The 71,798-nt window shown below is 35.0% G+C and overlaps 5 protein-coding genes and 1 long non-coding RNA gene across 9 annotated transcripts; 3 read left to right on the forward strand and 3 right to left on the reverse strand.

Annotated features, from left to right (window-relative positions):
- Positions 1–12,177: 12,177 nt before the first annotated feature.
- Positions 12,178–12,934, forward strand: LOC142617737 (uncharacterized). The gene is made up of 2 exons (XR_012841033.1): positions 12,178–12,258; positions 12,358–12,934. It is a non-coding gene; the product is annotated as an uncharacterized LOC142617737 (long non-coding RNA).
- LOC142617736 (linoleate 13S-lipoxygenase 2-1, chloroplastic-like) lies at positions 12,447–19,561 on the reverse strand. 3 transcript variants are annotated; one of them, XM_075790691.1, is made up of 9 exons: positions 19,110–19,561; positions 18,212–18,480; positions 16,918–17,155; positions 15,819–16,139; positions 15,642–15,727; positions 14,885–15,004; positions 14,178–14,479; positions 13,715–13,981; positions 12,447–13,366 (listed from the first exon to the last, which is right to left on the reverse strand). In XM_075790691.1, the coding sequence occupies exons 1-9, from the start codon at positions 19,474–19,476 to the stop codon at positions 12,607–12,609; spliced, it is 2,730 nt and encodes a 909-aa protein (XP_075646806.1). In that variant the 5' UTR covers positions 19,477–19,561; the 3' UTR covers positions 12,447–12,606. The 3 variants fall into 3 exon arrangements, with proteins under 3 accessions (XP_075646806.1, XP_075646807.1, XP_075646808.1); XM_075790692.1 differs by having other exon boundaries at positions 14,894–15,004; positions 19,110–19,559; XM_075790693.1 differs by lacking the exon at positions 14,885–15,004 and having other exon boundaries at positions 19,110–19,559.
- A 5,883-nt stretch (positions 19,562–25,444) lies between these two features.
- On the reverse strand, positions 25,445–29,896 carry LOC142617157 (S-adenosyl-L-methionine-dependent uroporphyrinogen III methyltransferase, chloroplastic). The gene is made up of 5 exons (XM_075789878.1): positions 29,289–29,896; positions 28,440–28,517; positions 28,245–28,314; positions 27,419–27,696; positions 25,445–26,400 (listed from the first exon to the last, which is right to left on the reverse strand). Exons 1-5 carry the CDS (start codon positions 29,829–29,831, stop codon positions 26,251–26,253), a joined length of 1,119 nt encoding a protein of 372 aa, XP_075645993.1. The 5' UTR covers positions 29,832–29,896; the 3' UTR covers positions 25,445–26,250.
- A 2,985-nt stretch (positions 29,897–32,881) lies between these two features.
- Positions 32,882–37,933, forward strand: LOC142614928 (uncharacterized). The gene is made up of 4 exons (XM_075787568.1): positions 32,882–33,126; positions 33,319–33,462; positions 33,784–34,000; positions 37,704–37,933. The coding sequence occupies exons 1-4, from the start codon at positions 33,007–33,009 to the stop codon at positions 37,751–37,753; spliced, it is 531 nt and encodes a 176-aa protein (XP_075643683.1). The 5' UTR covers positions 32,882–33,006; the 3' UTR covers positions 37,754–37,933.
- A 2,726-nt stretch (positions 37,934–40,659) lies between these two features.
- Positions 40,660–49,163, forward strand: LOC142617047 (uncharacterized). Its single transcript, XM_075789747.1, has 5 exons — positions 40,660–40,793; positions 41,538–41,600; positions 41,670–41,743; positions 42,807–42,849; positions 48,126–49,163. Exons 1-5 carry the CDS (start codon positions 40,660–40,662, stop codon positions 48,160–48,162), a joined length of 351 nt encoding a protein of 116 aa, XP_075645862.1. The 3' UTR covers positions 48,163–49,163.
- A 4,417-nt stretch (positions 49,164–53,580) lies between these two features.
- On the reverse strand, positions 53,581–63,423 carry LOC142617166 (DExH-box ATP-dependent RNA helicase DExH12-like). 2 transcript variants are annotated; one of them, XR_012840931.1, is made up of 6 exons: positions 63,268–63,423; positions 59,808–62,813; positions 58,592–58,981; positions 55,251–58,440; positions 54,041–54,136; positions 53,581–53,902 (listed from the first exon to the last, which is right to left on the reverse strand). XR_012840931.1 is itself a non-coding variant. In XM_075789897.1 (5 exons), exons 2-4 carry the CDS (start codon positions 62,769–62,771, stop codon positions 55,255–55,257), a joined length of 6,540 nt encoding a protein of 2,179 aa, XP_075646012.1. In that variant the 5' UTR covers positions 62,772–62,813; positions 63,268–63,423; the 3' UTR covers positions 53,581–53,902; positions 55,251–55,254. The 2 variants fall into 2 exon arrangements, 1 of the variants encoding a protein (XP_075646012.1); XM_075789897.1 differs by lacking the exon at positions 54,041–54,136.
- Positions 63,424–71,798: the final 8,375 nt, after the last annotated feature.

The following is a 71,798-nucleotide window of genomic DNA, read 5'->3' on the forward strand; positions in this document are numbered from 1 at the left end:
TAAAATAATAATAGAGATTAAATTGATTGCAAGTTGAAATTAATTGTTACTAAAATGTAGGTATCAAATTAATTGTGACCCTAAAATATATGGTTAAAAATAATATTTTTGAAAAATCTTTTCATATTCATCCATTAGCAGTGTCCACAAAATCTAGCGGTTCACACTTTTTGGTATGTTGAGAAATGGGAGCAAGGAATGGTAGTTTTTTTTTTTTAGAATCTTGGGTGGAATCAGAGGTAGTGGGACCCTTCAATATTCAAGACAAAAATATCCCCGATATTTTCATCAAAAAAATGTTCAAACATGGACAGCACTGTCTTTTGGTCTTATTCTGAGAGTCCATAACTCACTGACTCTCACAGCCGGTGACATTGATGACGCACATTCCCCAAACAAAGGAAAAAAGAAACAGAAAATAGAAAGGGAACTTATGAAGAAGAGAACAAACAAACAACATTGCTAAGATGACAGAAAAGGAATATGGTGGACAAACAACTTCGGTTTCTCTTTTGGGTAACCAACAAAGGTTGTTCTGCTAAGGTTTGAGGAGCTCTCGTTGATGGGTTCTGCTTAGCTTTTCTCCTGTGACTGTATGTTCCTTCTGACCCTTTTTTGTTTCTTTCCAGTTATGTAGAATTCGAATTGTATCTGGGTTTTATAGTTTTTTCTGGTGCTAGGGATGAAGGGCATGTTTAGTTGATGATTATTATTGGTTTTTAAGCTGTTGAAGTTGTAAATTTAATTGCTTTCCGCTTTGGGTGTTATAGTGTACAATCAGTTTTCTTTTGCTTTTAGACAGTTGGATTTTACATGAGGATATTTATGTGGGTAATGCTTCTTTTCTTGAATTGGGGTTGGATGAGGCTCAGAGGGTTGCATAGTTAGGATTTAAACAACACTATACTTTGAAAGTTTTTGTCTTTTGGGGCTGTCCAATATAGTCTGGACTCTGGAGGGAATGGGGTTACTTCACTGGATATAATAATTAAACTGTTAGCGCAATTGAGAAACATTATGTAACAAGTAAAGCATTGTTAAATTTGAGAACCTTGTGTTCACCAAATTCAATAGAAATGGTTTCTTTATTGTTTTCAATTTTTCTAAATTTGATATTTCAGATTTTGTTGAGTTAATTGGAGTCCATATGTTCTGTATCTGTATCTGGTTCAACGCTGTGTGGAACTTAAAATAGTCCACGGATCCATTTCTTAAATTATTCATGTGTTGTGAAAAATTATGCATTTGAGTTAAGAAACGTGCCCTATATATAAATCACGCAAAAAGAAAGTAAAGTTATTCATCTGTTAGGCTGGACAACAGGGGAATTTCTTTGATTTGCTAAAAGACTTGCCCAACATTACATCAATTATAAAATCTACTAATTTGAGTTGTTAGCAAAATTGAGGTCCAGGTTGTTAGCAAATTGAAGACCTAGTGAATGACTTTTATTTTGGGCGTATCGTAGGAAAGGATGATGTGTCTTGTTCTTAAACATATGATCATAGAGGGTAGGGCAATATAGAGGGTCAATAATATGATCATAGAAAGCTCTGAATTTCTGAACTAGGAATACTGGGCAACATAGAGGGTCAAAAATATGACAGTAAATAAAATTATTTTAATTATTGTCCTCGCTTGTGATTCAATAGTATCACATGATATCGAAAATATTTCTTATAGTTGGTAACAGAGCATTATTGCTAGTATGTTCAGTTGGCAAGAGTGTCCTGAATGATATAGAGGACCATTCGGTCAGATGCGGTAGACGCTTGAACATGAGCCATGACGGGAAGACTTGTTGGTGTTCACATGTAAGTGTTGAGTTTGAGAGATTGACGTAATAGTTAATCCCCAAACAAAATGGCCTATGATTTTGAATTGAAGTTGTATCCAATGTGTAAATCAAGGAAAGGCTTTCTAAGAGTCAATCTTACCATATCTCCTGCAATGCTAATACTTAATGCAGGACCATGTGGCATTCACATACACGTATGGTCTAGATTCATGCTATTTTTGCATTTGCTTAGCATCTTGTATGTTAGCAAGACCGTTCCCCAAAAGAAAGGCCAAAACGTTGATTCAAAAGAAAAAGGGTCCAGTTTGTGTAGGGATCTTATAATTTTGCTTTGGAACTCAAATCATTGGAAATAAAATCATTTGTTCTCTTATGTCTGATAGCTGTTTTTGTCCAGTATTCAATTTAAATGCCATTAGGCAAGTTAGGAACTCCGTTCTTTAGAATAGAAAGTGCTAGATTTTATTTTATTTTATTTTTGGATAATCAAGCAGAAATTTCATTGAAACCAAGCTGAAAATCAGCAACACAAATACAGCAGCAAATCTGATCCAGCAGAAGAAATAAAAATACACCAGCAAGCCTGAACCTATCAGACAGAGCATTAAACAAAAAATTCCAACGAGGTTCTAGATTCATGTGATATTTCACAGGTGCCACGTTTCTATTATAATTCCATGGTATACTAAGCAACCTTAAGAAATTAATCCAAAGATGAAAGGAATGTTGTCTTTATTAAGTAATGGAACTCTCCAAGCAACCCTTGTTGAGAAGTCCAAGAATCATTCACCATGAAAAGCAGGGAATACTTTGAGTGGTAACATAACACCAAGCTATAACTTTCATCCACGATAACCTATCAGACCAAAGTTTGAGAAATAAAAAAGTGAATAATAAGTTTTCTACCACATTGCAAAAAAGGAAAAAACTTTTGAGAGGAAATGAGGAGCCATAGCTGACCTCAATATTTAGGAATAATGCTTTGTTTTTGTTGTTGTTGTTGACTATCATGTTGCAAGAAAAAAAAAAAAAAAACCTCAATAATTGAAGCCAAAACTGCGGCGAAAGATTTAGTTAGTTAAGGAATGAGATAGTTACCATTATTTTCTCCTAGTTTTCGTAAACTTTTTTTTAGGCTAGTTTGAAAAAAAAAATGTTGGGTTATAGATTGACCTTGGTTAATTAATTTAATTACTTAAGTTGATTAATTATGACAAATTACATACAAATCGTGGAAGCACCAACAAATCATCAAATAAATTAATATGCAACAGAATTAAATGACACGATGATTTGTTGATGAATGGGGAAAATCTCTCGCAAGGAAAAAACCTCCACCGGGTGAATTTTAGGTTCCTACTCTCAAGAATCCACCAATCAAGAATAAGCGATTACAAGCATAAAGAATCTCACCACTACCCATGACTATCCCAAAATACCAACCTATATGTGAACTTTTGTTCTAATTCTCAATTGGACTTAATCTTGTAGAGACTTCTTCCCTTTTTGCACAAATCTCTAATCTGTGACTAACTCTTTTGCACGAATCCTAATATGTGACTAATTCCACAACAGCCTAATTGACTGTTGTTGGCTACAAAGTTCTTCATTTCAAAGACGTCGAAGATTAGGAAGCACTTGGTTACAAAACCCTAAGGTGCATAAAATGCAGTAACTTCTCACAGAATTTATGAGTTTTGAGTCTCTTTTTCGATACATGATGACTTTTAAAATAAGCCTTTTATATATCTAAGGTTGTACGGAGAGAAACCCTAATCATCTAAGTCATAATGGGCCAAAATTCAGATTTGAGAATTTTTAATTCATAAAGCTAGAGATCGAACTTGTGTTGAGCTCCTTCATTAAATCTCAATAGATGCTAGTGTCGAGACTAGTGTCAAGTTTTAATAAAATAGTTTTTCTTCACTTGTTTCTTAAATCAACTTTTCATGCCTTTAATGATACCACTTGTAAAGTAAACTTCACACACCTAATGATTCATTAAACCTATTTTAGATTTACCCAATTACAAGTAAAGTGCGTTTTGTCAAAGGATAAGATAATACATAGAAAATATGACCCTAACACAATGTACTTTCAGATTAAAAGCACTACATCACTTATCCATGGGCCCCATAGTTACTCTCCACTTCTTATCTTATGCTAATGCGTGTAAAACACAGAAAAATAAGAATTGATGTTAGTATGTAAATGGACAGGATTAAATGACAGAAAATCATCAATTACACTCGCATGTTAAAAATGTGAAAGAAGAAACAAAATAAATAAGGATAAGGGACACTAGAGAGGGAGGTTAGGATATTGTATATAAGTTACCTCCATCAATGAATCACTTGAGAAAGCCACATATTGTTGTAAAAATGATGCATAAAAACGTACACGATAAAAGCCTGCAGCATCCACATTAAAATGATGCATCAAGTTCTACTGTTACTATCAGTAGAAAAATAGCTTTAAAAAAAGGATGAAATTTATTGAAATTTAAGAAATTAGATGAAAGAAAGTTTACAATATTTTTTATGAGCAGATAAAGGGGGAAAAGGAAAACAAAAGAAAGGAGATAGTACCAGTGAGTGAGTTATTGTTGAGTTGTTGAACAATTGCAGCATCCAAATGACAATTATATACTATTATTATCTAACACTTAGAGTTGTTGTTTAGATATTACTGTTATTATATATTAACTTCTATCTTTTAGGGTTCGCAGTCACACCACAAATTATATAATGTTTCATCTCCTGGTGTGTTTCCAAAGTGACTTTGTGTTCACACCGCAGACTGCTGGTTAATATATAATAATTTGTCCGAAATCGTGAGGCCCACTTGTTAATATGGGCTTGAGTGTGGCCTATGACTTTTTTAAGGGTTAAGTAAGGCCCATGTATGATAGCCTTTTTCACAAAAAATCCACTTTCTTCTTTGGTGAAAGAGTTTGCACCTGAGCTTTCCACACTTTTTGTTTTGGTAGAAGTAGAACCAACATAATTGACTCAAGGCAGTTTTCACATTTTAACATGTGAAAACTGTGTTAAAATGTGAATCATTTCTATGACCTTTGGCTGGCCAAATTTAATGGGATTAATTCCCATGTAACATAGGTTACATGGGAGTAACCTCTCTCATTTGTGTAACTTATAGAAATAGAACATCTTCTCCACCATTCTCTCAAAACGTTTTGGATTCTGTATTCTGGTTCTTAATCTGCGGTATTGTGTGTCTTGCGTTGGTAGCAAGCACCACCATGAGCAAAAGCATAGAGGTGTTGTTGATAGCGTGAAACAATTGGTAAATCAATCCTAGAGGCATGTACTCTTTTTCTTACAATGGTATCACAGCTTTTTAAGGTTGTTTGCGTTGGTAACACTGCTTCTAGTATAATATTTTAACAAGAGTCATGCTAACGAGTGTCCTTAGGGCACTGGGTAACAATTCACGTTAGGATAGTTTTGACATTACCTTTATGAAAAATGGAAAAAAAAAACTGTCAAAACATTGTTTTTTTTTTTTTTTTCCTTTCCTATAAAAACTTTCTTTAAATGAATTATTAACCAATGCCTTAAGGGTATCCGTTAGCATTTTCCATTTTCATATATGAGATATAACATAACCATAAATATAATCTTAAATTTGGTGATGACTAGCGTGCGTAATTGATAGAATTTTGAAACATGTACTCTAGCTTATGGTATTGAGACTTCGTGTCTCAACTTTGATTCTAAGTGATTCCAACCACCAAATTATTATATATTGTGTAGTAAGCCTATTAGTGTTCCATGAGATATAAGCAAAAATATTTAGACAGACAGAAACATGGCAGCTATTTAAAATTTCAAAACTTTGTTGTTTTTAACAATTTTTATACATGGTTGCAGTCTCACTCCTAGAGACTTGAGTCTTGTTTTTTGTCTATAAATATTTATATTTGTAAAGTGACTATTATATTCAAGGTGTGCAATTGTAGTCGTTTGGGTTCTTGATAGGTAAAATGTACTTTTTTTTTGTTTTTTTTTTAACTCTCAGACCAAAAGTAGGCTTAGTACCACCTGCAACTGAAACACAGCAAATAGTAAATATTGTAGTTTATTTAGGCACCAATATATGATCAAAATAATAGTAATAAATACATATACGCACCAATATATGATCAGTTTATGTTTGGAATGTTCAAGTGGCATATGTTTTGATCTTTAAAACATAATATGTTTGGTGTTTGCAAATATTTGTATGATTAAAATACAAGGAATATGCTTGCTGTTTTATGAATATCATGAGATTTGTGGCATTTTCTAATTCCATGATTATTTCTTAGTGAAATATAGTATATACACAGCATTAAATATCACAACAAAACAATTTTGTGAAATAATAGCATGCCTATGTGAATTGTTCCCATGTGTTTAAGTTGTGGAAGCATGCCAAGTTTAAAATATAAATTTTTATGCTTTTTTGGAATCTATTATCACATGCAATAACAAGAGTGAAATAATTCAAGGTGCATTGGTGTTTGAGATTAATTCAAATTTTTTGGAATTAATCCCTTATGTAATCTATAATTATGCACTTTATCACATGTTGTGTGATTATTATATTGTTACCACGTGTTTAGCAAAAAAAATTATATTGTTACCACGTGTGCTTTGGAAAAATAAATAAATAAAAATGAAAAATAAATAAAAAGCCAACCAAGTTGCACTTTATGGAGCCATATCATCGAGTCTGTAACATGTCTGTGGCTTAATGGAATTCCACATATGGCTTCAGCATCATCCCTACTGAATTTAAAAAATATATATAAATGTTACAATTAATATATGTGTGACAAGCCCAAAGAGAATTGGGCCTTGCTTGCATTGGAATTGTAAGCCGAATGCAAATTTTAAATTTTAACAGATTAGCCAAGAAAACGGGAGAAGAAAACTAAATAAAATTTGGGTTCGAATTTAATTTACTTCTAATAAACCAAAAAGAGAAATTGAAACTTGGATCTGGAAAGATAGTCCAAAGGATTGATAATATACTAGCTTGTAACCCGTGCAATACATAAAAAAATTTCATATAAATATTTGTGATTTGGCTGTTATTATAAATCTAAACATTGTAAAAATAAACAATTTAAATTAACTCTAGAATATATATATAATATGGGTCCAATTTGTTCCTTTGATTCATTATCTAAAGAGAAATGTTATGTTCACAAAATTTTCACAACACTTTTACAAAAAAATCCTAAATTTAAGGTTGTTTTTGGTTGTTACGGATGGACGAAAAAATAATTTAAGCTGTACATTCAAATTAAAACAAAAAACTTATCACCTATGATTTGTTGTGAAAATGTTGCATAGACAAAGTTTAGCTACAAACCTTACTCAATATTTTTTTTATTGGTGGTGTATTTTGACAAATCTACCATTAGATTACATATATTTCTTATAACCTCAATGCTTGCAACATTTCTAAAAAAATTAAATATCAATAATTATTTCATTAATAAATTGTTTAAATTGTAAGTTTTTGTAGTTTAAAATTATGCATAAAATATAAGTTTATAGATCATATAGTAAATAATATCAAATTGATACAAAATTTGACATATATATTAAGAGAGTAAAAAACATGCAATTCAACGGTTAGATTTTCATAATATATAATAATTTTTATTTTATTAAGTAAGGTTGTAGCCTTTTGTAGCTAAATTTTGTCTATGTTGTGGATGTAGCATTGTTTTTATCAAAAACAGGGGAGACATAAAACTTAATAAAATCTCAAAGATGGAGTTACTCATATATGCATATCTTGAGCATCAATTTCCAAGTTCAGCCAAGCAAAGTATACACAACCTTTCTGCTTTGAAATTCACAGAGCCACAATGGTATACCCTCACATATTTACAATTAAAAAAAAGCATAAGATAGCATAATGAAATATAATCTAACTTATGTAAATACAAATTTATAAAGTTGCTACTAAGAGACATTACATAGATATTGTATAGTGGAGATTCCATCCAACAAATCATCCGCATCACACAGGGCATCCTTATGCCTTTTCAGCCACAGTTTGATTACTTATTCGGGAAGGGTAAAAGCTTAGTCTAAAACTTATCTTGATGAGCTTCAGTGAGGCCTATGACTTTTTTAAGGGTTAAGTAAGGCCCATGGCTGAATTGGGGATTGGAATGTTGATTTCATGATAAGTAAGAGCAGAAGGATCTATGATCTGTGATAAGGAATGGAAATATGTGACAAAACACCAAAAGAAAACCATGTTCATACTAGGTTGTTGGAATTCGCAAGGCCACTTAGAGTTGATTCAGGAAGGGCTTGCAAAAGCTAGTCCAAAACTTCTATTGATGGACTTTGAGGGCGGCCCATGACTTTTTTTTTTTTAAATTGCTGATGGGATTATAAATAATAGCATTTTTCACATAATATCAGCTTTCTTCTTTGGTGAAAGAGTTTGCAGCTGGAATTATTATTATTATTTTTTTCATATGTGAACTTAAAATAGCTGGTAGTATTCACCCTCATTTGTTTTTGAGGATAAAAATATAATTTCTTAAGATTGTAATAGGAAGACAAAAATCTTACAACAATTTATATATACGTCGCGTCTTTTTTGGCCTATTATGAATATGTACAATGCAATGTTGTATTTCTTTATTTAGTATCTTCAATGCTAAGCTCTTGCAATCAATTAACCCTGTTCGTAGGAATCAAAGTTGAATTTCTAGATTTCTTACCGTTTCACGTGAGAATTCATCATTAAGGTGTTTTTGATGCTTGACTACCTAGCATGCTAGCATTTATCATGGGCACAATAACTGGTACACGAGGTCAATGATGACTTCAAATAATGAGATATAATTAAATCTTATCCGCCTTATAATAGTAAGGATAACTAATTTATAATTAAGTTACCTTATAAATAACTGTTTTAAAATTTTGTAACTATCTGTTTATAATACAGACTCAATTAGCAATTCTTAATACTAGGCTCATACTTTATAAAAAAATAGTATTGAGTTTATAATTTTAGAAAACAAATATATTGCCTTCTCCAAAAAAAAAAAAAAACAAATATATTGGATTTTTTTTTAGAAATGCTACATCTACAACATTTTCTTAACAATTTTACAATATGACAAGCCGTAACTAGTTTTAATTTGAGCACATTATTGACATCACTTTCCTACTCACTAATAACAACTTACTACTTAGAATCTATACTATTGTACTATTTAAGGGGCTTTCCCTATTTGGGATCTTCATTTTTTCAGTTCAACAATGCTCCTACACCCTTATATTTAAGCAGAGACAAAAGTAAAGAACAATCCAGTAAAAATACAACTAACTCCCACTAAAACATTATCTAAAAAATAGGGTCACTCTTTTGTTGATTTTCAAATTTCTTTATCCACTTATAAATTAGATTCTCAAAATCATATATATCTCTTTATATTATGAGGATTCAGAAAGTTAGTTATGACTTCAAAAAATATAAAAAATACTCCTAATCTAATTAGACAATCCTTATTCTTAAAAAATAAAAAAATAGGGTTAAAATTATAATTTAATAAAAAAAAAATACTAGATAAATTTTTTTCCTAAAAATTAGCATACTCTCTATTTGAAGGGTAATTATTTAGTACTTTCGGAGTAATCCCAAATTATAATGGATGCAAATTTTTAACATTTATTCCAAAAAATAGAAGAACCTTTAAGCACGCACTCATATAATACTCATCACACCTCTAGGTTTTTTTTTTTATTAAAAAATTTAGTAATCTCAAATTATAATAGATGCAAATTTTTAACCTTTATTCCAAAAAATAGAAGAGTATCTGAACACACGCGAGCACGCACTCACATAATACTCATCACACTTCTAGGTTTTTTCTGATTGAAAATTTTAGTAATCCTAAATTATAATGGATGCAAATTTTTAACATTTTTTCCAAAAAAAATATAAGAGCATCTAAGCACACACTCACATGCGTGCTTAGAGGCTAGTTAGATTTAACTTTTATGTGATTTAGAAATACCCCTAAATGTTTAGGTTTAAGGTAGAAAAAAGTTGAGGACGACCCTGTAAAAATATATCTTCAACTTCACTTAAAATGCCTACAAAGTCTTCAAAATAAACTTATCCAAAATTTAAATTTTTTTTAAAAAAATATGACACTAGACCAAAAAAAAAGAAGCCTTTGTGCATGTGATGAGGCTAGTTTGTTATAAAAGTTTTATGAAAATATTGTGGATGTAGAATTTTTTTTAGAGTAACCCTTTAAAGTTTTAAGTTCAAATTCCACTTATATCTCTTTTAGTTGATGTAAATTTTGACAAATCCATAATTAATTGCATTTTCTTATAATATATCTCATGTTTAAAAAAGATAAAATATCAATAATTATATAGTTAATTAAATGTTTAAATTTTAAAATTTTATAGTTTCAAGTTGTGCATAAAAAATGTGTTTATATATCAAATAGTACTTAACATTCGATTTGAATGAAATTTGACATGAGCGGTTAGATATATAACTGTAAGGACACAATTTGCGCCTTTACCCAGGAAAGAAGATTGGGATTGGCCCAAAAAGCCCAATACAATGAATTTATAGAGAGTGAGTTTAAAATCTTAGTTTTAGTAACTTTGGATAACAAAGATAATGGGCTAGATTACAATATCACTCAAGAGAAAAGATCTGTATAATAAAAACTTTCCTCGGACTCAAGCCGAGGAGAATAGACTTGGTATTTCTCTCTCCCTAAGATATGTTACAGACATTGTTCTAAATCACTACCGTCTTCCTCCCCTTTTTTGAACATCCTCCTTTTTCTTTTATATCGTCCCCTCTCTTCTCCCCCTCTTCCACATATGGATCAGATCACCAACTTAGATACTTGTCTTATCAACCTATCTCTGAAGTCTTTGGAGACAGCTGTAAGGTTGAACCCTGATACTCAAGCATCACTTCCCCATTAATGCGATCAGAGAAGTAGTTGCAGAACATTCGATGCGGTGATAACAACTTTATCTTAGATATTTCATAGCCCTTCTTCTTATCTTGTACATCCACCATGCTTGCCCTTATCACCCTTGGACATTAGACAGCCATCTCCTACCTCGGCTTTACATAGCCGAGGACATACTCTTTCTCGAACAACCTTTTTGGATAACCTTGATCAAACCTTGCTTCCTTATCCATCAGTAATGCATTTTGGATTGATATTCCCACATCCTTAAAGCATTCAGTGTTTTCGGATTGAGCCTCTAGCACAATACCTATTCTTGGGCCCAATGACCCCACAATAACCATATTAATTGTTGTAAGTGAAAATTAATTTGGAGATAAAGTTTTTTTTTTTTTTTTTTTTGCACATCCAACGGGAGAAACTAGTTAACTCCTTCCCCTACTTGTTTTGTATTTTTGTTTTGCATAATATTATTATTAAGCTCCCCAACTTGCATCAATAATCAAAAGTAGACAAAACACCAACTTGCTTAATATTATTATTAATTCCCCAACTTGCATCAATAATCAAAAGCGACAAAACACCACCTTGCATCAATAATCAAAACAAGACAAAACACCAATATTAATTAAGTTCCCCAACTTGCATCAATAATCAAAAGCAAACAAAACACCAATATTATTATTAAGTTCCCCAACTTGCATCAATAATTAAAAGCTGACAAAACACCAGTGGCCCCCATTCGTGTGTTCATATCAAAACATAATCTACATGGCTATGTATTTAAATATATCTATCAATTGTTTGAGTAATATCAATTGTAATTATATGATAGATTTTGATTATCATGATAATCTTCTTAAGAGGATAAGAAATTTGAAATTTAAAATTGTTAGTTCTACCCAAAGAAAGTAGGAAAATAATATAATGCATAATAATAATAGTCGAAGAATATGGATCACTTCAAAAAAGAATAATATCAATCAAAAACCCCACAAAATAAGAAAATTATATATTTGTAAAAATAGAGAGTCAAAAATTATATTAAGAAATTTTTTAATTTTTAGGGGAACAAATTATCTATAATAAAATTTAGAGAGTAAATTATACATTATACCACATCTCAAAATAATTATATATTCCCACATATCGTGTGGATCTGCGACTAGTCTATATCTATATATATTAAAAAGCTAAAGCGTAACATTTATTGCTGCTACGCTCTTGTTGAGCCACATCATCTAGCATTTTGGTCCATTTAGTCTACTTCCGTATGTTTGGTCTATTTTGGTTCACTTATGGGATATGATGCTCCCTTTATGGCAAGAATAGACTTACTCTTTAAAGCAATTTGCCACATGAAAATAATAGCAAAGTTCCATTTAAAAAAAAAAATCCTCTGCAATGTGGAGATTTGAAGAGCCTGCCAACCAAGAATGAATGCCAAATGATTTATCATAGATAGGTACAAATTTCCTTGTACTAGATGTGAGGTCTATGGATTTCACTTCAAAGCATACTGCTCAAATTTCATTCATGTTCATTTCTTGCAAATTTTTTGCAGGTGTAGTATCTTTTGAGACATGGGGGAACTTTTCCCAGTAGAACTTATGGTTTTTTTTTTGGAGAAATTTTGACTACAATTATTGTGGTGACCAAAAATTAGATCTGATTGGAATTGAACTAATAGCATTTTAAGTTTTAACCATCTTATCCAAGACCAAGAAAATCAAATGGGATGGAAGAGTTGTGAAATTCCTCAGTACATGTACCCAATTTTATTTACACAAAAACTGATGCTACTACCATCGCATTAGATGGATATGCTATTAGGAACTCCCCTACCAGTGACCCCTGGCTTTGAGAATGGCTTCAAGAGCTCATATGGTACAACTCCAGCTCCAACTCTATTCTTCAGTTTCAAATTGGTGTTCCTCTCATCAATGATTCCCTCAAGCTCCTTCAGTCTGCCACTAAACTGTTCAAATGCAGCTTTTATGACACGATTTTCTTCCCAAGATGGTTCCATATTCTCACCAAGATACTCCTCATCTGGTGAGTGATTTGATAGAACATCCAAAACAGCCATCACCTTGGTTGCTTGGATCTGTGAAGGGAAGCATTTCAACAGTTCAACTTCTGGTTTTTTCAAAAAGTTCTTGAATTCTTCATCCGATGGATTCTCAGTTGGCATGTTGGTTCGAGCTATCGTAGGCCGGTTAGGGAAGTAACCAGCAAACATATACTGCCCAAAGTTCACAGCTGCATGGTGTCCAGCAGTTACCCAGATTATGGTTGTTAAAATATGAATTAGATTTTCTGGCGTTTCCAGGACAGGCCACCATGGCTCATCCTTCTTGTCTGCATGGCCTTTTGTTCTAACTTCTGTCCACCAAGCTTGAAGCTCCCCATCAGACTGGACAAGAGATGGTTCAGGGTAGTAGTGGTTCACATAATCACTTACCCATTGCTTCATGGCATCCCAAAGGATTAGACCATCATTGGCAAAAGGGTAGTCTTCAATGGTTAACCTCAGGCCATGCTCAGCTGTTGGATCCTCGACTGCCATTCCCCTGAAAAAACAGCAAAAACCAAGCCTTAGTCCCCAAATTTTGGGATCAACTATGGAACTTCAACAGTCTAGTCATTATCGGTCACATGTATTCTTTTTCACCATTCTAGTCAGGGGCACCATTCTCCTGAAAGTTGATTAACAATACTGTTTTGAAATTTCATTGAGGATGTTATGCAAAGTAATTTGCAAGCTTGACAATTCATTAAGTATCAAGAATTTGAGAAACTGCTGAGTGAAAAAGTAGCATCCTAAGTAAAACCACAGATGACTTTTCATCTGATTATGCCTTCTAGGAACCATGAATAGAACTAGAACAATCTTATATTATTTTGATCATCTGCTATACCTTCTAATCAAATCTGCTGGCAAAGCTTCCATGTCAAACCGCCAGAGCTGGTTGTAAGCAGCAGAACTGAGCTCATTGGAGTATTTAGCTGGTGAGAAGGCGCTTTCAATTATCCCACCTGCATTAATGAGGCTCTCTCGGGCAAGAGCATTGATTTCCATTGTGTATCTGAAATGAGGATGTAAAAGTCTGTAAATTGGATGCATTGCACTTAATTGTCGATTAGCTGCAATTATGTATGGCTCTGTACAGCAGTGAGTCCTCAGCCTACAAAAGTACAAAGAAAGAATCCCAAAAATCAATGATAACAATTGTGATTTGTCTGAGCCCAAGTTGACAACTAGCATGATATCAAGGGGAATTCTTTAACCATAGTTTCAGGGTTGTCCAAAATCAGTCACAGAAGAAGTTGATTGCAATGCCAATTTATCGTGATTTGAGTTCATGTTTGCATAGTGCTCACCAGTGAATGACAAGCTGGTGATAACCAACGTCATGAGCACAAACATGAGCTTTAGCCAGCCTCCACAGCCAGCAACCTGTGGCATCCCACGTTGGGGTAAAAACCTGCTTCCATTGGGGTTTGTCACCAGTTGGAGGCCGGGTGAGTTCAATGGCAACAGGCCTTAGTGTGCCATCCTTAGTAAGGAAGAACAATGCCCTTGAACCATACAATGTAGTCCCTTCTACCTCTCTTACTTTGTTCACATAAGGTAGTAACAGATCGTGATAATCCAACACAAATAGCCTCTTACTTTTCAAGGCCTGCAACCATGGAAATTAGAGGACTCATTCATCAACCATTCAGGTGGATTGCCTATGAAGAGAGTTAAGTGCAAGACGATACAGTTAGATAATCATTGGAATGTTCAGGTAAAACATGCTATGCAATGATGGGAACCTTTTTTGCTTCCCAAGATTTCCCATGTAATAAAAACTTTATCCTTTAATTTTTATTACACGTATACCTCTCTGCACACTTAGCATTTGATAGAAAGCATATTTAGATAAAATACGTTTAAGTGAGATGCAAATGTTGAAAATAACTACTCAGAAAAGTAGCAATTGTTACTGTACAAAGAGAGGCAAATTTATAGGCACACTTTATGAGTGGAGTATTAGCATCAAAAGGAAAGGAACATAGGAAGATTGATATCTAATTATGTGTACATATGGAACCTCATTAACAGTCATAATGCCTCTGATCTCTCGTTCCACTAGTTCTGTTGTGATCAAAGATTCAGGCGGTCCATATATCTTAGGATCGAGCTTACTCTTCATGGGCCAATCCTGCATGACATAAGTCACAACTTTTAATGCCATTTAAGATTATAAATAAAAATTTTCACTGAATAACTCATATATTGCTATTTGATATACAGTAGATTTGCAAATGGAACGGATTTCTTTTGTTTTGAATGTTGAAAATATTATGGCCCAAGAGACCTAAATTCATTTGAGGTTTATGTAACTACGTACTTATATTGCAATCCAACATTCCCTAGCAAGAGGTACCCCTATGGTCACCCCAGGGGGGTGAGTCACAATGGTCGCCCCGCTCCTCCTTTTGTTCATTAAAAAAACTAGTCATAGTCATACAAGTACCACAACCCTATGGTTAGCCTAGTGTTACCTACTACATGTATCTTACATTGGGTTTATCATAAGACAATAATTCAAATGATAAAGATATAGCCGTCAAGGATTTTCTGTTGTGAGCAGCCATTAGGCCAAACCACATTAATTATGACTTTGGCTTTCTCTCTCTCTCTAACAAAAATTCAAATCGTGAAGATGAAACTCTATTGTATAGCATGAACTGCCTTTGTAGTGAAGTACCTTTACAAAGTGCATATAAGTAGATGGACATATGGAAATTTTTTTTTTTTTTAATTCTTCTTTGTACAAGTCCATGAAAAATGCATACCGTAACTAGTTGTATGCTATATGGGTTAAGACCAGCTAGAGTTTGCCTAGAAAATTCTTCATCCCTAAACCAAGCAAATTTATCTCCTGCAAAAGAAGATTCATGTATACAAATGAGAGCCAGACAGAGACAAAGATAAAGACAGAGAAAGTCATACAAAGAGAATGAGATGCATACTCTCAATGAATTCAGGGGTCTCAAAGAGCAAAAGATTCTCTTCAGTATCAGTTACAGCCTTCACAAGCCTTGGTAGTATTGACTGAAAGAAGCCGGCATTTGTAGGCGTAGGCAATGTGAGTCCTTCACAAAATAGTGAGTCAATGGCAGTGAAGTGTGGAAATCCCAAGTGGGGGTCAAGAAGTGATATCTCAAGCTGAGGCAGCAGTGCATGCATCACAGATTTTAGGGTCTTTGCTGAAAATGTCAACTGCTTCACCTCTGAGAATGCCTCGTCCCTAGGCACATATACACTGCTGCTTCTTTGTTCCGACAAAGGGTCTACATTGTCAAAATAATGAAGAGTCACAAAACTTCAGTTATTGATGATCGTATGTAGTTGCCACTGTCCTTTATCTTATACAATCTCAGATAACATAGTTGTACAGTACAATCAAATAGTACATGATCATAACCATGAATCGTTATAGCTTTTTATTCAGGAACAACTCTGTTTAAAGCCACATTCTATAACATATCACATTCCAATTCTTTTTCAAATTTCAACTAGACACAATAACATGTCTTGTACTTCTTACTCTTAAAAAACGCGTGGCATTCTATTAATGTATTTTTCTGGCATAAAGTTAAAACTAGAATTTGTAGACTGTATACAAGGACAATGTCACATTTATAAGTAACATATTTGAGATCAAGTACTTAAATACTCAAAGAAAACCAGGTCTCTTTTTTTCCTGGTTAAATTCTATATTTTGTCCTCAACTTTTGACATATATTCAAAAATTATCTTCATATTTTAAAATGATTCAAAAGGTCTTATCGTTATCTAATAAATAAAATATGCTATTAAAGCAAACATAATTCATGAAACTAATATATGAATTTCGTTTCTTATGTAAGCTTTTTCCATCCATATAAAAACCTTTTTGAAGCAATTTTGAAAATCTAAGAACAAAAGTGTTTTTTTAACCAAATGTCAAAAATTAAGGACTAAATATATAATTTAACCCCTTTTTTAAGGAACGGGCTTGAGTTTAGCGCATTGGAGTATTGAACCCAAACTTTAACCCTTTTCGCAATAGTTTAAAATTTTGGTTACCCTTTTTACAACGTGGACGTCCTGTTCTGCAGCGTCTTGGGAATGGGTGGTCTTTGCCTCCAAGGACAGGTCGTGCCAATTCACTGCTTTTATCTGGGTCACCAAGGTCATTATATGTATCATAGTCATAGATCCTCTCAAATGTCTTCCTCTTCCCTTCTCCAGTGCCTCTTAGATTTTCCAGCTCCAATTCCCTTAGCCTCTTCAATCCACTAGGAGTGTCTGATGGTAAAAAGGACTGATTCAATGGCACAAATAAGTACAGCCATTAGTTTTCCACAGTAGTGATGATTTAACATACAATATCCTACTTAAACCAAATTATATTTATTAATTGAAAAGATAATCTTTAATGGACCAATTTCAACATTTCACATTCAGAGTAGAATTGTGGACTTCCTTGATGATATGGTCATCAACTGATCCTTATCCTTTTAAAGAATAAATTTAATCATTTAATCATTATTCTAACATTTCTACTTACACGTAAGCTTACACTCCTTAATAAGTGGGATCCAACCTGTTATGCTATAACTAGCCTCTGAGCACGAGTTCACGCGTGTGCTCAGAAGCTTTTTTTTTTTTTTTTGGTAAATGTTAATAATTTGTATCTATTATAATTTAAAATATATATTTTTATTTTTCAAACAAATAAAAAATATAAACTTTAGAGATAAACAGTAACTGTAATTTTTTTTTATTGAACGTGAAGGTAAAATAATCCTAAATTTTTGGAGTTCACTTTTTTAATTCAAAATGAAATTTGTTATTTGACATTTATAACTCTATTTTTAAATGAAGTTACCCTTTATTAATGAGAGTATTTTTTAACTATATAAAAGTTCAGTTGAAAGAAGGGAATTCTCTTATATATAGTATAGATAATAAATTATCACTTGTTTTAAAGGTTTAAATTGTTAAAAAATAATGAATTTAATCTAACTATAATACTAACATGGATGAATAGTACTATTATCATTTTTATTTCTAATTTATTATTCTAGGAAAAAGAAATGTTTTGCATATCCACCATGGTAAAGTGTAATTTATGTGGGAAAATCATGAAAGTTGAGATAGTATTATATAGGGTCCTTTATATTTATTTTTGAAATTATTGAATAATTAAATAAGATGTCAAATAATAATATAAATGATATTAGAATTATTTTTTTGGAGAATCAAATGCTATTAGATTTGTGAAGTACAGAGTTTTCACACTAATATAATTTTTTTTTTTTTTTTTGGGAGATGGACATAAAACTTTACAAGAGAAGAAGAAAAAGGAAGTTGAGACCTTATTGGTGAAGAAGATTCTCTTGTGAGGATTGTCATACTTGGAATGAACCCATGAGTTACATGTAAAATGCAATGGCCCATTTGGGAAGCCTTCGAGAACAATGTTGTTGAGGTACATCTCCTTGTGGTGTTCATTCTCTAACACAATAGCTCCAACCTTTCCAAAACTGGCTGGTACAGCAAAACTACTCTCGTATTTCACCTCATCACTCTTATGGCTCACTCTATGCGCATAGGCCTTGATTGTTTCCCTCTTCAACCCAGTATCTACAGTAGTTAAATATACAAGAGCATTTTCATCAGTTTTCAAATAGTTATGACTTATGACCCAATTAATTATCAGGAAATGCAGTACTATGAGAAATAAAAGAGGTACAGATTTTTAAAGCCTCACATATTTCTTAATACAATTTTATTTTTATGAGATTTATTTTTTGAGCAAAATAAGCCAAAGGACATAACCAAGACTCTAGTGGACTTATTTGGCTATTCTTTTTTTCCTTTATAAAATGCATGCCAAAGGTGGTAAAAATGTAATCCTCTAAGTTAGAAAATTAATTAGATTTGTAATATTTAATCTAAATTGTGAAATAAATAATAAGGATCCTTTTTTTTATTGGAATAATGGTTACTTCTTCCTAAAAATGAAAATAAAAACTCTATCATTTCAAGAGATAGATATAACACCAAGTGCTCTCAAACTAGACCATTAGCTAAAGCTTAGATGTTGTCCATGCATACTCATATATATAGGTGCTTCTAAAAGTATGTCAAAAGGAATAATAGTGGCTTTTCATGTAAAACAACAAAGAAACTGGACACCAATGCAAACACTGCAGTGTTCTGGTAGAATAATTACTTTAAGTGTAGTTAATATGTATGCTATCATCACTTACTATGATCAAGCACAGCGCTAATGAGCTCCAAAAGTAATGTTTTACCAAATAAATCAGTGAAATCATCAACAGGTTTGGTTAACCCAAGGTTGGAGAAGAACTCTCCAGTAGTGACCTTAACTGTCACAACTGCCTTAACTGTAACTGGGATTTGATCAATTGAAGTAGCCATTGATGATGAGCCAGTTTTGGCACCAACATTATAATTGGCTCGTATGCAAAAGTTGGTGTTTCTTTTGAGGAAGTGTTGGCATGGATGGACAGGGAGAGAAGAGAAGCCATGGAAGAGAATTGAGGGTTTTGGTGAAAGGAAGAAGGATGGATAAGAGTTAAGGCTTTGCAACTGAGAGTTCAACATAGCGTTCATGAGTGGGGTTGTAAGTTGTGAGTTGCATGTGAAGGTTATTTTATAGACACAATAGGTGGATTTGGATCTGTGAGATGGGATATTTTCTCATAGACATGCTAACCTGATCACATCACTTTTACTACTTATGTGTTCAGATCTTTTTCATCATCATAAATTTATATAAGAGTCTAACAATATTGATAATAAAATTAGTAAAATTACTAGCAATTTGACTAAAGATTTTTTTTTGACACTATAATGAATATGATTTGTGTTACATCAATAATATGATAAAAAAAGTTTTTTTTTGGGGTGATAAAAAAAATTAAAATATATATATATAATTGCTTTTTTTTTTTTGTGTTTAGAATTTTTTAGAATTTGTTACATGCCTAGCATTTTATATATATATACACACACACTAATAACTATGCTGATGTTTTTCATCCACTTATTATCATAAATATCTGAAAGAACGTTACATAATATAAGTTTGAAAATTATTAAGTATTTTCGCAATATAATTATATGGCATTCCCTTTTTTCATATAAATAATAGATCTTTCTTATGAATTTAATTAATATAACTATTTTTTATGTGAGAGAAGTGAATATCATATCATTATAAACTTTATTAATCTTTAGACACCAAGATTCTATTTAATGATATTGTCCAATTCTTTTAATGAGTAAAACCTAAATTCAAATTCCCTTCCCCGCGGTAAAGGAAAAAAAAAACTATATAAAAATTTCTTACTCAATAGTCCATACTCCACATAAACCTTAGTTAATTTGTTGAAGTTGATATCATATAATTTTGTCAATTTTTAGTGAATAATATTCATATTATTAAACACAACAGAAGGACTTGAGGCCTCTCCTCCTTGTGCTTCAACAAGAAGAGGCCGATTGAGCAGCTGGCCAGGATTAATTAGCATATGATATCTTATCTAAGAACATTATTCACTTTTCAAGAAGAGAGATAGATTGGACCTTTCCTTAAAATATTGCTTAGCTATGGGAAAAAAACAAATGTCATAGCTCTTTTTTCTGTTCCCTACTTTAAATTGTCAAGATCTCTAGGCCCAAAAATTTATTGTCATTTGTCACTGGACGTGAAGTCCATAATAAGAAAAGACAGAAAAAAAAAGTAGAAGAGAAAAAAAATGTGCAACACGAGCTCTTAAGTTTACATATGAGGGACCAAAATCATCTTATAATTTTTTTTATAATATATGTATATGTATTTAGATAGATATGAGGGACCAAGAGTGCCCTTGCTCCACAAAACTGTCATAATCACTATGATGGGGCTGTGTGGTCACATCCACCCTTATTCAGTCTTCAATGATTGAATTTATGAACACCACCTATTTATTTAAAATTTTCAAATTTAGCATACGTATCTGTTACCAAAAAAAGAGTATAATTCTCTAACCATATATTGATCATACAAACAATTGCGAATCGCTGCACTAAAAAATGGAGGTAATTAAGTCCTCCAACCAACCATTTTCAATTTTTCATTATAGAATTCGGCAAAACCATTTCAAAAAAAGAATAGTATTATTGCAAGAGCCATTTTTTAAGATTTGTATCAGTTTCAAGTAAATCATGGAGCAGTGTTAATCACTTAATAAAGAGACACAAAATATTTTTCATAATTTGTTAAGATGGTATATGATTGGATTTATATGGATCTATCACTAACATTATTTTTATTATATTTAAATTAAAAAATAGCACATAAGCAATTATGAAAATTTTTGTGATCCTATAATTATTAGGACATCATAATGTCTGAAATTTGTAAAACGAAATGTATCATTTAGTGAAGACTTTGGACAATAATTGCATCCAAATCTATTATGAGATAAGGCACATAGAGTAAGTGAGTAACAGAGATTTATGATTGCCCATACTCGACAAAAAATCCAAGAAATAGTGCTGCATTCATGCATGGGCACCTTCTAAACTTTCATTAACTTATCATTGAACTTGAGGTGTTGTGGAGGACATCATAATGTCTGAAATTTGTAAAACGAAATATATCATTTAGTGAAGACTTTGGACAATAATTGCATCAAAATCTATTATGAGATACAGCATACAGAGTAACGGAGATTTATGATTGCCCATACTTGACAAAAAATCCAAGAAATAGTTCTGCATTCGTGCATGTGCACCTTCTAAACTTTCATTAACTTATTATTGAACTTGAGGTGTTGTGTTGGGAAAATTATATCTAGTTTTTGGTGTATATATTAGGACAAAATTCAACTACAAAATTGGTTATAACTTAAAACTATAAACTTACTCAATATATTTTCATTAGAGGTGAATTTTGGCAAATTTACTATTAGATTACATTTTCTTTTTACATCTTCATGCTTGCAAAATTTCAAAAAAAATAAAGATCAATAGTTATGTTATCAATAAATTTTTTAAATTACAAATTTTTTTGGTAATTTAAAATTATGCACAAAATATAAGCTTGTAGTTCATATAGTAAATAATATCTAATTGATACAAAATTTGACATGTATATTAAGAGCGTAAAAAACATATTATTTAACGGTTATATTTTTAAAATATATTGTAATATTTATTTTATTGAATAAGTTTATAACTTTAAATTACAATTAATTTTGTAACGAAATTTTATTTTATATATATTATCTCTTCTAGTTGGTGGAGTCCCACGTATTTGTAAGATCTACTTATTACCAGAGATCTCTGATATGTACATGCATATAGACCTAACTGCTGTGAGAGATACTGTCAGTAACATATTGAAGATAACATATCAAATCACTGTCTCGTCGTGGTGAGTGGATCACAGAAATACACTCTTTTTAAATGCGTCAAATATTGAAGATACTGTAGCCTGTAGGGAGCATATCAAACCATCAGAGACAAAAGATGTATGCTCTCCACGTGCAATTATTTTCGTGTGAAGAAGATAACATGTGGGGACTTTATCAAAAAAAAAAAGTAAATAGATTAATTATAATCAATAACACAATAAAATATAGAGGAAAAAACATTAAATATGTATTGTATATATAAGAAGAAATCTGCAAGACGATTAAATATTTACATACCAAATGCATGAAATACGAATAATAAAGATCAAGTATTGTGTTTGATACAATTTTTTTAAAGCGAATTTTGCCCCTCACACAATTAGTAATCCTTTGAGACTCATAGACGTTTATCTCTTAGGATAAAATAATTCATAGCATGGAGAAAAAACACACAAGATCCATGCTCTACGAACTAATCTATATATCTCTCTCTCTCTCAAATGCTAATTAATGCACAAAAATATTCTCTAGGAGAGTTTCTAATTTTTTTTTTTTGTGAACAAGAAACTATGAATATGCACTTTACTAAATAAACACATTGTTTCATGAATAACTGTTATATACAGATTTAATGACTCAAAAAATAAAATAAAATATTATTATTATTATTATTATTATTATTTGGACAAGAGAGCTCAGGAGCTCAGTTGACACATACTAAAAGGCCAACCCAATGTTCAACCCATAAACATATAAACTCATATTCTCTATCATTTCCTATGTAAGACCCAAGGATTCTCGTCAATTTAATATTATGTTCACGTGGACACATTAAGAGTTAATTTCTTATTCACTCCACGATATTTTTCTAATACTTTATTGTTTTGTAGTTGTTTTCTTCTTGAATAAAATTCGTCATTCATCAAAAAAAATTATTAAATCATAACATGAATACATGTTCATCTTCTTATTGTTGTTGGTTTATATTGCTTGTAATTTATTATATTTATAAATATTAAATAAAGCTATAGTTTTATGTCAATTCCGCCTATGTTAATATAATTAATGATTAGTTAATTTTTATATGCATTTTTGGAGAATTATTTTATCCGTTCTCTTAATTTGTTATTAGTTTTCTAAAGGAAAATACATGAAGCCTTTAAAACTAATATTTCTTCTCTGGTTTTTCCTTTTTTAATTGAAAGAGAAATCATAGAGGCTAGTTCCCTTGTGATGCTTCGGCTGTTTAAGAATGTCAGCTAGAGATAAGCAAGCAAACTAACAGTGAAATTTATTTGCTAAGAATATAGAAAATGCTAAAACTGTTACCAATTTTACTGTGAAAAACTTATTATATTTTTGTTTTGTGTTTTGAAGTTAACACATTAATTTATACAGTTTGTAGTAATTATAGCATCACTCCATTGAAAATATACCTTAGACATTTTTGTTGAAAATACAAAAAGTACCAATAGATCTACAAAGTTCTTACAAAAAGTACCAGTAGATCTACAAAGTTCTTGGTGACTATTCTGTTTTGATGGTGAAAAAAGTCGTCTTAATACATCCTTGAATAATAAATTTATTGCATAATTTTTTGTTCTCACAAAAATGTCAATGTAAATTAGTTTTTGACATTAAAGAGATTTGTTGAGGCAATTTTTGGCACTTAACAAAATTTAGCGGAAACTTTCTCAAATAACTCTCCACTTGTTGGTTTGGTGAGATGACTTTTGTCACTTCGATGAAATCGATCATGTTGTTTGTAAAATTTCAAGCTGTAGTTTTGGACAAAAATACATAGGACACAAACCTCATACTGCAAATAAAAATTAAAGTTTTCTGACTTTTTACTCTGTTAGAGTGAGGCATTTTATATTTTTATTTACACAAAAACTAAAGTACAAAGGTCAATGCAAAGCATTAAGCAAAACAAAACATGGGGTCAAACCATAATCCAGAAGATCAAATTATTACACCAGCTACAACCTTAATGGACAAAAACAATCACAAATATACATATACACCTATCAGGGTTCCATAACTGGTCTGAATTTCACCTGTTACAATAAGAATGTAACTTTCTGATGCAATCCGGAGCTCTCTTGTGGTGTATAGTATTGGTATCTCTATCGGAGACATCTAGAATTCAAATCCTCCATCCCCACTATCGAAATGTCAAAAAAAGAAAAAAGCTATCTGTTAGAACCACCATGGTCACATAGCAGTGGAAAAATGGAATCGCAAAGACAGTTTGCTTCAAGGAAGGACCAATCCTCCAATAGAAATACAAGCTAGGTTAGGGAAAGATCTTATGGGTTTATTCATTGCATTTAAAATCATATATATGACCTACATCAATTGGAAAATAACAACTTGATAAAAGCAAACTACCTCCAAGCTAATCTGATATGGCTTGAATAAGTCATATCCTATTCTTATCTTAAGCTTGCCTTGATTCAGATAAGCATAAAAATAATCAACTAATGGCAAAGCTCAGCTAAAGACAAAGATAATGGTGAAGTAGTACTGAAGTAGAAGAATCCTCTGCAGCAACTGCATTCCTCATGTAGCAACGTGTCCAACACCATATCACTATCCCAAACACACACTAAATGTATAACAAGTAACACAAGAAATCCTTGTGAGCAACACCCATAATTGTCAACTTCAACTTGTTGATAGCCAGATTCCTTCTCAGAACATCATAAGGAGATATATTAGTTGAACATCCCCACCTCATCTCACTCCTTAGTTTTTATTTTTATTTTTTAGTAGGATTCTTGGCATTTTTTTTTTACTTAAAGCTAAATGAACATATCTTCGAGTGAGAAGATAATTGTTGTTTCTGTTTGCCCTGTTGTCAGTTGATTGGAGCATCAATAGATTATTCATTTTAAAATATCACATAGTAAAAACATGTTATTTCATTCAGAGTTCATTTAAAACATTATCAATGCATTAAATAAAGAAGCAGACATAAAAAAATGAAGCACCATGCTAAAGTACAAACTCGTATAGTCTTCTAATAGGGGAACAAATGTTGAAACTTGCAAGCATGATTTCATATCATATGGCTATTAATATATATATATATATATATATATATATATATATATGCAAATACAAAAGTTACAATAAACCATAATTTCACACTATTCATCACCATTCCTCCAACATTTTCAGGGATAAAAGATTGTCTCTTTATTTACCAACTCATTCATATGCAAATTCAAAAGTTAAAATAAACCATAATTTCACTCTAATCATCACCATTCATCCAACATTCTCGTAGATAAAAGAATGTCGATTATCAAGAAAAAATTTTTAAAAAAAATTCTCTTCATTTACCAACTCATTCATCCCAATGAAGCTAAACCCGCTGCTACTTAACAAATTAAAAAAATATGAAAAAAAAGCTAGAGTTTTGTAAGCAAATAATAAAGGGCCCTTCCAAACTGCAATCAAATTGCCCTCATTTAGCATGTCCACAAGTAATCAGCATTGTCTTTGTGCACACATAGTGCAATCAAGAATGCAATTATAACCTCATTAGAGGTAAACCAATGTATCAAGGAACTCAATCTAATCAGGCTCACCTTAATCAGATGAAATCACACCTTTTCAGATGAATCTGATCACAGCTAAATAACTCAAAAGTTAGCTTTCCTTTGTTGATACAAGCAAAGAGACTGCGACTGCGGCTCTCTTAATCTTCGTTGAGACAAATTCAAACTCCATTGTGCCTTCAGCATGGATTTCAACCAATCTAATGGAGTGTTAGAAAGGCGTCTTGCATGTAAGCCTACTCAAAAACCAATTTCACTGAATCTCAAAATCAATTATTGAAACGCCAAACAAGTATTGAAAGATTTGTCCCATCCAGAAGCATCGTCTAGTCAACCTTTCATTATCGGCCACCATAACTGTGAATTCAACTGATAACAAATTGAATGTTCAACATTTCTTCAGGCCCAAATTTTGCCTATTTGGCCTGTACCATACAGGATGCTTCATTCATAGAAAGTGACCACAACGGTGAAAGTGCAACAACGTTTCCAATGATCATCAGTGTTGGTGATACTAACTCTACTGTTGTAATTTTATTAGCAAGATCCTTCAGTTCTGCAAAAACCTGTATGATTGAGAAAGCAATGACAGTCAATTGTTGGCAAAAACAAACATAAAATGAACAACCACCTGTCACACAGACATTAACCACTACATTATCTTCCTTATAAGTGAACATCAATCTTCACAGGTTTCCATTGATGAGTCCTTAAACTTGAGATTTTGAGGCTTAGTATATTTTATTTTATTTTTACTTTTAAAGGTCCATGCACAGTAACTACAATTTCCTAGAGCTTGAGTTTTTCACAAACAACCCTTAAGGTTTTTGAGCATTCCCAGTCAATTTATTAGCCCCTAAAATAAATGCCTAGTTACAATAAACACACACATTTAAAACATTTTATTTACTGGTATTTAGATAATGAGTGACATGGTGAAAGGTAAATGATTTTGACATCATAAACCTAGAAAGGCCAATAATATATCATCATCTAAAAGCAAGCCTAGTTTAAATTTTCATATAGTGATCAGACTTTTCAGCTCATCTAAAATCTCAGGTTAAACGTTCATAATTTTTATAATCTCCAACCCAACACCCCCCTGCCCTATTATTTCAACTTGCACTTAAATTTTGTTATAGATGTACTTGTTGAAGTACAGCAGAACATCCCCACAACAAAAAAACTCCATTTAATTTTTATGAGCCTTAGAATTTGATTATAGTATGTTATTGCTCATTAGGATTTTATAAAATATGTAGCCTAAAAAACTACAAGAAAGCAATTGCAACACAAAATAAAGACCAAAATGAAAGCAAGGTGTAAACTTATGTTTAAGCACAATAAAATCCTTCTTTCACAATATTATTGTGCCAATAATGAGCCAAAACAAGAAAAAATTTCAGAACACTAGGAATTCCCAACTTACTTAAAGGAGTTGAAAAATTGGAGAAAAGCAACAAATGAATAAGTATGCTATTTGTAGACCCTTCATTCTACACCCCTTACGACTCGAGCCCCCGTGGGTGCTTGTGCCCACACTATTTACACCCTAAAAACAATTACACTAAGAATTGTGCTTACCATGCGTTGTTGAGGTGTGGTCCCTCGTTCAACTGCAACAGCTGGTGTATTAGGGGGAAGACCATGATGCATTAACTTTAGGGCAAGTGAAGGGAAGGTCGATAAGCCCATATAAATCACTAAGGTTGAATCAGGGTCAGCTGCATTTTCTGCTACAAACAAAGGATCTGTTCCTCCTTTCCTTGAATGCCCAGTGAGAAATCTTACACTATTTGCAACACCTCTGTGAGTTAGTGGAATCCCCAACTCTGCTGCTATTCCTGAAGCAGCAGTTATTCCTGCAAAAACAATGAGCATAAAAATCAAACTCTTTGGAAGCCTTTCTATTCAAGTTATGTGACTTATGTCCCTAGTTTCATGCATCAAAGATCACATCAACATTCTAAGACTATTTTCCTCCCTCCATGAAAGAATTCTCCTCATAAATCAATGTACATTGTCCTTATAATTATATAAGTCAATGACACTATTCCCCTCACTATTTTGCCAAGCCTTTATTTGGAAACCTTTCTGCCAAACTTTCCAAGTGATTCACAATGAAGTTAGGTTATTTGAATTCTCTAGATGTAGAGAATAATTTGACTGACAATTGCCAATATCAATGTTATGTTTTATCAAAACCACACATTCCAGATTTTAATAATCACTTTTGGAGATGGATTTCACCTTCCTGTCCTTGCTCAATTCAACATGATCAATCATTTTCTCAAAATGCTATGTAAATCATTATGGTTCCATTCAATTATTCATGAAACATTCAACTTCTCTTATATTAACAGTTTCATCTTAAAAATGAGATTTACGATACCACTCCACTATGGCATACCTGGAATTACTTTCACATGAATCCCTTGCTGCTGCAAAAAATCCATCTCCTCCCCACCTCTCCCAAACACCTAAAAGCCCAAGAACATATTTCAGGAAAAAAAAAAAAAAAAACTGAACAACAGAGCAAATGAAATTACATCTCTGGGCTAATACCACTACATTGCCCAGTAAAACATTTACAGATAGAACTCACCAATGGATCCCCTCCTTTAAGTCTCACAACAGTAGCTCCTGCTTCAGCAAAACTCAGAAGCAACTCGTGTATTTCCTCCTGTCACAAAACCAACTTAAAATAAATTCATTTCTCCAATCCCCACATGCCCAATTGTACAAACACGTATTTTCCTGTCTAAGTGACTAATGAGCAATATGGTGTGCCTTGCATGAATTCCTAAGGTACCCATATTTCAGAAAATCAAACCAACCGCATATTTAAGGGACCAAAATCAAACTAACCTATATTTAACGACCAAAATCAAAACCAGCCCCATATTTAAGGAATCAAGATCAAACTGACCCATAGATAGAGGGACAGAATTGTTCCTTTTTTTCAATTTTAAGGACCAAATCCGAATTTCTTATATCTGAAGAACCTTAATTGAACTTACACTAAAAGCATTCTTTATACCCCCTCTCCCAAAAAATATTAATAATAAAAGCACACCCACAATCCCAATTCATTGTTTCTACCAATATCATCAACCAGAGTTGTAAATCAATAGCAAACCAATTCTTAATTATAAAACTACCAAAAAATAATTACAAACTCGAATATATACAGATGGAGGCAGAGTGAATAAAGAGAAACCCAGTTCAAAATCAAAACAAACTCAAATGTTTAACCAAAGTTGTGCAGCAATTGAAAAACGATTCCTAATTTATAAAAATACAAAACTTGAAATAGATACAGAGTAATGCAGACTGAATAAAGAGAAACCCAGTTCAAAACCAAAAGAAACACAAACATTCAATTCACAGAAAATGCTATACATATATAGATAGATAGCTAGAGAGAGAGAGAGTGTGTGTGTGTGGGTTTTACCTGGGTTCTACTATGGTACCCAGCAGTCTTGCCAACATAGAGGAGCCTAGCATTAGGTCCAACCAAATCCAACACATCATTGGAGACCAACCGATCATACAAGAGCAAATCAGCACTTTGAATGACTCTCACAGCCTTGAGTGTCAAAAGCTCAGGGTCCCCAGGTCCTGTCCCCACCAAGAACACATTCCCTGGCCCACACTTCTTCCACCCACCACACCCTTCTCTCTCTCTCTTCTCTCTCAGCACCTGAAGCAGCTTCTTCAGCTCCGGCAATTGCAGTGCTATCTCATTTTGCCTTACTGAGTTAGAATCAGGTGGTGGGGAAGAGCAAAATGCTATGTTTTCTATGTTTTCCAATTGGGTCTTGTACAACCATTGGTCCCTGTGGTACCTCTCAATGGAGTGCTTTTCAGTGAAAGGTGAATGAGAATTATAGTGTAAAGAACAAATGGGATGAAAGTTTGAGGCTTTAGTTGGTCTGATATGGTTTGAAGATGAAGAAGAAGAAGGGAAAGATTGAAGCCTAGTGCAAAGCGCCATTTGAGGTGTTTGTGTCGAACTTGAACGAGTTTGAGCTATAAAGTACAAGTCTTTCAGAGTTTTTGAGAATGGAAAAGAGAGAGTTTGAGTTTGAGTTGATTTTGGTGTCTTTTTGGGCCTTTTGAGGAGGCTGAGAAGTCAAGGTGGCTTTTGGGCTTTAAAAGGGGCATCACCTTAAAAAAAACAAAAACACAAGAAACAAAAACAAAATCAAAAAAGAAAAAAAAATGCCATTTGTCTTTTATTTTTTTTATTTATTTTTTCTCTTTTCAATCGGCTTGTTAACCTAGTCCATTTTTAATTTATTACTTTTGGGTTTATAATTTATTATTACACTAAAAAATATAGCATTTAAAATGTAATTTTTCTTTTTTAAAGAGGTTAATGTTGAAATTTCTTACCCTCAAAGATAAAGTACTTATCAAAAATAGTTTGAAATTAATCTCACCACATTCAAGATAAAGAACACGGAACTATGTATGCATTGAGGGAAAATTACGGTTAATTTCTTTGTGTGTTGTTTTTATGGTATGTTTGGGTGATATTATGTATGTTTGTGAGAATCTTCCTCAAATTATGCATGGACTTTTTCTTTTTTTTTTTGAGAAACATGCATGGACTTATTCTTTCATATGCTATGAGATTTTTTTTTTAATGAGAAATATACCATGAGATTTTATTTATGTAAAACTAAATATTTACCAAATTTGGTCTTTTTTATCAAGTGTCCAATCATGAATAATGCTCTTTACTTTCAATAAATTATCTTCTACATGGATGCGTGAAACCAAATTTTTACTCTAGTTTGTAAATTATAATCATTTATTAGTTTTTTTATATTTGTAAAATATCATTTTCGTTTCTAAACTTTCACAAAAGTTAGTTTTTTGTCCCTAAACTTTACAAAACGTTCTATTTTTCGTTCTTCCGTCTATGTCTATTAGTTTATGTCATACGTGGCTTAACGAAGTGCTGACGTGGTATCTGACTGCTTTGACTAAATCATTTATATTTTATAAAAAAAGACACATGGCAAAGAGTTATTGGTACCCTTAATAACAATTATTTAAAAGGACGAAATTGCCCCCACACCTTTAATGATCCTTCATACCTCACTTCACCGGGCCTTCACCCTTCTAGCCAAGGGCGAAGCTACCTTATTGATTGGGGGGTCCATTCCCCCCCCCCCCCCCCCCCCAATATTTTAATTTTCTTCTACTTTTATGGTAATTTTAGGCTATAGATCTGATCCAACAAGGAAGTAATAGGCAGTAGGCCACCTCAAATAATATAACTGGGCCCCATTATTCCTACGTTCTCAACATAGTCCAATAGATATGTGACCCAAAGTACACAAATCCTCAATCCCAGCCTACACTGCCCTCTCTCAAGTCAACACATTAACTCTCTTTCCAACACAAGCAAATAAACTCAAGCATTTGGGCATTTAGATTTATGTTTTGTTATATATACAATAATGGTCATATGGTTTTGTTATTTATTTATTTATTATAATATGGCCATATGAGTTTTTGGATTTCTAATTAGTTTAATGAATATGTTTTGTTTATCAAGATTTTGTTATTCAATTTTTGTATTGCTATATTATAGTATATTTTATCTCTCTATGTCATCATTTTTTAAGCTGATTTTTTTTGTTTGAAATTAGGTGCTAAATTATTCATTGAAAAAAAAAATATATATATATATAGGAAATTTTCAATATTATGAATAATGATGGGTTGATAGTTTTAAAATGAGTGAAAATTTTTGTATATATCAATAGTGAACTAAATAATTGTTGAGAATATGATGATATATCAAAGTTGATAATTCTGTATCCAATAGATTTTTGAATTATGATTATTGTATTAATACTAAAATTTTTGTTGTGGAGATTCAATAAGGAAAAATTACAACAAATTGGCCCCCTAAGTATAAATTCCTGGCTACGCCCCTACCTCTAACCATGCTTTCTCTCTCCTCTACCACCCCACTTTCTCTTTCTAAACCCCACCACATTCCTCCAAAAGCTTAGCTAAGCTTGTCCTAAACTTGGGTTCCACCTTCCCACTCTTAACTTTCCCATAACTATCAAAACCCAAATCAAAATTATAATTTGACAAAGACCCACTATTGTTGTTCACAAATATACTAATCTCATCTTTATCAAACCTCTCAAACCTATCAGTTGTTAAGGAAGTCTTGCTCTTGAAGCTTATAGGTTCTAGAGGCTTGGCGGTAGATTATTTGCTTTAATTTAGAGACTCCATGAGTTGAACCTTTGGGGCTTTAGGTGGGTCGTCGTCCGACGAGTTTGGGTAGAACTGGCTGTCGAGTCGAATAGCATTTTGGACTCAAAGAGTAGGTAAAGGTAAAGAACTAAAGAAGACATTGAACGAGGAATATGATGAGGTTTTAGAGAGAGAAATTGGGTGGTGGAGGAGAGAAAGTGTGGCTGGGAGGGATGAAGTGGAGGCCTAAAGGATCATTAAAGGTGTGGGACAAAAAGTAAAATGGTTTGCAAAATTTAAGAAAGAAAAAACAAACTTTTAATAATTTATGGATGAAAAACAAACTTTTGTAAAATGATATTTTACCCAAAAAAGAAAAACAACAAAATATGATATATTATACTATATTTTAAATTATTACTTGATTATTTGATTTATTTTCTTACATTCTTTGATGGGCGTGTGATGTTATTTGAAATTGTTGGATTTCTTAAAATTGTTTGCATTTGGATTTGGGCTAGATCCAATGGTTAATATATACTAGTAAATAGAAATTGAAATTCGTACCATACAATGAAATCGAAATTGAAATCAAATCTAACAATGACCAAGTTAAAAAAATGAAAATAGAAAGATAAATATTGAAAAATTAAAAAGAGATTGTCTATCATTCAAATTCTTATACATCCAGGAAAGATAAATATTAAAAAATTAAAAAGAGATTGTCTATCATTCAAAGTCTAATACATCCAAGAGTTAACTATAAATACTACAAATTTTCGGCCCAAGAAGAGCACAGCACACCCACAACTCCACAACACAACAGTTTTATGATTTATCTACCAATCTCATTTCATTCTCACTCTCACACGTTTGCACACAGAAGAAATCAAGAAACCCAGAAACCGATCTCCAATTCAGCCTAGACTACGATTGCAGGAATGGGCAGTAAGTTTGAAAAAACGGTCATAATTGATGGCAAAGTATATGAATATATAGTAAAGCGTGAAATGACCGATGAAGAAATCAAGCGTTATTATGATCAGGTTAATAAGAGCGGGGTATGTCTTTCTTTCTTTTCTCTCTCAAGCACAATTCATATATACATTTTTTGTAAACATCATGACACCATTTATACCCTATTGGTGTTTTGGAATGACGATAAAGAGCAATAAATCATGGTAGAGATTATGATAAAAAATATTATTATAAAAATGAATGATTAATTATTGTGTGGTGACTTTGCATTGCAGGGTTTTGATGTGGAAGACTTTTCCCACACTGTGTTTCTTGACGGTGGCGGTAGAATTGAGCCCTTAGATCTTTCTGATGACTCAAACAGGCAACTAGTTGTTGATCTTTCTATGGAAGCACTTGACAAGTACAACACTAAACAGGTCTATTTCTTTCTTTTATTTCATTGACAGTTTTCAATCTCGTCTTTACCAAAAATAGATTAGTTTCTTGATTTGATTATAAAGCTATTATCTTAGTGTCTTGATTTGATTTGATGAGCAGACGTGATAGTTGAGTACAAGATTTGAGTTCAATTCTGTTTATACAAAAAATTGATTGGTGTCTTTTTTTCTTGAGTAAACCGTAATACTTATTGGTATCTTGATTTGATGATAAAGCTATAATCTTGGTGTATTGATTTGATAATAAAACTTACTTCAATTAAACTAACTTTTTGTATTCTATTTTGTTTGGTCTTATAGAATAAGAACTTTAAGTTTAAGGAGGCAGAGAAGGCAAACTCTGAAGGCTATTATTGTGTTGTAACTTTGAACTGCGGTTTCGACTATTATATCACCTTCAAGGCCGAGGATGCTTCTACTGCTGCTATTGAAACCTTTCAAGCTTTGGTCTACGATGGAGAACCAGTTCGAGAGGTCAAATCTATTCGGGTCAAGCCCACATCTTACTATAACCAAGGTACGTAACTAATTAATTTGTCTCTTCAGTTGTTTATTTTCCTTTCAATTGTTTCATGCATGGTATCCAATTAGTTATTGATGATGAATTCATAAACGTTGCCTTTTGGTACTATTGTACTCATCCTTTGAAGTACAATGAAACCGCGACATTAACTTTGCTTTTGTTGCTGCCATAGTCAGTCATTGCTTTCTATTCCACACTAACATTGCTATTTGCCATGAATTTAAGGTCAGATTTCTTGTTAGGATGAATATTCTTGTTAGGATGAATTGAAATTGGAATAGTGGGTCACAATTTCCACGAATTGGTAGGCTTTAGGAATACTATGTGCCTTTTTTTTCAAAGCGCATAGCAGGGGAAAAGAATGTATGTTTGGTAATGTTTGATATTTACACTTTATTTTCTTTTTGTGTTTAATTTGCTTGATGGGTCCATGAGAGGTTAAAATGTTGATTACTTAGTTTAAGAGGAATGTTTGGAAAGTTTCCTCTGCCTCTCTCTCAAAATGAATAACACCCTTTTTCTGATGCTTTTCTTTTTCTTTGTTTTTTTTTTTCTAATGGCTGTATATGTTATCATTAGTGTTAAATATTAGCATTGATACACCATGTTGAATATGCTATTATGGATGCGGAAGCGAAAGCATAAAGTATAGAACACAATAACACAAAAGGATTACGTGGTTCAGCCTAACGGCTTACATCCACGGAGGAAACCCTAAAGGGCTACATCAATAATATATTAGAGTGTAGAACAAATCCTGTGTTACAATGAACCATAACATGTGTATATATAGTAGACTAAACCCTAAACTAATAGACTTCTAGTACAAGTAGGAAACTTGGCTTGCACACAAAGTAGAATTAGGCTTGGGCTTATGCTAATGGGCTAATATATCTCTAACACCCCCTCTCAAACTCAAGATGGAAACTTGATGAAATCTTGAGATTTGATTAGGTTGAAAAGATCCCTTGAATGAAATTTGGCTCTATGACGGTGGCTTGAGAAAGGCAATGGTCTTGCAGTGTTGATGCGACTTCTAACGGTGACATGACTATACCGGAGAATTTTGACGGCAGCAGTGGAAAACCAAAGAAGATGAACGCAGCGAAGAAAGACCGAGGAAGACAAAGATTGCTCTTAATACACCGTAAGGACCGAAAACCATGGCCATAGGAAGGCAGCTCTGATACCATGTTAAATATTAGCATTGATACACCATGTTGAATATGCTATTATGGATGCGGAAGCGAAAGCATAAAGTATAGAACACAATAACACAAGAGGATTACGTGGTTCAGCCTAACGGCTTACATCCACGGAGGAAACCCTAAAGGGCTACATCAATAATATATTAGAGTGTAGAACAAATCCTGTGTTACAATGAACCATAACATGTGTATATATAGTAGACTAAACCCTAAACTAATAGACTTCTAGTACAAGTAGGAAACTTGGCTTGCACACAAAGTAGAATTAGGCTTGGGCTTATGCTAATGGGCTAATATATTTCTAACAATTAGAAACCATAACTACTCTAAGTAGAATTAGACTTAATTACTTACTGTTTGCGGTGTTAATTCCTCTAAGTAGAATTAGAGACTTAATTACGCCAGTAAGACTGAGATTAATGGAGGAGAGTTGTATCAATTAAGTCAACACATGTGAGGAATGCAGCTGGAAAGAAAACAAAGCAATGGCACTAGTGTCATCCTTGATGAGATTTCCGTTGTCAAGTTCAACAGGGTCTATCCTTAGAGCAGTTAAGGCGATCGCGGCCGTTAAATAATGTTAGAATACAAACCAAGCTCCAAAAGAGTAGATAAATAGATAAATAGATAAGTGTTCAATATTGAAACCAAAAATAAATAAAAGATAGTTGTTCTAGGCGACCCAACAACAATGAATATAATATAATATATCAATAGATGTATGAACATGGATTCGGATACAATATGACAAATAAGACACCGTTATGATACTAATATGACATGGATATATCACGAATATAGCACCCCAAATAAAATATACATACTTCTAGTGGCAAAGCCAAGGGGAGCGAGAGAGGGCAACTGCCCCTGACTCCCCCTAAAAAGCCCCCTAGGTTATAGCATTTATGTTCCTTTCTTAAATGCTTCGCCCAACATAGGAAAAAAATTCAAAAAGACAAAATGTCTTATTATAGAAAAACAATCCTTACACGTAAAAATAAAAAGGGAAAAAGCTGCATAGATCTTGCCACTTACAATAGTGATACATATTTTCTCTTTTAAGCTTTTATATTGTCCAAAATTATAGCTTATCACCATATATGACACTTTACTGTTTAACTCAATTTTCTTCTGTTATTCTTCTTCTTATTTATTATTATTATTATTATTTTTGGGTTTTTTTCACCGCAATGATGGTGGTCTTAAATTTTACACTCTTTTATTATTATTATTATTATAGAAAAGGTAAACTACCTAATGTCCTAGTATGATATTGAAATTCTCACACCTCCACTATCCATTTTTTCTCCTTCTTGACTTTTTAGTTTCCAATTTTATAGGTTATTGCTATACCTTTTTTACTTTGATTGTTAGTTTCTATGCAACGGTTTCAAAATATAAAACGTCAAATACCGTTGAGCAAATTAAATTTGTTATGAAAAAATGAACTATAGTATACACTTACATTAAATTTTGTATAACAATTATAGTTATTTACAATTGTTTATTTATTAGGTTATTAATATCGATTAGTTTTTTATGGTTATTTTAGTTTAATATTGTCTTTAGACCTTGCCCCCACTGAAATCCTAACTCCGTCACTGCATGCTTCTTAATATATTGTATTTTAAGTTACTTGATTATTTGATCTATTCTCTTTCCTATATCTTCTAAGCTTAGTATTCCAGAACTTGTCTAGTCTTATGCTTACTTGTCTTTGTTTTTTTAAAAACTAAAATAATAATAATAATAAGAACATCAACTTTTTTGTTACATTCACTTAGAGGTTCAGAAACTTCAAATTGCATCCAATGATGGGAAATAAATTGTAATGGAGCATATACATAACTAATTATTTGTGCAAGTGGGGAAATAGGTTTCATTTGAGAATGTAGCAGGACATGACCTAGCTGGAATCTTGATCTAAGCTCATATATCCATTCCCTGGCTTATGAGCCTCTAGATAGATGGTCATAGGTAGAATTGATTGTTTATGGCTGTAGACTAGTAAATCTATATGTTGAAAAGACGTCAAGAGTCTCATAGCTCAAATGCTCAATTGGCACCTCTTAGTGTTTTTAACATAGACAAACCCTCCGTACCCATTGCAATAACTATCTTTTTTAAAGAAGGAAAAATAAGGCAAATATGGTTTTTAGGCCAAAATGGCAAAATACCCCTTTTAGCCAAACTTTCTAGCAAAATACTCCCTATCTGAAACTATTTAGGGATATACCCCTTTTTTGAAATTCAATTTTTAGAAAATCGAGTTTCAATTTAAAACTCGATTGTCCAAAAATCGAGTTTTACATTTGAAACTCGATTTTCTAAATATCGAGTTTCAAAATAAGGGCATATCCCTAAATAATTTCAGACAGAGGGCATTTTGCTAGAAAATTTGTGAAAAATGGGTAAAACCCCCATGTTGGCCATGGTTTTTGACAGTTTTATTGTTCCATGTTGCTGACATAATTTTTTATTATTTGCAGGTAATGAAGCTGATGAAGACCAAACAGCTTGTTGTCCAGAGCAAAGCTAGGAATTTGTTCTAGAAGATTGATTAATGAAATATTCTCATATCAGTCACATAATTCACGATCATGTACTGAGGAAGTAATATCTATTTGCTTAGGTTAACATTTTTATTTTATTTTATGAGAGGTTAACACTTTTTAGCCTTTCTAGTTACTAGGGGATTCAAAATTTATAACTTCAGCATTTGGGACTATGTATTAAGTATTAACTATTAAGTAGTTTGGAGGTTAATCAGTTAATGTGTTTAGTGTTACGTGCGAATAAAGTCAACTCTTTTTTACTATTGAAATTTGGAACTTACAAAAGGTTGTTGATTGCATGACTTCTCCCACTATTTTTAATGAATAATTTTATAACAAAATTTCTAAATGTTAATATTAAAAAATATTATTAATGCATGAGTCAAGATCAAATAACACTGTAATTTTTTTTATTAATGTTACGGCAACTTATTAACTTCTTATTGGATACTGTTTTGAAATTTTCACATTTGAATTATATGTTTTAATTCCTCTTTATCTCGTGAAATTTTATGAAAATTGGATGCAATATAATTTAAAAAAAAAAAGAGTTTGAAGTTTAAATCATCTATATTTATATATACTATAAAACCAAAACTTTTTACTCTTTGTTGCCCTCATGAAAACACGTCACATAAGTTTTGAAGATCTCACTTTTTTTTTTCAAATTATTATTATTTGTTTAATTTAGTCTATTATTTGGGTTTTAAAATATGCTCCACAAATCCTAAACATAGTGCCTCTAAAAATCATTCATGTGCGCAACACTAGAGAGGAGCTAGACCATAATTATTAATGCACACTCCCTATTGCATAATTGTTATTGCATATTCCTTATGCCCACACCATACATACATTTCAATTCAAAAACTAAAATATGTGTACAATATGAGGGCGTTTGGATAGCGCAAACGCGCGTCCACGTCCACATCCAAGTTTTTTTTTTTTTTTTTACGCGTGTTTGTTACTGTTTATTGGCCATAAACAGTGATTTTAGGCCAATGAACAGTGATTCTTACCCATTTAAAAATTATTTTGCTACAGTGTTTTTAGTTTTTAGTTTTCAGCAATAAGTTCTATTCAAACAGACCCTATGTATAAAAGCCATTGTGTAATAAACACTGCATAAGTCTCATCAATGTACTTGAACTTGAATGATTGACTCACAAGCCATACACATTACCATAAAAAGTAAAAACCTTACAATGTGCAATACAAGTCTTCCTAGACTCCACCCTTTTAATCCCAACAATATTTGCTTTACATGTATCATCATGAAAACCCTTGTCCACCTTGGGTTGAATTCCAGTTGATTTCGGGCCGTTCCGGTTGATTTCGGTGAGTTTCGGTCGGTATACCAATTCCAGCTGGTATTGAAATCAAACTCGATCAACCCATCTTGTCACAGCACCGATCACCTAAAGAAACGCATCTCATCACAGTAGTCTTCTTTTTCTTCTTCTTCAGTTTTTCTGTGCGTTTCATCCTTTGCAACTCTTCTTCTTATTCTTGTTGTGGCTATCTTCTTCTTCAGTCTTCTTTTTAGTTTTGTGAGCCTTCACGTGGGCTGCCTGACTAGTACTTGAAAGGGAAGTTACAATTCAGCTTTTTATGTTGATTTGTTGGCCCCTGCCGTCCTCCACACCACGTGATCTAGCTTTTTTATGAAAATAAATTTCAGCTTTTTTTTAATCTTTAATTATTTATATACATTTTAATCTTGTAATATTCTAAAAAATTGTTAATATTAGTTTATTTAGGAAGCTCAAAAATGGGAAAAACTAAAAAAAGTAGTGAATAGGAAGCTTCTTGGAAGCTCACTTGTGTACAATTACCCAAAACGTGAGTTTTATTTACAAAAAAAAAAATCATAAATAAATGTTTTTTGTAAATAATAATCCCACTTTTTTTTAGTAGAAAACTATATTAAATTTATTATTTTATATAATAGTAATAATAATATATAAATATATATATTTTAGTAGAAATTCAGAAACGGTTTCGATTACAGTGAAATTAAGATAGCCTTAACAATATAGTTAAGTCCTTTTTTGAAAGTTACACTCAAAACAACTATTTTTAAAATAGCTTATCTAAATGTTTAATATGGCTTTAAAAATAAAAAACGCATATTTTCACATTTTTACCAAACGCTTATCTGTGGTTTTTAAAATGGAGTTTTAAAAACGCTAGTTTTGAAAACGCATGTTTTAAAAACGCTAGTTTTGAAAACGCAAATTTTGAAACAGCTTATCCAAACAGGCCCGTTGTCACATTTAGTGGTTCTATTATTTTTTACCTACATTTGATGATTCTATCGTCACATTAGATGATACCAATATCACATACTAACCGTATTTCATTATATTTGGTAGTTTCCTTTTTTTTTTTTCCTCATATTTGATGGTTTTATTTTCATATTAGTCAATACTAACATTACATCTAACCATACTTTTATTAAATTCAGTAATTCTCTTTTTTTTTTTACTCACATTTGATGCTTTCACCGTCAAATTGAGTTGTAACAACATTAACTTTGATTATATTTTTGTTACATTCGGTAATTCCCTTATTGTTTCATATATGACAATAATTTTGTTACATTCGGTGATTTTATTATTTTTTAATCACATTTGATTATTTTATTGTCATACACAACGATAATAAGGATAGAGACCAAATTAACACAATTGAAAAATTAAAGACCAAATTGAAATACAGTTTAAAAAAGAATATAGTGGAAAGAATAGGAACCGAATTTAAAATTAAAATTTAATATATATATTTTTTTTGGTTATTGTTGGTTTTTATTTATTTATTTATTTTTGGAAAATTAAAAACCATTTCAGACAACCTAGGCCTTCGGTTGTCATATATATAGAAAACTTTGATGGATTGCTTAACCCTCGGGCCTCAAAGTCCACGTGATGAGGCCACCACTCACAGTTACACCAGCAATACCCACCTTCTCAGCTTGCTTCTGCCACAGATCCCATGGGCATTCCTATCTCTACGCACCAAAAGGTCTGAGCTTTTTTGTTTTCTTGTATTTTTTCGGTTTTGGGTTTTGACCGTTTGTTAAGAATATGTAAAGAGCTTTGATGGGTTGGTTTTGGCTTTCTTGTATTTCGCTGTACAACTGAGGTTTATGCGTGATGGGTTTGCTTATTTATAAAAAATATATCGAAAACTTTTCATGGGTTGCTTTGGATTTCTCGTATTTTGTTTGTTTTCTGTAGTCAGTTCAGGCTTATGCTTGATTGGTAGGGCGCATCGTCAAAATTATAACACCAAATTCTGTTTGCTTTGCTTTTTCACAATTTGTTTGTTTTCTAGGTTCATTTGGGAATTGTCGTGATGGGAGGATGTTTGTAGCTTTAATGGGTTGCTTTTGGTTCCTAGTATTTTGTTTGATTTTTGTGTTCAATTGAGGCTTACGAGTGATGGGTAGGGTGTAATTATCATAACTAATCTGCAAATTATGTGATTTGCTTTTGGTTTATCATTTTTTGTTTGTTTTTCTATGTTCAATTGGGATTTTTCAAGATGGATTGCTTTGAATTCCTTGTATTTTGTTTGCTTTCTATGTCCAATTGTGGTTTTTGCGTGATGGGCACCCATTAGAAATTTTCATGCACTTTCACGAGCTCCGTAAGTGTTAGATGAGGTTGATTTTTATGCTGACATTGGCATGGTTAGACATTATATTTCAGGTGGTAATGGATAAAAACAATACTGCAGATATTGATTGTCTTCTCTTTGTTTTAGGTTGCTCCTTGGAATTGTTCCTCTGACTTCAGTTTCTGACTATAATGGCTATAAGGATCCCAAGTAACTCTTTATAAGATAGCATCATTTATATGCGCAGTTTAATGGATCTCTTATGGTGGCTTTATATAGGGACAAAAGTATGGATGCTTTCTCTAGAGGCAGAACTGTAGATGAGTCTATGTACAATGACCAGAGATCGAAAAGTAAGCATATGTTTTTGTACATTGATTGAATGTATATATAATATAAATTATGTATGTGCACAGAACAATATGCATGATTTGATTCTCTATCACTGAGGATAGCTACCTGAGATGGTGGTTTTTCAATTGTTCAAAAAATTTGGTTATGTTGTTCAAAGAAGGCTTGGTATTTACTAATTCTGGTACGCAAGATGCATGTGCAATGGGTTGCTACAAAATGTACCTTGTGTAATTTGAAGTACATTTTGTCCCTACCCCTTTTCCCAAAAGAAAGCGAAACAAGAACCCTGTAAGAACTTATCTCATTGCTCCGCTTGTTTCTCTGGCCACCAAAGGTGAGCCAAGTAGATTTGTTCAAAATCGATATAAAATTTTAAATCTCACAGTTCTAAACTTAAAAAAGAAAAAGAGGGAAAAAACACACATGCTGATAAACAGAGAGAAACATGTGATGCTTCCTCAAAGAGGAGAATCAATACTAGGGAATTAAAGGAAAGGAAAGGAAAGGAAAAGAATTTTGGACATTAGTGAGACATGAGATATAGAGGCTTAAGTAACTGCCTGTAATAGCCAGAGGGGGGAAGGATTTTGTTTACAGAATTTCTAGTTTCATTATTTAGATTAGATGGAATTGTTGGAGTGTTTGGATTTTGTATGGAAGGAAATCTGATCTACTCTATTCTGCTAAAATTGTTTGGAATTGGCTGGAACTAGAATTAGCAAAAGTGGAGTATTCATCTTGTACCCATGTTTGATTTGATTTTGAAAAAAATAAAAACATCAATATTAATATAAATCTGTCATTTTTCAAATATCATTCATAGTGAAGCAGGTGATGGAAATACATTTAATGCTGTCCTATTGCCATCCCTTTCGCACTTGATTTCCTCACCATCCAAAACTATAAAGTAGAGAATAAGAGAGATAAACCAATCTTATGTTAGTGTTATTATATTTTATTATATCTTTGTTCATTTGGAGCATTAATCTTGGCCTTTACGTCACGATACGTTTGTTACTTGTATTTGTAGGAATATAACACCAGATGCTTCTCTTTATGCAGTTGTCAATCATGGTTGTGAAATGGTATCTCTGAAGAATATCAGGTTTGCATAATTGTGGATGGGAAGTTTTCTTACTGTGCATTTGGAGTATGCTGTCCTTTGCATTTGCTTTATGTCATATTTACATATTATTTGTAAGAAATCTCTGTATTTTTAGACTCTTAATGTAGTTATTAAATGTTAACCTTACATATCATAACAAATTCTGCAGGTGTAGATTCTCTATTTACACACATTTTACTTTGTTTGCTTTTATGTTGATGCCAGTTTCTTATTAATTAATATCTATCAAAAGACATGTGCATGTGTATCATTAACTAAGCAAAGGTCATGTAATGGCAATTTCTTGCATATTTGATTTCATAGAGCTTATACAGAAATATGAAGATATGTCACTTTATTGCATATTTTCTACAAGTCCAATGGAAGTTCACTAAGTTTGTTAACAGTATTTTCTATAACTGCCCAGCAAGGGAACAAAATAAAGAAAAGAAAAGAAAGGAAACTGCCTCACAGTGGATTTTCTATGTTAGGATAGCAGATTTCTACGTTAGGATAGCAGACATTTCGTATCAAAGGGCGCCACTTTCCTTCCTTGTCCTGAACCTGGCTGGAACACGATATCTTACCATACCCATTAAGACCCCACTGCTTCCCATAAGAATTCTGTATTAAATAATAGTCTTCTCCATCTTCCATATCGTAGCCTACAATTAAAATGGCGTGTCCACCAATAGATTTCTCATCTGAATTTTCCCGGGGGGTTTTATAAATTCCCTACCATAAAGTAAAATCCTTATTAAATTATGCAGTAACAAAAATATACTTTGAAACATTGTTAAACCAAAATTCTACCTCTTTGTAAGTCATGAAACTTTTAAACAAGTCCATCGAAGCAGCTACAGGGTGGTGTTTAAGCATTCTTACTACTTCATCCTTGTCACCATCTTCAATCGTCTTGTATGGCATGCCATTTTCTTTTCTTATCCATACAATTGCCTGAAATAAATAAAATTTAAAAAATTTATAAGAATCAAATAATAAATAAACATGTAGAAACATTTAACTAAAATAAATTACCTTCGATCTATAGGGGTTATCTTCTTTTTTTCCTTTGCGTCCTTTGAAAGGGTAACCTTCTTCGTAGCAGATCCCGTTTTCTGCTATCCATTTAAAAGCACTTTTAGTGCTATATCTGTAGCACCCTTCTTTATCAGTATTTAATCCAACCTTCTTAGGGTTTTCCACACAGCAATCTAATAATTCTTGCGCTGACAGTTGAATCTTGTGTTTTAGAGGGTGCTTGATGGTCCATAGCGCCTCTACAGCCGTAGCTGCAGTAATTGCCCAGCAGCATCCTATAGAGAATTAAATATTTAGTGCATTCCCTGTAAAATGTATTTTAACACCAGAAGAAAATGAGATTTATAAAAACTTACCACAGTATCGTTGGTTTCTAACAGGATTTAGAAAGTCCCTCCAATCCTTTGGTTCAAAACATTCACCCTGTTAAACCATATATTAAAACATTATTTTGAAAAATTAATTAAATAATAACTTGGCAACGAGGCATGAAAAATTAGTGCATCTACTTGTCTTGTAACACTTCAATGTTATTATAATTATAATTTTTTATTAACTACAATTCACTTGTTATTGTTAACTTATGTGAATGCCCTTAGTATGTAATTCTTGTGCGCTTTTAAATTGCTTTCCCAATGTTTGAAATTTGTGAGAATTGATGTTGCAATTATCTTACTAAACGATGAAATTTATAACATGGAATAGATAGATATATGAACAGCATAAAATATAGATCATTTTTTTAAGTAACTTACCCCCATATGAATAGAAATATAAAAAAAAAAAATGCCTGCAATAAAACAAGAGGACTATGTAAAACATTTATAATTAGAAAGGGGAAAAAACTGTAACATAAAACATATTGATGAAGAAACAGCACAAAAAACCTGACTAAGCAAAAAATATGCAATAAAAAATAATTTTATTATTATTATTTTCTTTTGATCATGAACAAAAATATACAATAAAAAAATATGTACAATAATTTTATTCATGTAATTCAATTTTATTTTTTAAATACTTAAAATATGTTGGCAATCTATGAATGAGCATTTGCAACTAGCATGGTATTCAGAAAATAGGATTATTTATTATTATTATTATGATTTTTTTCAGATTTGTCTTACAAAAGCAAATTAGCATGGTATTGCACCTGTTCAGATTATGCTTACCTGAACTTTTATGTGTGTAAAAAATTATATTGCTAAGATTTTCCTTTTGTGTAGTTGTTTTTAATAACTGTTATTCTTATATTTTCATTATTTTTTAAAATCCAATTTTAGATGTGAATGTATCAGTCATAGGACTGGACCTAGACTTCCAACTCCCCTTTAGAAAAAGGCCTTTTAGGTTTGAATGTATGTGGACATCCCACCCCTCATGTAAGGAAATGATTCAGTTGGCATTGAGGTCACAAAATACTGGATCAAGGGCTGCTCAATTATATAGTAAACTGCAGAAAGTTAGGCCTGATTCTTCAAGCTGGAATAAGACAGTTTTTGGTAAGGTGGAAACTGAGATCAAGAACAAATTAGCCCTTCTGCAAGATATTCAAAACACCATTGTGAATGAAGATGATGTGAGGAGAGAAAAGTGCATCAGAGAGGAGGTGGAAGATTTGTTGAATCAGGAGGAACAAATGTGGGCCCAAAAGGCTAGATGTGACTGGATTTTGAAGGATGATAGGAATAAAAGATTTTTCCAAACAATAGTGAAGCAGAGAAGAGCCAAGAGTAGCATTCTACAACTTAAGGACAGGAATGAGAATCTTACTGATAAACCAGAGGAGATTGAGGGTATTTTAGTGGAACACTTCAAGAGTTCTTATGAAGATCAGAATGCTTTAAGTGTAGATGACATTTTACAAGAACTCTAGGGTATTAATATTCCACAGCTAACAGCCCAGCAATGCTTGGAGCTGAGTAAACCCATTAGCAATTTTGAGATTGAGTGTACTGTATTTCAGCTTGGCCCTCACAAAGCACCAGGGCCTGATGGGATTCCAGCTTATTTCTTTCAGGAATACTGGGATATTGTAAGACCAGACATTATTAACACTGTCCAAGCCTTCTTCTACTCAGGGTCTCTATTCAAACCCCTCAACCAAACACTCATTACCCTTATCCCAAAGAACAATTACCCTGATGAAGTCTCCCACTTTAGGCCCATAAGTCTACGTAATGTTGTGTATAAAATTATATCAAAGTTGTTAGTCAATAGACTTAAGCCTATCATGGATTGTCTCATAACTCCATATCAAAATTCCTTCATAAAAGGGAGAAATATCACTGACAATATTCTTATTGCCCATGTGATAGTGGATGCTCTTAGGCAAAAAAGAGGGTACAAACAGTTTTGGGGTCCTTAAGATTGACATAGTAAGGCTTATCACAGAGTTAGATGGAATTTTCTTAAAGCAGTGCTCATTGCCATGAATTTTGATGCCAAATGGGTTAAATGGCTAATGGAGTGTGTCACTTCTGTTCATTACACTCTCCTCTTTAATGGCAACATATCCAATTCCTTTAAACCTGGGACAGGACTTAGGCAAGGAGACCCCATCTCTCCATACCTTTTTCTAATATGTGCCAACACCTTATCATTAGCTCTTCTTAAGGCAGAATCCTCAAACATAATCTCTGGGGTCAAAGTGGGTAGAAATGGAGATGCTTTCACTCATCTTTTATATGCTGATGACTCCCTGTTGTTTTTAAGAAAGATGAGAAGTCTTTAGCAAATTTGCAAAGAACTTTGGATTGGTATTGCACCCTTTTTGGGCAGAGCATAAACTTGGCTAAGTCTGATCTGTATTGTTCTCCAAACATGCCTTAAGAGGAACAGGAAGTGCTAGCTAGGTCCTTAAGGGTAAATCTGGTCTCTAATCCTAGCAAATATTTAGGATTGAATTTCAAACTAAGAGCAACTGCATCAGTTGATGCAAAAATTTTGTAAATTTTGCCAAAAAAAACCTACTTTTTCTATTTTACACACCTAATTTTACAAAACACTCACATCAGTTTGTCTATTCTACACATTTATTTAATAAAATATTCATTCTTTTACAATTTTTTATTATTTCCTTCACCCTTCACACTTCTCTCTTCTCTTGAAATCCTCTCACACACAACCCAAGCCACCATCAACAATCAATCCACCATCATCAAGCACAACCACTACAAACCGTGCACCATCATCAGCCACTAATCAAATCCTTCAAAAATCATCAACAACCCAGATCAAGAACTTGAATTTTTAAGTCTATTTAGAAACCCAAGAGACTATAACAAGTGGGAAAAAGAAAAGACTCAATCTTGCATTGAGAGCCATTGTTTTGATTTTTAGAGAGAGAAAACAAAATCAACAAGGAAACACAGCAGGGATACAGAAGGTAATAGAGAGAGAGAGAGAGAGAGAGAGAGAGAGAGAGAGAGAGAGAGATTTTTTGAGGTGTGGATTTTAGTGAATGGGTATTTATTGTGAAGTAGTGTGGAAACCAGAACCAGGCAGAGCGGGATCTCCTCTCAGAATATGCTTTCTTCCTTTGTTATATGCTTAAAAACTTGAATTTTTAAGTCTATTTAGAAACCCAAGAGACTATAACAAGTGGGAAAAAGAAAAGACTCAATCTTGCATTGTTTCTGTTAATTTTCTCACATTCTCTCGGCAACCAAACAGAAAACACAGCAAAAAAAAAAAAAAAAAATCAAGAACTAGGAAATAAGAAAAAAAAATACTCAATCTGGAGGAGAATTTTCTGGGACTCAGGATGGAGATCCGACCACTTGAAAAGACTGAGTTTGAGGTTGAAACAGTGATTGTTGTTGTGGTTGCTGTGGAGTAGAAAGCAGTGAAAATGTTTGTGTTTTTGGGTTTTGAATGAGAAATTGTTTCAGGGTTTTGATTTGGGAATTGGGGTTGGAATTGAAAGAAAAAAAAAATACTAAGCCCCAAGTTTTGTCCGGGTGGGTGGTGCTGTTGCGGTTCAGAGGGAGAGGAAGAGGGAGAGAGAAGTCAGATGGAAAAAGAAGAGAGGTGAGAGAAAAAACTATAAAATAATGATATGCACAACTACTGTGCATAAAAATGAGCAACTTTATATGCACCCACTAATGTGAGTGTTTTTTTTTTTTCTCAAAATGTGTAAAATGAGCAATTTTTTCTATTTTGCAAGATTTTTTTTTTTTGGTTGGTATAAAAGGATATTTCTTTAAAACTAAAAGGATGAATGTCCACAGGAGGACTGGAAAAAACAACAAATGCAGTTGCTCATAATGGGATTTTGCAAAATCTTGCATGATAGTCTCCCAACAATGCTCATCCTCAAAAACAGAGGGATTCAAACCCGTAACAAATGTCTTACGTGTGAAGCTGAGGAAGAATCTTCCACACCTGTTTTTACATTGCAATTTTGCAGGAGCTTGTTGGCATGGCACTACACTTGCTGTTCATACCACTGATTTTTGTAACATTACTGTTTAACAGTGGATTGATAGACTGCTAAACAGCTTCAATTTTAAGGAGGAGCAATCAATGGAATATCTGCAGGCAATCTTTACCACTCTTAGGACAATATGGAAACACAGAATCTGGTGATCCATGAAGGTAAAAACCCAAACCCTTTAGAGGTTAGAGGTGGTTCTAATTGCTCAAACTCTATTATTGTCTAGCAGAATCTGGTGATCCATGCAGGTACAAAGAATCCTTGTCTAGCAGGTCAGAGGAGAACAGCCAGCCAAGAATCCCAGTTCCAGAGCCAAATGCAGCAGCAGGATAGTGGCAGTTGATCATCAGAGTTGCAAGTGTTAGGAGCAAGAGGTATAGAAGATGTTCATATGCTTATGAAGCTAGGGGTATCCAGGGAGAGGTAGTACTTTGGGGAGCAGCTAACAGCACAGCAAAAACAAAGTATGGAGCTTTGCAGGAGGCTATGGTAGAGTGAGTTATCAAAGCCCTGCAACATGGATTCCATACACTTTTGTTTCTCACTACTTGTAGAAGACTAAGCCAAGTTTTGGGACAAGTCACTAAGCCTGACCTGTTTGAGATGACTATGTTGGCTGATATATCTCATCTTCAGCAGAATGGTTTAATTTTCAAAATATACTTAGTTCCTAGGATAGTTTTGGCTCATGTTTTTTTCTGTTGCTAGCCTAGCTGTCTCAATGCCGGTTCATTTTGTCTACTGTAACCCCAATATTTTGTAGAATTGTTCTCCCTTTAATGTTATAAAAAAAAAGAGGGAATATCTCCTATTCACTCCCCCATTGATTGCATATGATTTACTATTGGTTCTCTTTATTATTTTTTTTATTTATTTTTTTTAGTGAATCTTTTCTTTTCTTTTGACCATGAACAAAGAACACGAGCAACCATAACTAGTGATACTTAAAACATTTGAGTCGACGGAGGCACAAAAATCAGAGCCTCCTCATTCAAGAAGTGACAATGCTAGAATTCTTTTGTACATCAAAATCGTATCAAAATCAGTTCAGAGCCTCTAATTCTATTTTTTTTTAGTACTAGTATTCTTTTTTACATCAAAATCGTGTCGATGAAGCATAATCTGAAAGTAATTCTATCATAAAAGATGAACTTGTCAATACATTAGTTGCTTTCTCATTAATAATCATGTCTTTTTTACAAAGAAGACACAGTGCAATTTAAAATATTAATCTTATAAAATTTATTAAGTAGTTTAATATTACTTAAAGTTATAAGACTACTAATGTTTGGAGGAATAGACTCCATCTAGGCTAAAAGCAAAGAATAAAATCTAAGGGTATGTTTGGTAACTGTTTTTTTTCTTCTTATTTTCTGTTTTCAAAAACAATTTTCTATTTTTGAAACTAAAAAACTTGTATGGCAACCTAAAATGGATAGAAAATAAAAACTGTTCTCAAAACTCAATTTGTGAAGGAAATTGAAAACAGTCTTTTGTATGTTTTCAATTTTTAATTTTCAAAAGTTAATGAAAATATGCATTTAATTTAATGAATCTGCCTCATTTAATGAGTTAATATTAAAGTTCAAATCCTAGTAACAACATATTTTAGTATTTTCTATTTTTTTTTTCAAAAAACTATTTTTTTCTAAATTTCAACTAACCAAACATGTTTTTGATTTCAAAAATACAAGGAAATTGTTTTTTCTTTATACTCCCGAAAACAAGTTTTTGAAAATAGAAAACAAAAACTGTTACCAAACATAATCTAACTTTTTTAGCCAAATCATCCGTAACAGAATTGTCCTGTCTATGAGTACGAGAGAAACAATAATTTTGTGAAGAATTTACATGAGGCATCTTTAACTAAATGATAAAAGCAAAATGAAACATATCACACTTCCAAAGAGAATTGATGACAATTTCGGAGTCTCCTCCATAATGGTATATATTTCAAGAACTGTAAGGGGGTCGGGGGATTTTCTCAGACAAGGCTGTCATAACTTCCCCTTTATTCTTTCTTATCACAACACCTATACCAGCTTCTCCTAAATCATGGAACATAGCCCCATCAAAATTTGTCTTGAACCCATCTTGATCCGGAGGCTTCCAATAACCACTGCAGGCCGTGGTTTCCTCATTGGGTTACCTTTAGTTTTTCTATATAGGGATAAGAACCTTTTTGCTTCAATAACAACCCGATTCAATGGAATAACATTGTCATTCACCTGAATTTTATTTCTTCGAGACCGTGTCAAAGTATATATGTATACACACACACTAATGGTCCGTTTGGATTGAGTGAGAGAGAGGGAGAGTAGAGTAAAGTAAATTTAGCACAAAATTAGCTTATTTTTAACTAACTTTACTCTACTCTCCTCTACTCTCCCTCCTTCACCCTCCATCCAAATAGGCCATAACTCTCTCACGCATGACTTTTCAATTTTTTAAATTTTGAACGTAATTATGTATGTGGATAAAGCATTTGCAGAGTTTAAGTATTCTAATCATGGTTTTAAAAATCGAACCATACCATCCAGTTTAACCGGCAACCAAACACCAATCTAGTTTAGTTATTGTTAAAACTTAAAAAAAAAAACCAAAAATAGGATAAAAAGAGAAATTAACCAGAACCAAATAATCTATCAAATCCAACATAAATCAGATAACTCAATTGTGGGATAGTGATGAACCCAATCCAGACCAAAGCCTGCTATAGTTTTCTAGTTACTAATCAATGATGTATTTACTTGTACTTCCTTCATTTGCAACCACTGTTTTTGCAGTGATCAGACTAAGCAGAGAGAGATGCAAAATCCTCTTTCCTGCCTTTTGTTGGGAGTTGTAGTCACATAATTTGTTATGTTTTTTTTAATAATAAAAAATGTACTTCCTCTTCATATAAATTAAAAATCCATATAAAGTTAGTAACAAATTAATTTCGGTTATCAATTTAAGTATAAAAATATTTAAACATGAAATTTGAATATGTAAAAATTTTATTGAGAAACCAATGAAAAAGTTCATATGTGCCTTGATTTTTTTTTTAAAGAGTATATGAATTTTATTTCCAAATAACATTAAATATAAAAAAGTTTAGTTAGTTGTCATGTTTTAAAATAATGTTAGAAACTAGCATCTCAAGTTTTTAAAACTCGAGTTCAATGGTGGAACTCGAGTTTTTAAAACTCGAGACCCAAGCGGTAGAAGCTGACATGGAAAAAATTCCACGTAGAACTCGAGTTTTGGAAACTCGAGTTCCACCATTTTTTCCTTTCGCGTAGAACTCGAGTTTTAGAAACTCGAGTTCCACCATTTTTCCCTTTCAGATCATCCTTCGTCTTCCTCGCGTTCTTCTGAGTCAAACCCATCGTTCTTCTTTGTGCAGATCGTCCAATCGAAGCTCCAGCGTTCTAGGTTCTTCCTCTGTTCTTCCCTCTATTCTTCATCGTCAATCGTTTTGGGTTTCTTCATCTTCTAGGGTTTCTTCATTCGGTTCTTCTTCTATTGGGTTCATCTTCGTTCTGTTCTTGTTGTTTAATTTTCGATCGGTTCGGGCTTCATCTTCTTCATTCTGGGTTTTTCTTCATCTTCATTCTGGGTTTTTCTTCATCTTTGTTCTGGATTTCTCTCTTCTTCATCGTTCTGGGTACTAGGTTTCTCTTTGGTAGAACTCGAGTCTAAGAGACTTGAGATCTATGTGGCATTTCTTGCCAATTCTGTCCAAGTAATCAGTATAAAGCGAGTCTATGAGACTCGAGTTTTAAAATAGAACTCAAGTTTCTAAAACTCGAGATGCTAGTTTGTTAATACGTTTTAAACGTGCGTTAATCGACTATATTGCCCTCCCTCACTATGCTAGTCTGAAAATTCCCTCAAGAGTATATATATATAGCATCCAATTGTTGTTCTTCTATTTTGATAAGTATTCAAAATTTAGCTTTATAATAAAACCGTAGAAGTGTGAAAGAATATTAGGCTTTCATAATAATAATAATAATAATAATAATAATAAATAACAACTTAGAGTGCACGGGGAGTTATATAATTTTCATATATTAAGCTTTAAATAAATAGTAAAAAAATGTCAACTAATTAATAATTCAATAGATATGTAATAACCCATTTTATTCGAAGATTAAGTATATGAAATATTATAAAATAAAATAAAAAGTTTTTATAAAAATCACGTATCGTTCAAATTGAGAATCCATATTAAGATCGAGCTTGGTCTATTAGATAAAATGTTTTTTAGTGTTACTGATTTCTTTTTCTTTTCTTTATATGCTTATTACCACATAATTATGAGACTGGAACTTGGTACCTCCATCCCCAAACCACTTGCAAGTAAGCCCAATGATTATAAGACTTCAACCGAGATGTATGATTACATTATTTATGTACTTTCTTAGTTTTATTTTTTTAGCATTCATTTGACTTTACGCTTTAGCTGCAGAGTATGTTGCTCTAGGATAATAATTGAGATAATAATTGAGAAGGCACTGGTCACAGGTATATAGTAGCCTATAAACTCAGCCAAAAAAAAATAAAAATGATAGTCTGTAAAATCAATCGCAGGATGCAAAATGTGGACAAAATATGGAATTTTTGTCCATTCACAATGAAAAAGTAGAAAAGATTTTTTTTATAAATAATAATAATAATTTTTCGTAAGCTAAAAGAGAACATTTAATTTAAACACTTAATACCTCTCTTAAAAACACCAAAAAATGCCAATCTATTGAGCCACAACAATTTTGATGGATGAAAAGTGAGAACATTGTTATTTATACACAACAAATTCACAAATGTTTGGGATTCCCATCATTTAAAATCATAGCAATTACGATTTTGTTTGAATGTAAAATACACAGAAAATAAATGTAAAAACAGGTATTTAGTAAATTCTGTAACTTATATGTCACTAGACTGTTAAATCCCTGTATATAAAACACTATTGAACCAATTACTCATCAATTATCCATAAAAAAAGAATAGTATTTAAACAAGTCATTATTTTTCTTCCTCCAATTTACTTCCCTCTCATTCTCTATATATACTACATTATAATGGTAGTCACAATCATAATAATAGAATCTAGACATGAATACAATTTTAAAAATTCGATAACTCCTAACGAGGAAAAAAGAAATCAGACATGATATTGTATAAACAAGTTAAAATATCATCCATAACAAAGTTACCAACTACACATCAACCATTCCTATTTAAATGTATAATCAGGATCATGTAGTGTAATTACCACATTTGATTCCATTTAAAGCTTATGAATGCACATAAAAAATACTTTTCATCAACTATTTAGGACCAAAGGCTCTAGATTGCATCAGATAAAACCTTTATAAAGAGATGGCCAAGAAACTAATGCCAGTACAAGAAAACCATTACACAAAGGTCATTGTACAATGATTGAACTATGGTATACTCAAGTTATATATACTGTCATTTTTCCTTGTGCAGGGAGGCCGGTTCACAGTACCCGAATACAAGCCTTTAATTCATCTTATGAATTATAAGTGTCCATTCCCAAGCCGTTAGATGAGGTTAATGCTGCATTCAGCAAAAAAAAAAAAACAGATTAGGCTAATGCTGCAAATAATGAAAGAGATAATTATTAGAATTTCTGCTGCCTCTAGTGATAACATCATTTACTTGAATACAGATTCTGATGTTTGACAATTCCAATACCTGTAAACCATTAGCTACAAATAATCTGGAAAATGTCCCCTAGGAAAGACTTCACAATTGATGGTTTGCTTATAGCACGCTACTTGTACTAGTAAACTGCATAGATGAACATTAACTTTCAGCAGTTTATCCAAGGTGTTATTGCTAAACATAGAACCATTAATAGTACTACTTATGCATTTCCTTCCCACCCAAGGTTAGAACCATATTTCATCCTAAAAGGTGAGAACCAAATATAAATTACACTAGTGAAAGAGAGATTACAAGACTATAAGCTTTTCCCAGAAAATGTAGTGAGAAGAGTAAAACCCAAAAGCAATGGACAGTTGATATGATTGTTTGGATAAGTTTTTTTTTCTCTCTGAGAATCGATTGTTAGGAAAAGCTTGATGAATGGGGTTAGATATTTAAAGCTATTTTTTTTAAGTTACACGATCAGGGAGACAGTTAACTCATCTAGCAAGTATCCATAAAGTAAACTGGATAATCTATCTAATCCAGCATAGACCAAAAAGCTTATTTGTTGGCTACTTAGATGAGCTCAATCTGGACCAAAGTCTGCTAGTTTTCCTGTTTGCAAAACAACTAATCACTGATGTGTTTACTTGTACTACCTTCATTTGCAACCACATTTTTTTTCCCCAATCTAATCTTGCATTTTAGTGGTGAAACATAAGGTTCTTGCACCTTTATAACTAACAGCAACGCAGCCATGCTAAAATTGAACTTCTCCAACATGGGAATCACAGGCCTGATCCATTAGAATGGGCAGACACTACATTGTCAGACAGACAGAATCCAAAGCAAACCTGGAAACTAAGTCCAGCATAGATGAGGAGAATCCATATACATAGAAAACTAGCCTTCAGAAAAATTTACAGCAAGCATAAAGCCAGAGCACCTTATATAAGCTCAAAGATAATGTGTAGCCAGAAAATAAAAAAGCTTGAGGCTGCTATATAAAAGCTATTGTTTTTGAATGCACAGATAAAAAACCCACCACCTGTTCTTTCACTCCAACCACATGAAGCACAGATATATACATCAGATTCAATCAATTTCCCAAACCAAACAAAATAATTAGACATATAAAAGCAGAAAACATTTAGTTAACATCCAATTGCTTCAAAACATCCGGAAGTCACATAAGTACCAATTCACAATGTCAAAGCAAAAATTACAATGAACCAAAGCAAATAAAAAGGATGACCTGTTTATTCTCTCCCACTGTCTTCATCCGGGCCTGCTTCTTTGATATCAACACTGAAGTTATACTCCTGGTCACAGCCCAAATATGAATCACACATGAAATAGAGGGTGTATGGCTTCTTTCCAGCATCTGCGGGAGCAGCAAATTCAAGCTTAACTTTTGCCTTCCTTTGCAGGGAAACTCTCTTGATGGCAAGCAACTGGTTACTTTTGGTATCACCAACAACTAGCCACCACCCTTCTTCTTTGGCCTTCGGATACCTGGGAGCATCAACAGGTCCCACCTCCATCCTTCCCTCTAGATCTCGCTCAAGAGTGACTTGCAGAGTGATATCCTCCCCAGCCCTCACGTTGTCATTCTCAAGCACTTCATATGTCATATCAATATTGGGAAAACGGTTGCAAAATCGTGCAATATCAAGCAACTGCTCATCTGACATCTGCAGCAGCTCACGCCTCTCATCATCCTCCATCTCCACCAAATCAAAAACGGTCTCAATATTCTTTCCAGGGTTTTCTTGGCATTTCTTGGCCAACTCCTTTGTGAAGTGGGGAAGCTGTAAAAGCATGGAATCACGCTCCCACATGCCCTGTGTCACCATTTGGCTGACTTCCATTGCAAGAAGCGCAAGGCTCAGCCAGCCATTGCTTGAAATAACATCAACCATTGCCTGAAGCAATCTACTTGCAGAAAGAAGCACCTCTCGCTGGTCTGATGCTAGGTTCCCACCAACAGTTTGCCTTGCAAAGTGGGCCTGAAGAAGTGCATTAGCTTTCACATGTGGATCTGTACATTTGGGATTTTCAAATGAAAACCTCTGGTGATTAATCAACCTCCGAACCACCTCTTCCTCCCCAGGTCGTATAGGAAGAAGTGCATACTCTGTAGCCGAAGCCAGGATCTCCAAAAGACCCTTCATCTTTGTTTTGGAAGTCAAAGAAGAACTGAAACGTTCTATAGTAGTGTAACTGATGTAATAATATGATGCTATCATGCCCAGATTCAAAGGAGAAAGGTCCATGTCATCCTCAATAGAAACACACTTACTTGATTCCAAATCACTCAATGTGTTCTCTACAAGCTCTGACAGATGATCAGAGAGATGCCTGTGACTAACTCCCTGAAGATTGTAATAGTTGGGATTTTGTGTGAGCCTCCTGTACATAAATGTCCATGTAAGATAATCCACAGCATCTTGCTTGTTCTCAATAATTCCAGCAACAATTTCTGCATTCAGATTATCATGTAGAAAGTGGTGCAAATGGCTCTCAACTGGGAATGCTTCATACAAGAACTTCTTGTAGTACTCTTTACGAGGTGCATGGCAAAGGATGACACATTTCCCAGAATTATCTAACAAAGGTCGACTGGCATGACCCATCATTTGCAACAGATCAGTAACAGGGTAATCAGTGTGAGCATTTTCCCGACCATCATAGTATTGCGTTCCCATCACCACCACCAAATGAGCTGACAATGAAATTCCCCAACACATTGAACTGCTCATGACACAAACCTGAATCCACCCAGCCTCAAACAGCTGTGACACAACTTCTTGATCCAACTTAGTTAAGCCCTCATGCAAGTAGCCCACTCCATGACGCAAAGTGGCTTTCAACATTTCATCATTAATTCTGTCAATGAAAGGCTTGAGTTCTTCAAGAGTCTGCAATAAAAATGACTTACTGCCATCACCAGCCACATATGTCATCAGATCCACAGCAGTGAGTCGGACATGCTTCCTTGTTGGAACAAAAACAAGAGCAGGCTTCCCATTTTTGGCATGTTGAACAATTGCAGTGTATGTTGGTTTTGTCATTGCTTGCATCCTGGCTTCAAAATTAGCTATATCCACCCCTTGAATGTGTATTTCCAATGGCACTGGTCGGACACCAGGAGGAAAGTTGAAAAGGCCATGAGCAGTAGCACCAATCCATTCCCCAAGATCCTTTGCATTTGCAAGAGAAGTTGACAGAGCTACAATTCGTATCTTGTTCTCAACTTGGCTTGCAATATATCTCATCCGGGAAACACCCACCTCCAAGATGGGACCACCTTGACCCCCAATCAAGTGGAGTTCATCAACAATGAAAAGGCTAACCTGTTGAACATGTTTTCTCTGTTTCCAGCGGCGCGACAAAGCATCCCATTTCTCAGGAGTGCTGATTATTATCTGACCCTTCTCAAGAAGTTTCAAATCTGTAGCTGTCTCCCCCGTTAATTCAACCACCCGCATTTTAAGACCACCCTTTCCAAACTTCCTCTCCCAATCACGATACCGTTCCTTGGCCAGTGCTTCAAGAGGTGCAATATAAACAACACGCATAACACTCTCAGGTCCTTTTTGATAGTTCCTTAGGATAGCAAACTCTGCACATATGGTCTTCCCACTTCCTGTTGGTGCAGCAACCAAGACATTGTCATCGGTATTATACAAAACAGTGAATACCTGTGTCTGAACAGGATTGAAATGCTTAAAATCCTTATAAAGAGCTTCATATGCTGGATTCCTTAAGGCTGTCACAGGCAGCGGTTGCAAGTCCAATAGCTCTGTCGGTGGAGGATATTTTTCTGGCAAGATGAGGTGCCTGAAAGAAACAGGTAAAACAGTTTGTGACCCAAGCCATCTATCTGACACAACACGGATGAAGTACTGAGGTGGCAATGGTTCATAAATTGGCACTGTGAAATTCAAAGTGTGATCTTCATCAATATACTGCTTCTTCAGCATAAAATATTCATGATGAAGAATATATTCACCATCATTATCCTCTACAATCACCCAAAATGGCTCCACATATCCATGAACTTTGTCCTCCCACTGAAAGTCCGGTGTTATTGTGAGCTCAACCCTCAAAACAGTGCGAGTAATTGGCTGAACATGCGCTGCAAGGTTAAGCTTAGGGAATTGGTGGATGAACTTGTGAAGTGTTCTTCCCATCTTTGGGATGCGAATAAGCTCCCCTATCTCCTGTGATGAAAGGTCATAATACCTATCCCAGGCCAAATCCTTCTTCTCCAACTTCATCAAAATATCATTTGGGATTCCATGGAATTGGCGAAGAGGTGTTTGGACACTCCACATCCTCCTGTTAACCATTTTGCATAAGTTTAAAGCCTTCTCAGCCAATTGAGCCCAACCACGTTTCAAGACAATCTCAAAAAGAGCTCGCATAAGACGTCCTGCACTCTGAACAAGAAAACGGAAACAAATAAGCAAACACAGACAAAGAAGCTCAACCAAAGAACAAACAGAAGTCAAAAGAAACAAAGGAAACACTAGAGCTAACTATAAACAAAAGGGAAAAGAAGAAAAATAAGAAAACAAGATATAAACAAACCTGAGTTATGAACACCATGTCAGATGTTAATGAAAGGCCTTCAAGCTTCAACTGTGAAATATATGCTTGCAGCAAAACATTAATCTTGGCACTAGGCTCTTCCAAGCTTTCCTTGATAGGAATAGGAACACGATCTAAAAGCTTTGCGAGTTCCATCTTCTCATCTTGTCTCACTGTAACATATTTGAATTCTTCACTGAGTGAGAACAACCGACAAAGCTCAATATCCCCCATAGTGGGCTTCAAATGCTCGTTATACGTGGATATTGTCCCATGAGTAATATAGTAGTAGCTAGCAATGCGACCCAAGTCCGTTACCTGGAAATATCCACTTTTTCTATCATACTTCACCAGATTATTTTTGTCCAATATGGTTGCAGCAGAATGGATCTGTACCCCAAAAAAAAAAAAAATGAGACAACTGTGATGGATACAATCACAAGCAGTATATGAAGAGGTAAACTGATAAGTTACAAAAGTATAAAGTACAGCAAAGCACTAATATGAACTATAAACAAAATTTCCATAAGAGCTAAAATGGGCAAGAATGCCATCATAACAGAACAACCAGATTTAAAATATAATGCGGACATAGAAGAATGCCTTGCATACACACAGAAAAGATGTGGAACAAAACATATCAACTTACACAACATATACTTTAACCTTATCCCAGTTAAATCACTAAACAAAAATATTTGTATGACAGTAATTTAGTCTCAGATTTGTGCACACTTGTTATACCAAGCATAAAAGAAAGTTTACCAGTATCACATAACTGGGACATGAATTAAACAAAATGCAAGCCAATGCCAAAAGGAAATATTCTTCATCCACACCCAGCTCAACAGCATACATGCACTGTGTGTTTGCAGGCATTACAATTTATATATAACAAAGTACCTACTGCTCTTTAACTTCAACCAACTTAGATAATAAAAAATTAAAGGGTGGAAATTTTCTAACATTTAGTGAACAATCACAGCATCCATGTAACCAACAAAACTGCATTTTTTTTCTCTGGGTATTGGGAACCCCACAACCACTCCACAACCCCCCCCCCCCCTCCCTTCTCTGTGGGGTGGGATGGTGTTTGAACTTTGAAGGTCACAGCCAAAGAAAACAAAGGCGCCAGAGACAGCAGCAGAAATCAGATAAAATGAGAAAGACAACAAAAGATGCAATGAAATGCAAAAGAAGAGAAAATGATGCTTACCAAATCAGCCCTCCTCTCTTCCAAAAACTTATCTCTATCAATAATATCATGTGGTAAACCATATAGTGTAGGGTTCCGCACCATACGGACAAACAAGTACGTGTACCCAATCCAATTACAGGCTTCTCTAGCATTTTGAACAGTTCCGAGAACAATTTCTGCATTCAATTGATCAGCCAATTTTGACACAAACTGACTTTCAATGGGGAGCTGTTGATTCATTAGAGAAAGATAATATTGAAGTTCGCTATGACCAGTAATGATTATGCCCTCTCCATAAGAATCATACTGGGGCCTTCCTGCACGACCCAGCATCTGCATAACATCCAGAGGACTAAGTTCAGTCCATGCTCCCTTTTCTGGATTATAAATCTGGGTCCCTTTAATAATCACTGAGTGAGCAGGCAAATTCACACCCCAAGCAAGTGTCGCAGTAGAAACCAGAACTTGCACATGCCCATCAGAAAATAACTCCTCAACAAGCTGGCGGTCAGCCCTTGCCAACCCAGCATGATGAATTGCAAAACCATATGGCAATAGATCTTTAAGTTCATTGCTCTTGACCAGATCTGTTTGAGAGTGGAGAATCTCACGACTTGCACTGTCCTCTTTCAAAAATCTACCAAGAGTATCATTAGCAAGAGCAGTATCTCGTATGGCACGGGCTGTTTTGGCTGTTTCCTTCCTTGAGTGGACAAAAATTAGTATTTGATGCTTCCCTGCCACTGCCATTACCTTTTCATAACAGACATCATTCATCAACTGGAACCTCTGCAGTGGCTTCTTCACTGTGATTCCAATATACTGCTGAGAAAGAGGAACGGGTCTGTAACTATTGTCAAAGTGGAACAATCCTCCTTTCTTTGTATCAACCCGCAAGAACAATGCCACATCTTCATAATTAGGTAGTGTAGCAGATAGCCCGACCAACCGAATATGCTCATTTGTAGTTTCAATCTGTCTAACAGTTCTAGCAACAACACTTTCAAGCACAGGTCCTCTGTTATCATGAAGAAGATGAATCTCATCAATGATAAGAAGTTTCACAAGTTGTGTATAAGTTCGATCACCTGACTTCCTGGTAATGATATCCCACTTCTCAGGAGTTGTGACAATAATTTGAGTTTCTTCAATTTGTTGGCGAGTCAATGACTGGTCTCCACTTAGCTCCCTGACTTTAACATCATAATACTGCAAACGATTAGATAAATTGCCAACAACTTCAGCCACAAGAGCTTTCATAGGTGCAACATATACAATCTTATAATCACTATGGTTAAATGAACCATCTGAATTCCTGTTCAATGCTATCTGCTGAAGTATGGTGAGCACTGCAACATTAGTTTTCCCTGCCCCAGTGGGAGCACACAAGAGGATATTGTCAGCTTTAAAAAGGGCAGTCTCATAGACTTTACTCTGTACCCTGTTCAACTCCTTCATTCCTTTGAAAGCTGGTTGTGCCCAGTCTGGCATGTCAGATATTTTTATAAGTTTCTCATTTGGATCAAATGGCTTTGGCTTCAATGCAGGCACATGAATTTCTTCATATCCCTTGCTAGAATGCCTATAAGATCCATCCGGAAGCTCAGTCTTTTTTGAAGCCACCAAACGACCACCTTGTTCAAAAGCAATACTGTCAAGATCAAGCAACTGGCGCTGGCCCCAAACACTGTCTGCATCTCTGTCAACAATCCCTATCCTACCTTTGTCACCATCTCCACCACTCTCATCCTTCAAACGACGAGCCTCTTCTCTAATACTCTTCTCCAAGTTCTTTTGCCTTTCTTTTGCAGTAGCCCTCGTGGCATGCAACTGATCCACAATTGCCACCAATTCCGACCCCAAACCCATCATTTCCTCCTCAATCTTCTTCTTTTGTTCTTCATCTTCAGCCCTTGCCAAACGGGTACACCACACAATCTTAAGCCGGTTCCTCAACAGAATCTTAATAAGGCTAAATTTATCAAACTGAAGAAGCAGCAACAGCTTCGACTCAACTTCCCTGTCATCACCTTCAGCTAGTATCTTAAGCACATCTTCTGCAAGAATTTGGCATTGTTGCGGATCAATCTGTTTTTGAAATGCTTCAGAAATCTTTCCTTGAAGCCAATAAGCACCAATGCTTAGAACATTAAGGTTCATTCCCCCATTTGCTTCCTGCATATCATCATCATCATCAATCCCACCCCCCATTTGCATAGCCCCAGAATTACTGGCTTCCACCACATCATCATCCTCCTCTTCATCTTCTTGCACCATATCAAGATCACTCTCCTCATCCTCCTCCTCATTCTCTTCAAACTCAACCGCAACACCCACGTCATCATCAAGAGCATCATCACCATTAGCAGCAGCTGCAGCAGTCCCAGCCACATCACCACCCCCATCTTGGTAATCAGTAATAAGCCTTCCTATCGATACCAACTGATCAAAAACAGCATTCGGTACAGAATTCAAAAGCTTCTCAATCTCCTTCTTCTTGTCAGGGTTCTTAAGCGTCTCATTCTTAAGTACAGCTAATATCTCATCAGCAGCACCACTAACAATACTAAGTGGCTGCCCACCCAACTGTTGCTGAATTACACTAAGCATAGCCTCATAGGCAGCCCTTGTTTCCTTCGTCTTGGGCTGGTAAACACCTTCCTCCGATGAATTCAATACACTCTCTTCTTGAAGTCGGCGACGCTTGCTCTGGCGACTAGGCGGAGGCTCAGCAAGCGGGTCACGCTCCTTCTTCTTCTTTGATTTCTTAAGCTTCTCATCCAATTCTGGGGGTTTCCCCCGGTATGCTCTGTCACCAAAGCTCCTGGGGTCAATCTTTCCCCATAGAGATTCGGGCTCTCCCGTGGGCTCATGAGTGTCGCGCGGGCGAGAGTCAGTAGTCAAGACCAGACTCGAGTTGGCTCGATACTCATACTGCTTATGCCTGGCGTGTGCTTCAGCACCACCGCCCAAATGTGCCATTTCCAAACCTACTCTTCTATCCAAAACAAAATCTCACACCCCCTAAAATCAAAACAAAAAAAAACAAAAAAAAATCCAAAACAACAAGTGTATTAGCCCCTAGGCTTTTCAGGTCCAAACAAATCTCAACAAAGTAACAGGAATGGAATACAACATCATTAGACTAATGGTTCTAACAAATTAATCACTAAACCCTAATTAAAAATTGGGTTTTTATTAGAAGGTTCAAATTTTTACTCTTAAACCCTAAACCTTAGACTAAAATAAAAACAGTGAAATTGAAATTAAGAAAGACCCAGAAGTTAAAAATCAGAGAAGAATGTGAAAAAGGGGTTGAATTCTAACAATAAGGCTCAAATAGAGAGAAACCCTAGGTTGCAGGAACAGATTTGAAAAAAAAAACCCTAATTTGATAGATAAAACATTAACCCAAATCAAGTATGTATGTAAAGAAAACAGAGAGAGAGAGAGAGAGAGAGAGAGAGAGAGCACTTACAATGCACAGCTTGTTCTTCCTCTTTGTTACGATGAGAAGTACCAGGCTGAGACTGTGTGTGTCTGTGAGAGACAGAGAACACTATTAAAATGTGAATGATATGTTTGTTTTTGTGGCTGAGTCTAGAAATGTTAACATATAGTCAATAGGCGGTTTTCGTTATTCTTAGCTAAACCGACCTTTTTTACCTAGGTTCAGCCTTATGGGCTTTATTGGGGTTTAGGACAATCGGGACCATAAGGCCCAAAAAATCTCAGATTACAAACTCAGTTTCATGATCATACGTACACAAAAACTAAACAACAAAAACACTATATTAGACCCATTTTGATACAAAACTTAAATCACAAAACACCCACAGATTCACAAATGATCATACTTAAAGCCCCACATTTGAAAAATCCCAAATAAAAAATCATCAAATCCTCATCACTATAAGAAAACCCAGTCCTAAATTCACCAAAACACAAACCCAAACCGAAATAGAAGCAAAAATACAAACTTTTTTCTCGCATTGCTGACAAGGCAGCCCAATAAATTTGGAGGCCTCAGGTGATATATTTAAATGAGGTCTTCTTTTATGATGGGGCATTTTTGTTGTTACTTAAATAATATTTAACTAGTGTTTAATATCATAATTTTTTTATAACAAAAATTCATTATTTTTATTTTGTAATATGCTTCTTCTTTTTAAAATGCTAAAACTATAACAAATTTTACTAAAAAAACTTACAAATATGTAGTAATAAATGTGATTAGCAACACTTAAAGAAGATAATAAATAAGTATTTGAATGAATGATGTTAGGAATATTATAAATTTTACAACATGAAGCTTACAAAGATGTATCAACAATCACAAAAAAAAAAAAAGTATTTTATAGGTTGTTGACGTTTACAATCATATTAAATTATTAATTGTCACATTAATTTGTAAAGGTTTTGAAGTAAAATTAATAATATTTCTAACATTTTCTTATTTAAATTATTTCTTGCGATTAATACACATATATTTGTAAGATTCATATATTTAAATTTGTATTATCACTAGTGTGGGGGGTAAAAAGATCCTGATGGGAACATGGGCCTTTTGGGCCGTGTTAAGGAAGGCCGACCTGACCCTGGGTTTGGAAATTGTTAATACTATGGGTCGGCCCATGCGCCGAGGGTCCGAGGACCCAGCCGAGGGTGAACTTACCCTGGACCGACACCCGCAGAACCCGGACTTCATGGTACAAAGTTAGGAATGACACCTGGCCAAGACCAATGGTTAAAAGGGTGAACCCTCGAATGCCCTGCTACCTCGTTGTTGAAGAAATGTCAAAGACAAAGTGCTGCTACCTCCACATTAAAGACCCCGCACCTACCACCCCGGCCGCATTAATGGGGAGGTGACACTTAAACAAAGGGAAGGGAAACTTCTAGTTAATCGTTCAAAGGTACTAAGAAAAGAAATATCTATACTAAGGGAGGAGTGGGCAACACGTGTATAAAGTATTAAGAAGAAGAGTATTTAAGAAAGACTGGAACAGAAATGAGGACGGAACTTTTTGTAACCTAAAAAGAAAAAAAGACAAAGAGAGAGATAATATAAGAATGCTCTCGCTTACGTCCGAGGAGACCTATTTACGTTACTTCGTTTCCTAATACCGGCAATCTTTAGTTTGTCATTTAATCTTCACTCACTTCTAACTCCGGGTTTCAAGCCCACTCTCTACAAGTTTTCATTGTTTAAGGCTCACTGGGCCTCGAGCCCATAATCGGCTTCTTGGGTCCAGTGCAATTGTGCACTTACAATTGGCGCCGTCTGTGGGAAATCTAGTCCGGAAGCAAGAGATATTATGGCGTGCTTAGGCTCTCACCATGCGCAGTCACAAGGATCACAACCGGAAGATCATTTCGAACGTCTTGAACGTCATAGGGATCGTGAGGGAAGCGTCCATACGAATACCTGTGGGATAGCCATACTCACAGGGGTAGCACTACCCACGACGAGGGCTCTAAATCCATGCGAAGGAAATTAATGCTTGAAGAGGAAGTTACGCCGCGCTAAACGTAAGGTTTCTCCGTCCTCATCTAGTTCTTCCTCAAAGAAAGATAGGGAGTTGGCTACGGCTCAAGGTCATATTCCCCCACTAGCGCAACATCCTCCGCGAGGAGGACGACCAATCAACTCGCGTACGCAAGAAGCTTCGTTCTAGGGGCTTAGGCAACGATACCATGAGTGTAGAGCGTTGCACCAATCCCCTCTAAATCTCCGTTTTCGCGGAGGATTGAGGTAGGAAGGCTTCCCGTGAGGTTCACCTGTACCCCACCTTTACCATCTACAATGGCTCGGACCGATCCGGTGGAACATGTGAGTCACTTCAACCAAAGGATGGCGTAAAGCACTCTCATAACGAGACTTTGATGTAAAGTCTTCCCCTCCACTGGGGACTCCGTGGCTAGCGAGATGGTTCAACGGTCTCAAATCGGGGTCCGTAGGCTCGTTTGGGGAACTAACTAGAGCATTTGCTTCGCGGCTCATCACGTGTGCGTAGTCCCCGCCATTGGACTCGTTGCTATCCATGGTTATGAAGGAAGGGGAGACACCGGAAAGCATACTCCGGATACCGGGAGATGTTTAATGAAATAGACGGCGACTTTGATGAGGTGGCGCTTAATACCTTTAAGGTGGGCCTCCCTACCGATCACGACCTACGAAAATCTTTGACGAAAAAGCCCGTCCGCAGCCGTACGCCGTCTTATGGATCGTATTGATGAATATAAAAGGGCAGAGGAAGACCAACAGAAATAGGGAAAAGGGAAGGAGAAGGTTATCTCGCAGAGAGAAGGGATTTGCCTGGACAGATATCACAACAACAAGCCGAGGAGGGATTACATTGGACAAACCCAGCTTGGCGCACCCCCAGTCAGAATACCGTGTTCCGAGAACCAAGCATCGCTTATTAGAAAAAGTTCGCAAGGAGCCCTTCTTCAGATGGCTAAAGACATGGTGGACCCCGCGAGAAGAAATCAAACCTTTTCTCGTCGCACCATCAAGATGTGGGCCACACTACCGAGAACCGTCTGACCCTCGTGGAACCATCTAGAGCAAATTTCGCCGGTGAGGGAAAGTTGAAGCGCATTTGTGTCACCCCACCGGGGCGGTGTCGGTCAAGTTGGTTCAAACAACCAGAGGAACAGCTTCATCTCGGCCAAAGATTGGGAACCATTAACGTTATCTTCGCCGCACTGGCAGACCTGGCTCAGGTCCCACTCGGGTCATGGCGGTTTCCCGTCCGCAAAGCCGAGGATGTGGGTGGTAGGCCGAAGAGATTAAAGAGCACCTTACCTATCTTGGGTTTCTCCGAGGAGGATAAAATAGGGACTATCCAGCCCCCATGACGATGCTGCTTTGTGGTTACCCTCGTAATAGGGAATTATGACGTGAAGAGGGTGATGATAGATCGTGGCATAGCGGTGCAGATATCATGTACCCCGATCTATTTAAGGGGTTAAGGTTGGAGTTGGAAGATTTAACTCCTTATGACTCACCTCTATCGCCTTTGAAGGGAGAGCCGTTGTGCCAAAAGGACAGATCCGTTTACCCGTTCAATCCGGCACGAAACGGTTGAAGTAGATTTCATTGTGGTTGACGCGTACTCTCCATATACACATCCATCCTCGCTGTGCCATGGCTGCACGCTCCGGGAGCCGTCTCCTCTACCTTGCACGTTAAGGTTAAATTCCCCTGGGGAACACGTCGAGGAGATCCCCAGCTGCAAAGGGGCCGTGCAATGCATTTCGGCGGCAATACTTCGTCATCGGAAGTCGAGTTATCAACCTTGCCCATCCAGAGTCATAGCAATTATCAGCCCGGAGGCACCCGGAGCGATGACGAGAAGACGAGGCCGTTTGCGAGGAGTTAGAGAAGTTTGTAATAGCAGATGATCCAGAGAGATTCTTCCAAGTTGGCATACTTCTCGCCATACCAAGAGAAGATGGAGTTGTTGGAATTCCTAAAGGACAATATAGATGTCTTTGCGTGGGACCCTTATGAGGCTCCGTGCGTGGATCCGAGCTTTATTTGTCATCGTTTAAACGTCAATCCGGCCATTGTTCCGAGGAGGCCCACCTCGGCGATCTTCCCGAGAACATTCGAGGCCGTGAAGGAAGAGGTTCTTAAACTCAAAAGGGCGGGGGCGATCAAAGAAGTTTTCTACCCCGAATGGTTGGCTCATACCGTTGTCGTTAAGAAGAAGAACGGCAGTGGAGAGTGTGTGTAGATTTTACCGATCTCGAACAAGGCCTCGTCCTAAAGATTCGTTCCCAATGCCACGGATTGATCAACCGGTAGATGCTCGTTGGACATCCTCGATGAGTTTCTTGGACGCCTTCCAGTGGTTACTTCACCAAATTCCCCATGGCGTTAGAGGATCGGAGAAAACCGTTTTCATTACTCCAACGGAACTATCATTATAAGGTCATGCCATTTCGTTAAAAGTTGCCGGGGCTACTTATCAAAGAATGATGACCCGAATGTTTGAACAAAGAATCGGGGAAAACCATAGAAGTATACGTGGATGATATGGTGGTGAAGAGTAAGACAAGACCTTCGCACATGATGATTTGGCCGACACCTTCAAAATGCCGAGGAAGTATAAGTTGCGCCTTAACGCCTCCAAGTGTTCTTTTCGGCGTGGGATCCGGAAAGTTCCTAGGGTATATGATCACTCATAGGCATGAGGTGAACCCAAGCAAGTGTTAAGGCTATTCAGAATTTGCAGCCGCCTCGAACCCAAAAGATATTCAAAAATTGACCGGAATGATTGCTGCGCCGAATAGATTTATTTCTCGGTCCACCGACCGGTGCCGTCCTTTTCTTTCGCTTGTTGAACAAGTGGAAAGTGGTTTCAATGGACCGAGGATTGCGAGGTAGCTTTCCAACGCCTTAAGCAATATCTTTCTTGGCCACCCATTTTATCTCGCCCGAGGTGGACGAGGTTTTATTCGCTTATCCGGGCCGTAGCCATTCACGCGTGAGCCTAGTCCTCATATGAATGAAAATGGATTACGTAGACCGATCTACTACGTTAGTAAGTCCTTGAATGAGGCCGAGATGCGCTATCCGCCTTTGGAAAAAGCACTTCGGCCGTAGTCCACGCCACGCGCAAACTCCCTCATTATTTTCAATCTCATACCGTGGTTGTTTTGACCCACTGCCTCTCAAGGCCGTGTTGCGTAGGCCGATTATTCTCGCAAGGTGGCAAAATGGGGAACCATTTTGGGAGCCTTTGATGTTAAGTACAGGCCTCGCACATCGGTGAAGGGGCGGTGTCCTTGCAGATTTGGTGGCGTAGTTTACTCGAACCATTGATAGAAGAAACTTCAAAAGAAGCACACATGGGTGGAAAATCGTTGGTGTGATCACGTATGTATCACCCTCGGCTTGGAGAGTTCACGTGGATTGGGGCTGCTAATCAAAGAGAAGTCCGGTGTCGGGCTTGTTCTAGTGTCCCCCGAAGGGATTGTCTTTGAAAAATCTTGAGATTGGCCTTCTCGGCTACTAATAATGAGGCCGAGTATGAAGCAGCTTTGGTAGGCATGCAAATGGTACATAAAATGGGTGGCAAAGAAATCCATGTGTTCTCGGACTCTCAATTAGTGGTCGGCCAAGTCATGGAAACCATGGAGGCTGTAGACCCCTTAATGCAAGAATATTTGGCCCAAAGTTAAACGTCGAGCCGAATTCGACTCATTTGCCTTAGCTCATGTCTCTAGGAGTGGAAACACTCATGCATTCTTTGGCTACATTGGCCACATCCTCGGCTCAAGGTCTACCTAGGGTGATTCTCGTTGAAGATTTGATAGAACCTTCTCTTATAGTCGCTAACGCACCTCGCATCCATTTAATAAGGCCTCGGTCCTAGTTGGATGGATTCAATCATATCTTTTCTCAAAAATGACATCCTTCCCGAAGACAAAGTTGAAGCAAAAGGTACGTCGAAAGGCGCCGCGTTCGGTTGTCCGAGGACCGATACAAACGGTCCTTTTCGGGACCGTATTTGTCGTGTGTACACCCCGAATCACCGTAATCATTACCGGAGGAATTGCATGAAGGAATTTGTGGGAGTCATACTCGGGGGAAGGTCCTTAGCCCATGTAGCCCCGACTCGTGGTTATTGGTGGCCTAATATGCGCAGTGAGGCTCGTGATTATGCCGTAAAGTGTGATCGCGTCGAGGTTCGCCCCTAATATCCACCAACCGGGAGGGTTCTTAATCCTCCTCCGTCTAGCCCTTGGCCTTTCGCACAGTGGGGCTTGGACATTGTAGGGCCATTCCCGAGAGCCGGGAAACAAAAGATGGCCGCTCGTAGGGACGTACTACTTCACTAAATGGGTAGAAGCCGAGCCCTTAGCCAATATCCGAGATGTTGATTCCAAGAGGTTTATTTGGAAGAATATTGTTACTAGATTTGGTATACCACATACTCTTATCTCGGACAATGGCGTTCAATTTGACAAGAACGCCTTTAGTAAAGCATCGTAGTGATACGGGCATCACAAACGATACTCTACCCCAGCCTTATCCTCGAGGAAATGGACAGAAGCCGAGGCCGTTAACAAGGTCATAGTCAACGGGCTCAAGAAGAGGTTGGATGATGCGAAAGGCAGATGGGCAGAAGAGCTCCCTCATGTCCCGCGGACGTATCGGACCACTCGCGCAGTCCACCGGAGAAACGCCATTCTCTATGGCTTATGGAGCCGAGGCGGTGATACCATTGGAGTCCGGATTTCCTACTCTAAAGACAAGTTCTTTTAGTCCAGAGAATAACAAGGAACTTCTAGAGAGAGATCTTGATTTACTCAAGAACGGCGTGAGGCAGCTATGGTCCAAATGGCTTATTATCGCCAGGCTAAAACAAGGACATGATGCCCACGTGAAACTAAGGCCACTGCGCCTCGGTGATCTTGTATTAAGGAAAGTTGTAGGCACTTCTAAGAACCCAAAGCATGGGGTAAGCTAGACCTAATCGGAAGGCCCCTACCGCATTGTTTCAATAAAGCGTGCGTAGGGTCGTATAGGTTAGTTGACCTGGATGAACGAGTTGTACCACGTCCATGGAATGTAAATAATCTTAGAAGGTATTATTATTAATCAAATAAGCTTTTGTCAATTAATGTTTCAAAGTTATAGCTGGCTCTCATATTTGAAGTTACTGTTCTAAAGAATCAAACAGAAACTTGGTTAAGTGTAGTCCTCGGACCACAAACCTTGTGGAAATTGATGTCTTATCATTTGTTAAACAGAACCTTAGTTATGCCGGGTCTTCGGACCTCCTACTTTGGGAAAATTAACATTTGAAGTTATTGTTTTAAAGAATCAAACAGAAACTTGGTTAAGTGTAGTCCTCGGACCACAAACCTTGTGGAAATTGATGTCTTATCATTTGTTAAACAGAACCTTAGTTATGCCGGGTCTTCGGACCTCCTACTTTGGGAAAATTAACATTTGAAGTTATTGTTTTAAAGAATCAAACAGAAACTTGGTTAAGTGTAGTCCTCGGACCACAAACCTTGTGGAAATTGATGTCTTATCATTTGTTAAATAGAACCTTAGTTATGCCGGGTCTTCGGACCTCCTACTTTGGGAAAATTAACATTTGAAGTTATTGTTTTAAAGAATCATACAGAACTTGGTTAAGTGTAGTCCTCGACCACAAACCTTGTGGAAATTGATGTCTTATCATTTGTTAAACGTAACCTTAGTTATGCCGGGTCTTCGGACCTCCTACTTTGGGAAAATTAACATTTGAAGTTAATGTTATAAAGAATCAAACCTAAACTATGTTAAGAGTAGACCTAGGACCACAAACCTTGTGGAAATTGATGTCTTATCATTTGTTAAACGTAACCTTAGTTATGCCGGGTCTTCGGACCTCCTACTTTGGGAAAATTAACATTTGAAGTTATTGTTTTAAAGAATCAAACAAACTTGGTTAAGTGTAGTCCTCGGACCACAAACCTTGTGGAAATTGATGTCTTATCATTTGTTAAACAGAACCTTAGTTACGCCGGGTCTTCGGACCTCCTACTTTGGGAAAATTAACACTTGAAGTTATTGTTTTAAAGAATCAAACGAAACTTGGTTAAGTGTAGTCCTCGGACCACAAACCTTGTGGAAATTGATGTCTTATCATTTGTTAAATGTAACCTTAGTTATGCCGGGTCTTCGGACCTCCTACTTTGGGAAAATTAACATTTGAAGTTATTGTTTTAAAGAATCAAACGAAACTTGGTTAAGTGTAGTCCTCGGACCACAAACCTTGTGGAAATTGATGTCTTATCATTTGTTAAACAGAACCTTAGTTATGCCGGGTCTTCGGACCTCCTACTTTGGGAAAATTAACATTTGAAGTTATTGTTTTAAAGAATCAAACAGAAACTTGGTTAAGTGTAGTCCTCGGACCACAAACCTTGTGGAAATTGATGTCTTATCATTTGTTAAACAGAACCTTAGTTATGCCGGGTCTTCGGACCTCCTACTTT

Source organism: Castanea sativa, chromosome 11, assembly GCF_040712315.1.
Source record: "Castanea sativa cultivar Marrone di Chiusa Pesio chromosome 11, ASM4071231v1".
Classification (NCBI taxonomy): domain Eukaryota; kingdom Viridiplantae; phylum Streptophyta; class Magnoliopsida; order Fagales; family Fagaceae; genus Castanea; species Castanea sativa.

Excerpts from the sequence above, each read along its gene's own strand:
- LOC142617736 (XM_075790691.1), bottom strand. The coding sequence starts at position 19,476 with ATGAACGCTATGTTGAACTCTCAGTTGCAAAGCCTTAACTCTTATCCA. Across the intron at positions 18,481-19,109 it reads TAGCGCTGTGCTTGATCATA|ATACTGGGTTGAAGAGGGAA; the intron begins GTAAGTGATGAT and ends TAACTACTGTAG. Across the intron at positions 16,140-16,917 it reads ACGTCCACGTTGTAAAAAGG|ACCCTTTGTCGGAACAAAGA; the intron begins GTAACCAAAATT and ends TTGACAATGTAG.
- LOC142617157 (XM_075789878.1), bottom strand. The coding sequence starts at position 29,831 with ATGGCGCTTTGCACTAGGCTTCAATCTTTCCCTTCTTCTTCTTCATCT. Across the intron at positions 28,518-29,288 it reads GGTACCATAGTAGAACCCAG|GAGGAAATACACGAGTTGCT; the intron begins GTAAAACCCACA and ends GTTTTGTGACAG. Across the intron at positions 27,697-28,244 it reads TCATGTGAAAGTAATTCCAG|GAATAACTGCTGCTTCAGGA; the intron begins GTATGCCATAGT and ends TTGTTTTTGCAG.
- LOC142614928 (XM_075787568.1), top strand. The coding sequence starts at position 33,007 with ATGGGCAGTAAGTTTGAAAAAACGGTCATAATTGATGGCAAAGTATAT. Across the intron at positions 33,127-33,318 it reads ATCAGGTTAATAAGAGCGGG|GGTTTTGATGTGGAAGACTT; the intron begins GTATGTCTTTCT and ends TTTGCATTGCAG. Across the intron at positions 33,463-33,783 it reads ACAAGTACAACACTAAACAG|AATAAGAACTTTAAGTTTAA; the intron begins GTCTATTTCTTT and ends TTGGTCTTATAG.
- LOC142617047 (XM_075789747.1), top strand. The coding sequence starts at position 40,660 with ATGGATTGCTTAACCCTCGGGCCTCAAAGTCCACGTGATGAGGCCACC. Across the intron at positions 41,744-42,806 it reads CAATGACCAGAGATCGAAAA|TTGTCAATCATGGTTGTGAA; the intron begins GTAAGCATATGT and ends CTCTTTATGCAG. Across the intron at positions 42,850-48,125 it reads GTATCTCTGAAGAATATCAG|GAGGACTGGAAAAAACAACA; the intron begins GTTTGCATAATT and ends GAATGTCCACAG.
- LOC142617166 (XM_075789897.1), bottom strand. The coding sequence starts at position 62,771 with ATGGCACATTTGGGCGGTGGTGCTGAAGCACACGCCAGGCATAAGCAG. Across the intron at positions 58,982-59,807 it reads AAGAGAGGAGGGCTGATTTG|ATCCATTCTGCTGCAACCAT; the intron begins GTAAGCATCATT and ends TTTGGGGTACAG. Across the intron at positions 58,441-58,591 it reads ACATGGTGTTCATAACTCAG|AGTGCAGGACGTCTTATGCG; the intron begins GTTTGTTTATAT and ends TTTCTTGTTCAG.